Below are 52,508 nucleotides of genomic sequence, written 5' to 3' on the forward strand. Positions count from 1 at the left end.
GCCCACTCAGGTTTTCCCATACACATTCCCATGGGCTTTCTAAAAGGAACCCAGTCTCCTTCCTCAAACTTTCAAAGAAGAACAGTGTGTCCTCCATCCCAAAGCGTTTGTTGCCGAGACACACTGAGGCCTGTTCTCCGATCTCGTGACGTTCCAGGAGGAAAAACAAAACAACAAGAAAGGAGGCAGATCAGACTATTTTTTCCTTCAAAGGCCAGCGCTGAATTCCAGTGTGACAATGAGAGGCACAGACTCTACTACACCTATGTGGCCCGCAAGGTCAACACCATCCAGTTCATCCAGGTCCAGGGATGTACAAGGCTTTCACAAAGGTCACAGCGGGTCACCGCTCGGCTTCAGTGCCGGGGCTGATGGGTAGACGGGCGACAGCTTTGGTGCGACGCTCGATCAGCCCGTGCTTGTGTTTCCTTAGGCGCTTTAACATTCATTGACCAAGTTCAATTGCTCAAAAAGGCTCCATCAGCAGGCCGCGTCTGCTCAGATTAGGACCCCGGCCCTTTGTCGGTGGGCAAGGTGTCTGTTGCTTTTGTCAGAGTGCATAGAAGCCAGACAGCGGCCAGACAGACCCGAGCTGCCGATTTACACAGCAGATTATGCCAGTCAATGGTGGCTCCGGCCCAAACGGAGCCGCGGTTTGGACAGCAGCCGCGTGTTTACATTGTGGAAGGTTTTCTGTTTCTCGACTGTAGCCATTATCTTGGCAGCCATTGGGCCAATCGTTTCCATCTGGGCCTTTGAGGAAAGAAACATCCTTCTCCTAATGCAACCACAGGTCACAGATCAACCATAACAACCAGCTGATTTGTTTTCCCATTAAGGACACATGGAGTACAATTACACTTCCAGCTGTAGGAATCCACCTGATTGAAACCTACCAGCATGTTTCTAATGATTCAAAATGTAAACACTGCCCATAAATGAAATTTCTCTCATGCATGACCTCAAGATGACATTACAAAACCCAGAGCTGGATGAATGGATGCCTCCTCTCAATGCACTGAGCCAGATTATAGGCTTATTATAGGAGTTAGGGGACCTGCATGCAGACCTAAGGGCTGGTTAAAGCTGTTAAAGGCACGTGAGGTGGGAAATATTCAAGCAAGCTAATCCAGGTCAGATCATATTGGAGGCTTAATCACCCTTATGTTGCATTCTGAGGAATCTTTTCTCTGTCGAATCTCATTTCGACTCACGCAGCTCAAACGGCGTTCCCCTCATCTGCCTCTGCTCCTCTCCTCTCCTCTCCTCTCCTCTCCTCTCCTCTGAGCTGAGCCACGCACCTCCTTCATCCTTCAGACCCCCCACTTTGAGATAAGCTCTCCCTCAGTGATGAAGGCCGTGGATGGGCTGGACTTGGATGAAGATTTGGATGGCGTTTCAAAGTCATCCTGATGTCGGCAGTGTGACGTTGGAACATCTAAAGCTGCTGCATGACTGTGGGATTACTGGAGAAGGAAATTCCTCAAAACAAGCTGAAGGTTAGAATTGTCTACAAAAGAAGTTCAACCGAAACTCAACCCGTTTAGTCAAACATTTGTTTAGACACACTCTTAATTTTCTCTTGCAAATATTGTACAATGAGCATCAGTGTCTTTCCCTCTGAACTGAGGGACTGAAGTCTGTGTGTGTGTGTGTGTGTGTGTGTGTGTGTGTGTGTGTGCACAGTGAGCTAAACTAAAGAGAGCATGTATGGAGGAAAGAGCTGCACTGTGTGAGGACAGAGTGGCTCTCAGTCTACAGGAGACAAACCCATGGAGCAGGAGACAGACAGGGAGACAGACAGTCAGGGAGACAGACAGGGCGACAGTCAGGGAGACAGACAGTCAGGGCCGTTGCGTTCTGTTTCTGCTGTAACATAAAACGGCACAAATAAGGAAAACTGACTCCTAAAATGTGTATCACACTCAGTTCTGTCCATACATGAAGTTCTGTGGTCATACGTGTTATCATGGAGTCACAGCTCCTTGCTCAGACTCCCTCCTGTGATCCTCCACTCTCTCTGACATTCAGAGGAATCTTCCCACGTGACAAACACCCACATGGGAACTAAGAGGGATAAACCTTAATAACAAAAAGAAGAGTTGGCCCACAGTGCAGTGCTGCTCTGAGGGTCCCGTGACTCGGCCCCCCGTGACTCGGCCCCCCTGTGACTCGGCCCCCCTGTGACTCGGTCCCCCGTCACAGGACAGGAGAAGCTTTACTGCCGATAATCCTCTTTCTCTGAAAACGCATCTCCAATTCCAGCTAACGAACACCTGAGGTGAGCCTGAGCCACGTTACTGAGCCTGAGGCACGTTACTGAGCCTGAGGCACGTTACTGAGCCTGAGCCACGTTACTGAGCCACGTTACTGAGCCTGAGCCACGTTACTGAGCCTGAGGCACGTTACTGAGTCTGAGGCACGTTACTGAGCCTGAGGCACGTTACTGAGTCTGAGCCACGTTACTGAGCCTGAGCCACGTTACTGAGCCTGAGCCACGTTACTGAGCCTGAGGCACGTTACTGAGCCTGAGGCACGTTACTGAGCCTGAGGCACGTTACTGAGTCTGAGGCACGTTACTGAGCCTGAGGCACGTTACTGAGTCTGAGCCACGTTACTGAGCCTGAGCCACGTTACTGAGCCTGAGCCACGTTACTGAGCCTGAGGCACGTTACTGAGCCTGAGGCACGTTACTGAGCCTGAGGCACGTTACTGAGCCTGAGCCACGTTACTGAGTCTGAGCCACGTTACTGAGCCTGAGCCACGTTACTATGCCTATTTGTTTCAGTTTAAACTGAGTTGTTATCCTCATTTCTCATATTTGTGTCAAAATGAAACAACAAAATTCATTACAACAACAACATAAATACAAATGTTTTGTTGCAGAATGAGCCTGGAGTGCAGTTCACATGTTGATGAAGGTTTGCAGTGAGAGCCTGCAGCAATCTAACTTAGTGATCTGTACTGTGGCACAGAGAGAAGCCATTCTTCTCTGCATCACAGTCAGAGGCAGGATCACTATCAGGACAGGAAGGCTGACAGAGTCACACAACAACAGCAAGAAACATCACACTCATATGTACAGTAAAGCCATCTTAGTCTCCATTTCAGTTTGTAGAAGACATTCAGAATACACACCAGCTCTCCATCTGTCCGATCAGAGCTCTATTAACAAGTCTGTGTTCAACGGTGGGTTGAGTTGTGAGTCCTGGGCTCTGATCCTACTCTTGTCTTCAGGTTGATCAGGTCCATCTGCCACATGCAAGGTGACACAACGTGACACTGAGCAAACGCCACACGCCAAGCAGGAAATGCAGTCCTGGCACTGACCTCGCTTAACCTTATCCAAGATAAAACTGAGATTGATGGACATTTAATGCTAAAATAAGATAATCCACAGCCTTGACAGCCCAATGTTGGTAACATGCCTCAAATTATATTCACTCAGGTTTGCCTTATATAGCAGAAGCTTGTTTCCACAGCTACTTTGTACACTTCCTCCTCTACTATAGCCTCTCCTGAACCTTTATCACAATGTTCATTAAATGACTATGTATAAAAGTACCCTCTTTGTATTCAGGCTGTAGTTATTCCACTAAAGAACAGTGTAGCAGTAACAGGTTTAACAGAATCCCTTAGGTGTGGGGAGAAACATCCTTGAGTGGAGCCACAAACCCAGAGCGTGGTGAATCAGACGAGACACAACACAGAGGCAGCAGATAGCAGCCTTTATCACCAGCTGATGTTCCCATTCTCCCCTGGCCCACACAGCCATCACAAAGCCGTATCAAGGCATTTACACTGGACGTCACCGCGGCCTCAGCCAGGCTTTATCACAGCGCTCCACAGCGGCACACAGCCTGTCGCCGCACACGGGCATTCGCTCCCAGACACACATGGAACACATGGAACACATGGAACACACTGGGTTTAAAATGCAGCCTTTCAAGGGACCAGCACGCGATCCAGGCTTGTCACTCAGAGAGTTTATTAAAGGTTATAAATAGAACATCTACACATAAGTACATCAAGGACGGAGATATGAATAGAGAAAGAAATACATCAAGGAGCTCTGTGGTCTGGTGAAGTTTGTTTGTTTAGCTCAGCATCACATACAATGTCTCAAAGGGCTTTACAGGCCAACAAAGCCGTGGTTCCCGGCCCAGCCCAGACCGCTCTGAGACAACAACGCTACAACTCCGTCCAAATATGAAAGAAATGCAGCAATGTAAAGAGAAGCGATGGGAGAAACGTCGGGAGGTCCAGGGTCTCGACGGGAGCCATAGGTGGGGACGCAGGAGACAAAGGAGACAAAAACAACGACGTAACAATAGAGCAGGGGAAAATGTAAAGACAAAGACGCAGATGGAAACGCTTTGGCCCACAAGTCACCAAGGTCAGAGGGATTCTGGGTCCAAATTAAAATGTCATGGATTTTCTATTTACTTACACTTATTTGGAAAAACTTCAGTCCTGTTTCTGAATGTAAGTTAGATGTTTGGATCGTTCTCAAAACTGCAGCTGTTTTGCCTAATGCTGAGGTTTGAGCCTCAGGTAACCCATGACAACCTGACAAAATGGCATTTTGAGCAAACAGGAGCTTAATGATGTGTCCACAGTATAAATGATTAAAGCTTATTGAGACAGAATCAGTCAGCTGAGCCTGATCAGATGAGCCTGATCAGGTGAGCACGTGTCACATTCTCATATTCTCCGGCTGCACTGTGTGTTATCGTAGCTGTGCTCTTTTACAAACACACTAAACAAAACATTGATTAGAATCACATTGATTAAAGCAAAGTGAGATTGTCAAACATACACACACACACACACACACACACACACTGGAGTAGATTCTGTGTAACCCTTGGCTGTGACCTCTGTGTTTACTATCACAGCCCTTTGCTGAGCTCGTCTAAATCTCTGCACAACATTCTGCCTCATCGCTCCTCTGCATTTATAAGAGACAGCTCATATCTTTACAACGAGGGTATTTTAAAAATAAAATGGAATGATAAAAGGATCATGCCGTGCGACCAATCGGTCTTTGTCCTTGGTCTCATACAACATCACACCCTTCATATCAGCCAGTATTACTGCAGCACTGACGCGCCGTTCATTCATGTCAGCCGTCGGCGTCTCTCATTGGCTGAGGGCGCGAGGTGCAGAGTGACGTCGGTGAAAACCAACGCCTTAACTTTCCATGAGAGGTAAGCGAGGGGGAGAAAGCCCCGTGACAGCCAGGCGGCGTCGTGTTACCAAAGTCAGGGTTAGGTCATCAACAATTCAACAGGTAGACGAGGAAAGGGTGTGACATCACCTCGTCTGCCCCCCCCCCCCCCCCCCGACAAATCACAACAGAAGATACTACATGTGCTTCAGTCATAAAGGTTCATACGTAAATCAGCTCACAACGTCTAATCTATCATCACAATAATACCTTAAACCATCATACAGCCAGATGTTATAATCTCCTGCTCTAATCTGAAGGTTAACCTCGTACTCTGCCTCTCATTAAGGTGCTTCTTACCTCTAATCATAACTCTTTACTGCATCTATATTTCTCTGTAAAGCACTTTGATTTGCTGCATGTGTGTGAAAAGTGCAAATAAAGCTTTTCTTTGCTTTGAGGCGATGTGTTTCAGTCACTTCACACACACACACACACACACACACACACACACTTGGCTGTCTCATGAGCAGTCATTCGCTGGAGGAAAGAAAAGAAGCATTCAGGCCCGACAATGACATCAGTGATTCCTAGAACTCCTTCCAGCGCCAGCATCAACTCACACTCTATCAAGCCCCACACACACACACACACACACACATCACTCTGATAATATTAGGCTATTATCTGTCACCATTATGTTGGAGCTGTGTCCCTTGATATCCTTACAGATTGCTGTCATTTGGTTCAGACCCACAGGTCGTTATGTAAACAAACTAACCAGGAAGTATTCACACCCTCACTTCTATGGAAATATACTACACATTGGAAATTCATAATCAAGCTCAACTTCATTTGTGAACAAACTGCATCACTGTCACTTTAGTGTAACTGAAGCATGTTTGGTGTTGATGCATGAGGTCGGAAGGCCTTTGAGCCATATGGATGCTGAATGTGTTGAAAAGCCTCTAAGTTAAGTTATGTGTTTATTTACCTATGAAATATTTGTATTCAGTAGCCAAGACGAACAAAAAGTACCCAGAGAAAAATGTTGCATTAGATTCTGACAGACGGCTCTCAGTGCTGAAGATCAGACAGGAAGACCAGACAAGTGTTCAACCTCCAGATTATGATCATCTTATTACACAAGCATCAAGATCAAACTTAAGATACGAGGATTGACGATTTTAGAAATGTGTGATGTTGGCCTCTTACAGAAATGAAGAAGAAGAAGAAGAAGAAGAAGAAGCAGGTTCTATTCTAACTGGAACTTTAATTAATGAGAGATATCAATCTTGTTTTTAAATCCTGTTCTGGCTGGTGTGTGACCTCAGCTCTCTGGACACTTTGGTGTGCAGACTTTTCCCTTCTCTCAGGCTTCACTTTATGTTTCATATTGAGATAAATGGTTATTTGGCTTCATATGCTGCTGCTGTGCCATGAAGAGATAAAGCCAAAGCTCCTCTTTGCTCCTCTCAGCTATTTGTTTTTATTTGCTTTATGACTTAATGAAATCTGGATCATATAAACGCCTGAATCCCTCACACACCATCGCACCATAACGCCACACGGCCACACAATCCAATTGAACTCAGTCTGCTCAGTGTGTGTGTGTGTGTGTGTGTGTGTGTGTGTGTGTGTGTGTGTGTGTGCGTGTGTGTGTGCAGCTTCAGTTGCCACATTGAACTGGACAGAGAAAAGCCCCAGATCCTCTTTCAGCCGCCCGTCTCTGTGTTCACACTCGTGACGGGCGAACTTAATCACTTGTGTCAAAGTAAATTTCAAAGAATATTCAAAGAAAAATCTCTGTTATCTCACCGTTTTCAGGCAAACTGTGGAGAAAACTGATTTAGAAGCGAGTGAAGGTTCAAATTTGAAGGTCAACTTTTATGTTATTATAGAAGCTCAGTGATTATGAGAGAACCAGCTTCTATCAGGGAGCCACACACACACACACACACACACATACACACACACACGCAACACAACACAACACAACACAAAACAAGCAGGGTATGCTAGTACAAGTATTTTCTGTTTTCTTCTGGAGCTCTACAGAGGAGCTCTACAGAGCAGCTCTTCAGAGAAGCTCTACCTGAGCCGGATTGACAGAAACGCCACAGTTCTACAACTTTCTAACCTATTGATAATAATGAAAGTCAGTGACCTACTTAAGAAGTAAAACTGCCTGAAAATAATGAAATAATTGGTTATGTGTTCCCATGCCAGGCCAGTTCATCTTCATCCTCTCTTCATCTTTGGTCATTTGAAGTTCCGTCTCATCGGGTCTCAGGTTCAACATGATAAAGTGACGTCACCTCTTTGGGTTCTTGACGCTGTGTGAGGGGGAATAGAGGCCATGTCGTTATATAAACATATGCGTACAGAATGTGACCTCATTTCCCAGATTCTATGCAACGTGACTGCATGCTGCTGCCCTGCTGAGGAGACTTTGGTTTTAGGAGGCAAATCAATAAGTCTGCTGCTTAGGCTGCTCTCACTCAGTGATGAGGGAATGAGGGAGAACTGCAGTGAGCCGGCAGAACACTGGAGCTTCAGTCACGAGAGGAGTGTGAGTGGTGTTCCTGCTGCAGGAGCGCCGGGCTCTCACATTCCTCCCTACAAAGCTTCAGGTCACAACATCACACACACGCTGTGTCCAAACGGCTGTTTAGATCTGTGTTTGACTGACATTTCTTCAGATTGCGGTCTCTTGCTTGTAACATTGTGTTTTAGAGATTGAATCGACACGTTTTGTCATATGATCAAGTAATTGCAGCTCTTAAACTCTTTGCCCCGTTTCTGTTGATTGGAGAGATAAATATAGGAGATGGGAGTGAGCATCAGGCTCAGTCTCATCCGTGTGACCACCAGTGTGAAGTTTCTGTCAATGGCACCTTTGGGTGACAGACGAGCAGAGCAGCTGAGGGCAGGATGTGGGCAGCGGCAGCAGCAGCAGCAGCAGCAGCGGCCTCTTCTCTCCAGCACACACGTGTGTGACTCAAACAAAGACAATTTATGACACTGTTGGATCATCAGGAGTTAGATTCCTTGTTTCTAAGGCAACAGTCAACCTCTGGATGATGAAATCAGAGTCAGGTGTGTCACATTGCTCTGAGCTGCCATGGCACTTCCTCTCTGAGCAGGTGGTGGCACTGTGAGCGTTAGGCAGCAGCACTGGGTGACATGATGTCTCTACAAAGTGTCACAAAGACGCACAAACATTCACTTTCATGAAACGTCACTACTTAAAATCTTGAAAGAACTCACAAAAATAGAGCTTCACGGTTTTTCCCGCCACGCGTGACAGACAGAAGACTGCAAGTGAAATGGAAACTCTGCTGTGGTCGACTTCCCTCCAAAACAAGCAGTTTCATCTTGACTCACAGCAGCGTTTCCTCTGTGATGGTGAGATCGCTCTACCTCTGCTCTCATCACAGAGCAGATTTGAACCAGAGGAGCCTGCTGCATGCAAGGTGAACAGGAAATCAGGTGAACTTTGATTCACACGTGTGTTCATCTTGACACACTTTACAGGGACAGATCCTCTCCACTGCTTTTATCACACGGTACATATGATAAAGCTGAATCAGTGCTAATAAAGCCACTGCATCTCATTCTAAAACCGAGCTGATGATGTGTGAGCAAAGATCAGATACAGATTCAGACACGTGGAGCGCTCCTTCATTATTAAGACTTATTGTTATTCTTTTACAATTTAGTTAAATCTGAGTTTTTGCTAATTATCTCTTCAACTGGTGTCAAATGTGACACACGGTGACTCATCATCTCATGTTTACAGTCTATGCGAGTGAATATGAATGAATAATTACAATTTGGAGCCATCTCTGTCTTCCCTGAAATTGTTAAAATGTAGCCTCTATATTTAGATGTGTGTAGATAATCAAACACATGAACATTCATACATCCATACACTCATAAATGTGTGTATTTATCAGCCTGTACACGTTTTAATTGAGACTTTCTCAGTATCCTTGACTGCACTGTCGTAAAACAGGGGATTTTGTAGGTTGTAAATGTAAACACGGCGTTTATTCTATTATGAAAACACTCTTTTAAATCTAAATAAAGATGAAATGATTGTCCGGGCGTTTATAAACAGAGGCACATTGCATCCTTAAGCCTGCCCTCTCTTCCTGGTCGGGATTGTAGTAGTGGGTCGTACCAAATGGCACAGAATAGGGGTCAACGAAACCAAAAACGTACATTTTACCTCAATTTCAGTTGAAATGTATATTAATATTGTGTATATATGATATCAGTTACGCGTTTAATCTGCAGGTGGTGAGACTTTTCACGGATGAAGCTCAGAAAGTCGCTGGGTGACAGGTGCGGCGGAAGCGAGCGCCCCTCTCCGGGTGTGGGCGTGGGCTCGTGTCTGGAAGCTAGGCAGGGCGCCGGGGTCGGAGCCAACACACACCGGCTTGACTTGGACCTCAGCGGCTAGTGATAATGTCTTCCCCGTGTATGCGCTCTCACAATTTCATTCCTTGAGACGCAGCAATTCCGAAAAGGACGACCATCATCTCCCACGGGTGAGTGGCGCTTCACATCACGGGGCTCTCCCTCTCTCTGTGTGTGCGTGTGTGTGTGTGTGTGTGTGTGTGTGTGTGTGTGTGTGTGTGATGGAGGCATGCGGGACCGTGGGAGGTCTGTGAAGCGGACTGGAGGCACCGATGCTCGGGATGATGGAATCGCTCACACGCGTGTCAGCAGGACCGGGGCGGGAGGGAGCGCGGTAATTTATGCGCATCCCCCCCAGAGGACAGCCTGTGCCCGGGTACAACACGGAGCCGCATGGCGCCCCGGACATGTTGGCTTCTTCCTCTCTCCTCCTCCTCCTCCTCCTCCTCCATCATTCTGATCTGGAGCCCGGGCCCGTTTCTGATCCATCTTTGCTCTGAGTCATGTGCGGATGGAGAAGGGAGGAAATCAGCTTTGTCTTTGTCTTTTCCCCTTTTAAACGCAACCATATACACATCTTCCTCCAATAAACAATTTAATTTGATTTAATTTGTATTGTTTAAATCTACACCGTAGCGCCGTGAAGGTTACACAGCATCCGCGCCGTGCTGCGTTCACTGTCGGCCTGTGCCTGCACACTAAACAGGCTAATCTGGACGCGTTCAGGGGGGGGGAGGGAGGGCGGGGGGGGAGAATCTATTAATCACTTCATCCTCCGTGGGGCCGCGGCCACTTTGCGCCTTTGTGATGCAGGAATTTAGAAGATGGAGCTGTATTCACTTTTTTACGACGCTGTTTTAAGCTCGTTTACGTACAGAACGCTAAATAGCTCCACACACACACACACACCCAGGAGGTGCAGTCGCGCCTCTGAGTGCCGCCACCGGAGGAGCCTGATGATGAAGATGATGCAATAGAGTCACGCGACATTTCCTCAGGAGTAAAAGTGTCAATGTTGTGTTGTGACGTTATTTGTTTTGATTGTCTCGCTGTTGAGTCTGACTGAGCGGGACAGGAGAAGAGGCATAAGAGTGTGTTTTCGCATTTTAAACACATTTAAAGGACAGAAGCAGCATGATTAGATCCTTTATGGGGCAGAATTCCTTTATTTGTGTGGAGCTTTGGTTTTATTTACTTGTTTGTCCTTAATATTTAAGGGCTTTTTGGCCTCCTGGTCTTGTTTGGGTTGGTATGTAAATATCCTCCTCCTTAAATAATAGAGGAGCTTGGTAAGGTGATAGTGTCCACACTTAGACCTGAACCTGTCCCGGGCCCAGCTGAGGCGCCATGCTGGGTCCTCACACAACCAGGAGGGCCTGTGATGTCATCGGTGACATCACAGGGGTACTGAGGAGAGGAGGAACCAGCTGAGACACAAACTGTAATCACATAATGATGATGATGATGATGATGAACCACAGCCTGCTCAGCGTTCAGTCTGGAGGATCAGGTCATCCAGGTTGGACTTGATGATGATGATGATGATGATGATCAGTCTGACATCATTGCTGATTTGTGATGAGTCAGACATCAATCAATACTTTAAGGAAAATCAGACGATCAAACTGCATGATTGAATATTTCTTCTCCTTCCTTTTCTCCACAGACCTTTGGTGACCATGAGGAAATAAAACTCTTCATCTTTAAACCTCTACAAACTGTTTATAAACCTCTCAGGCCTTAAAACCTCAACGCCTCAACTCAAACGACCTCTCCGGCTCTGCAGTGTCAAAGCTGAGCGTGACGTTTTCCCCCCCTGACGCAGGCTCCGCCCCTCCAGCCCTCCAGCTGAAGAGACTCTCTCTCTCTCTGCCCTCCTTTGCTTTATCAAATGCCCAAAAACAGCAAAGCCGTCAAGAGAGAGCTTGACGACGATGTCACCGAGTCTGGCAAAGACCTGCTTTCCAACGAGGACGCCTGCGGTGAATCCTTCAAGAAGACCTCGCTGATCATCGACAACCATGAGGGCGAGGGGAAAGGGTCGGACGTGGACGAGGGCGCCTCGGACGCCGAGGAAGAGGAGGAGCGGCCGGCGTGGAACAGCAAACTGCAGTACATCCTGGCCCAGGTGGGCTTCTCTGTGGGCCTGGGAAACGTCTGGAGGTTCCCCTACCTGTGCCAGAAGAACGGAGGGGGTGAGTGTCATCTCAAGTGGATGGTGTGTGTGTGTGTGTGTGTGTGTTCGGCCCCGCCACACGTTAGTTACACCTTCACACCTGCAGATCAGCTGAAGCTACAGCCTCCACAGAAAGCTGATGTAATGAACCCTGACCAGATAAGAACTCTGTGTCCTGTGTGTGTGTGTGTGTGTGTGTGTTATGTGAGGCAGGTTTGTTTTGAAGGAGCTCTGGTGCTCCTGCAGACTCAAACTGTAATTCGATAAAAATGTCAGATCTGAGTGTGTGTGTGTGTGTGTGGGTGTGTGTGGGACCTAATCTCTCTCATGTGATGGGCTGAGGTGTTAAAGGTACAGATTTAGGTCAGTTGAGTAAACTCTCCTCATCAGAATTCCCAAACCTGTCACAGATTCACAGGAACGTTTCCTGACCTCGTCTGGATCTGAGCTCCTCCTGCTTTACATGATGTCATCATTCAGCTAGTGCTTAGTCCACCTCTTTGTTCTGACTTCACTGGTTTTCATCCATTAGAATGTGTGTCTGTAAGGTGTGTGTCTCCGTGTGTGTGTGTGTGTGTGTTGTTGTTGATGAATCTGCTGCCTCTTTAGTTCAGCACCACTTTGACCTTTGATCCTGGACTGAGTCTTATTTTGGAGACAGAGATGAAATGGGATCTGTTTGCTTTCTCAGAGTCCCATCAAAGCGTCCTCACCTCCTCACCTCCTCACCTCCTCATATCCTCATGTCCAGACCTCCAGACCTCCAGACCTGCAGAGCAGACAATGGAGCCCCAGGCTGTTTAGACTCAGAGCCTCTTCCCTCTTTGTGTTTTAATATTAGAAACCTGTTAGCATATTGTCCATGTGTACACACACACACACACACACACACACACACACACACACACACACACACACACACACACACACGCGCTGACAGAGCCACACCCACATCCCGGCTGTGACCCCTCCCCTGCGGCTGAGAGGAAGAGATGTGAATGAACGTCCTGCCAGATGAAACAACAAACAAGTGTTGAAACGGGGATGAAGCCGATCTGAGAAACAACACGCCCGTGTAGCGTGTGTGAGGCGTGACCCACAGCAGCAGACGTGACTCCGTGTGTGCTGAGGTACAGACGAGGCACAGACGAGGCATGTACAGTAAAGAGTCTCAGGGTTTGGAGCCCAAAGCTGAAGGTGTGTGTGGCCTTTAGACAAACACTGCGTCCCGTGTGCAGCGTTGCTCCCCTCCCTGAGCTGCAGCTGTAACAGTAGAAGAAGAGGAGGAGGAGCATTATGGTCTGGAGTCTCGTGCCACAGATCACATCACACCGACGAGCCGCTTCCCGTGAACAAAGAGCTTTAGGTCCTCGCTGTGTTTCCTGTCGTCACGGGGCTGCCAGCCTCAGCAGCCTCAGCAGCCTCAGCAGCCTCAGCAGCATCATCAGGCTCAGCAGGCTCAGCTCTCTGACTGTCACAAGACACGCCCCTCCCCTCATGTCAGTCATTTCCCCCCGCAGCCTTTACTCCTCTACAGAACGCCGTCTCTCTAACGCTGTCATTGTCTCAGGTGGAGACACACACATGTGGCGGTGTGTGTGTGTGTGCGTGTGTGTGAGTGTGTATGCGTGTGCGTGTGCATGTGTGAGTGTGAGTGTGCATGTGTGTGTAGATGCGGCTGAAAAGGCTTTGATGTGTTTGTAGGAAAGCCTCAGTATGAAGAGAGAGAGAGAGAGAGAGAGAGAGAGAGAGAGAGAGAGAGAGAGAGAGAGAGAGAGAGAGTGAGTCAGTCTGAAAGTCTGTGTGTGTAAGAAGTGAAACTGTGTCACGTGTTCTGATCTGATGTGGTGTTTCCCCTTTCTCTGCCCTGTGTGTGTGTGTGCAGGAGCCTACCTGGTGCCCTACCTCATCCTGCTCATCCTGATCGGCATCCCGCTCTTCTTCCTGGAGCTCGCCGTGGGCCAGAGGATCCGCCGGGGCAGCATCGGCGTGTGGAACTACATCAGCCCGCGTCTGGGCGGCATCGGCTTCGCCAGCTGTGTGGTGAGTGGGGACCCTGGTGAACACGGGGTGAAGGGGAAGGAAGCTAAATCTGAAAGTATAATTTAGTACCCTCTGTGGTTTGTGCTGAGGTTTGCGATCGGGCCGCCTGTTTCCTGCGCTGATGTTTCTGTAATGGACGCCGTGTTGAGCCTGAGCGTTTGTTCCAGCCCCTCCAGTCGTGTGTCTAATCCGCCCTGCGCTCTGGCCTGCAGGTTTGCTTCTTCGTGGCCCTTTACTACAACGTGATCATCGGCTGGAGCCTCTTCTACTTCTCCCAGTCCTTCCAGCAGCCTCTGCCGTGGCACGAGTGCACGCTGGTCAAGAACAACAGCGTCACCTGTAAGGAAGCGTGTTTGAGTCCATGAACGCCTCTTTGCTCTGTGACTCTGACTCTCCCGTCTCTGACTCTCACCTGTGACCTCCTCCCCCCCCCTGTCACCTACAGATGTGGAGCCCGAGTGTGAGAAGAGCTCGGCCACCACCTACTACTGGTACCGCCAGGCCCTCAACATCTCTGACAGCATCTCAGAGGGCGGCGGCCTCAACTGGAGGATGACCCTGTGCCTGCTGGCGGCCTGGACCATGGTCTGCCTCGCCATGATCAAGGGCATCCAGTCCTCCGGGAAGGTAACGTCACGTTGTTTACTCTCTGTTTGTTTGTTTGTTTGTTTCCTAGCAGTCGGCGGCGTGTAGGAGCTAAAAACAAAACACTCTGTACGTTCGGTGGAGCTTCCTCCTTCCTTTGATGAGTGTGAGGGAGGAGGAGGAGGAGGAGGAGGAAGCACGGCAGCTCGGCCCAGATAGCGACTCCATTATAAGGCTCTAAAACGGGGAGCAGCGTCGGGGAACAAAGGGACGTCTCTGCTGAGCGCTGTGTGTAATCAGCTGGTGTAAGGGTGGAGGCTGACGCAGGTCTGGAGGCTGACAGAGGTCTGGAGGCTGACAGAGGTCTGGAGGCTGACGGAGGTCTGGACTCTCTGATGCTGCTCTGTGACGCCATGTGACACACTTTCCTCATGATCCACACTGGTTTGACCCTCTGGGGCTCATGTGATCTCAGAGTCGACTGCATCGCCACCAACATCCGGGAGGATTAGAGCTCTCACACACACACACACACACACACACACACACACACACACACAGGTGATCTGTGTTCCTGGCAGGTTTGTGGTGTCACATGTAGAGCATTAGCCCGCCGCTCTGTGAGCTCAGACTGCAGCTCGCACTAATTGGAGAAATGAACGCATTCCTTTGACGCTTTGATGCTGGAGTCTGCTTTGATTTGGGCGTCGCCATGGCGGCAAAGTTACTGCAGTGTAAGTTAATGTAGGAGAAGATCTGTGGCAGCGCTCTGGAGATGAAACCACACTGTCCTTTCTTATGATGAGGCGGAGAAATGGAGCAGACGCTGTCCTGAGCCGGTCTGGGGTCGGATCCCAGTTTGTAACAGAAATCGCTCCAGAAAAGTCAAACAGCAGCGACCCGAGCTCCGGTTCACTGAGAGCCTGGAGCCGGACGCTCGAGGTCCAGCTACCTGCTGGGTCTGAGCTGGCAATGCCCGTCAACTCTCTCCCCCTGAAGGGGCCACGGGCGAGTGTGTGTGAAGGGGCCATGGCCAAGTGTGTGTGTGTGTGTGAAGCTCTATCAGGGCGGAGGCTCACAAAAGAATATTAATGTGTCTCCACCCGCTCACAAAGCCTCCGTCCCCGCGTCCCCACACCCTCATTCCTGCCTGTGGGTGGGCGTGAAAGGGATCAGGCTGCTGCTGCGGTTGCCACGGTTACACGCGCTCTTTTGGCTTGGCTTGATTGTCAAGAGTGTGGAGGGGGGAGGGGGGGGCTGAGGGGGGCATGATGGGTTTGGTGAAGTATCAGGAGAAAAGTGTTCAGCATGCAGATATGTGTGGGTGTGTGTGTGTGTGTGTGTGTGTGTGTGTGTGTGTGTGTGTGTATCCGTTTACACAGTTTGAAGATCGCGACCCTTTGAAGGCAGCAGTTGTGATGTGACCCTTCACAATGGTCTATTGACTGAACAGTAAACAAACACAGACCCTGATAGTTACTTAGCACCGGTGTGGCGCTGCTGTGCACACTGAGGGCTCCATCGTTTGCCTGGAGGAAGAGGCTGTGTGTTGTTAGGTGAGCTGATCTTTAAAACACACCTCAAACCTGTTTGTGAGGCTAAATCCCCTGGATGTGTGTGTGTGTGTGTGTGGGACAGGTGTGTTACTCATCAACACAAACGTCCTCTAAGCTCACTCAGTTGATGAATCACTTCATTTAAATGGAAACTGTTGATCTTGAACTTGCTGATCTCTTTCTCCACCGCTGCATTCAGGTCCTGCTGCCCCTCGGCCTCAACCTGTGTGCTGACCCTTACACACACACACACACACACACACACAGACACACACACACACACACACACACACACACACAGTAGTAACTTCCCTCCCTCTCTGTGTTGACACACGAGGAGAGGACGATCCAGTCAAAGTATTCTGTGGTTCTAAAAGTTTCATTAGAGTTTCACAAGATTCATTATGACATCATCTAAACAAACAAACTTGACTTAAGAGTCTTTAGTGTCTCGCTCCCTCTCAGACGGGCGTTACAAGCTTCATGTCAGTGTGGCAACGTCTCTTAATCTGTGTGTGTGTGTGTGTGACTCAACCCCAGACCATCCACTCCCACTGATGAGCCCGTAGACGGGCGTGTCAGAGCTCAGGAGTCCTCCACCCATGGACGAGCCTCCACCAGGGCCCCTGAGTCCTCCACCCACAGAGGAGCCTCCACCAGGGCCCCTGAGTCCTCCACCAGGGCCCCTGAGTCCTCCATCCACAGAGGAGCCTCCGCCAGGGCCCCTGAGTCCCCCACCAGGGCCCCTGAGTCCTCCACTGGGCCCCTGAGTCCTCCACCAGGGCCCCTGAGTCCTCCACCGGGCCCCTGAGTCCTCCACCAGGGCCCCTGAGTCCTCCACTGGGCCCCTGAGTCCTCCACCAGGGCCCCTGAGTCCTCCACTGGGCCCATGAGTCCTCCACCCACAGACGAGCCTCCACCAGAGCCCTGCTGCCTGATGATCTGATTAGATGATGAGATCTTTGTCCTCGGCCCCCTGCTGACATCACTTGCACAGCTTTGATTGACGCTCATTTACTCATTAGCTCGTCTCCCTCGGTGGTCTCAGTTATCTTCACTCCTTCGCGCTGAGACGATGACATGTGACCTCATGTTTCCTCCCAGCTGTGAACGCAGGAGTTCGACTTGGAAATTACTTTAACAAATGTGTTACTGAGCAACAGAGAGACAGGGACTCTTCATCTTCATCTCTCCTCTTCATCTCTCCTCTTCATCCCTCTCCTCTTCATCCCTCTCCTCTTCATCCCTCTCCTCTTCATCTCTCTCCTCTTCATCCCTCTCCTCTTCATCCCTCTCCTCTTCACCTCTCTCCTCTTCATCCCTCTCCTCTTCATCCCTCTCCTCTTCATCTCTCAGGACTCTGTGGCTCCTGTGTGTCTCCTCCTCCTCCTCTCCTGTTGCCGTAGAAACCAAAGATCAAACACATTCCCTTCATACCAGCTCCTCCTCCTCCTCCTCTTCTTATCAGCGACTCATCTGGGTCACAAACTCCGCTTAGATGTTCAGCTGTGTTTCCTTACCTCCTTTAATTATTCATCCTCTGCTCCGGACGTCTTCCTGTCACCTCTCCAGTCTGCCGTAACCTTAGATACGAGCGCAGGACCGACGGGTCACAGAGGAAAGGTGAAGTAACAAACTCTTCTTCTTCTTCTGCCTGCAGGTGATGTACTTCAGCTCTCTGTTCCCGTACCTGGTCTTGATCTGCTTCCTGGTCCGGTCTCTGCTGCTGAAGGGCTCTGTGGACGGGATCCGACACATGTTCACCCCCAAGGTAACCCAGGAACGCCGGAGAGCCGGGTTCACGTAAACAAACAGTCACTATCGCTTCTCTTATCAATTAGCCGCCTTTTGAAAGGTCCCTGAATGTGGATCTGGGCTGTGATTGGCTGAATCCTTGGCAGCAATAAGCCAATGGCGCCGCTGCTCTCAGCCCAGATCACCATGGAAACAGGAGTTGCTGAGACTTTATGTAACCAAAGACGCGACGGCGCTCGTTCACAGCAGTGTCTGTGTCCTCAGCTGACATCTTAACCACAGAGAGAGAGAGAGAGAGAGAGAGAGAGAGAGGGAGAGGGAGAGAGAGAGAGAGAGAGAGAGAGAGAAAACTGGGTCGTCTAGAGCGCCGCGTCCTCCTTTGATCTCAGCACAGTTTGATTAGAGCGTGGCTGCATCTCCGTATGTCAATGAGCTCTGTAAAGAAGTGGACGTGCCTTTATGAAGCAACAAAAGAAAGCAAACTGTAACACAGAATGAACCGTCCAGCCCCTCACACACACTCTGCGTCCCTCTCACAGTTGGAGATCATGCTGGAGGCCAAAGTGTGGCGAGAGGCGGCCACTCAGGTCTTCTTCGCTCTGGGCCTGGGCTTCGGCGGCGTCATCGCCTTCTCCAGCTACAACAAGCGGGACAACAACTGCCACTTTGACGCCGTCCTGGTGTCCTTCATCAACTTCTTCACCTCCGTGCTGGCCACGCTGGTGGTGTTCGCCGTGCTGGGCTTCAAGGCCAACATCATGAACGACAAATGTGTGATACAGTGAGTATGAGCTCCAAGACCAGGACACCAAGACCAGGTCCGTGTGGTCTACGTGCTGTGTGGCTCAAATCCCTGATCTCACGTCTATGTCCGTCTCCTAGGAACGTCAACAGGATTGCGTTTATGTTGGACAACAACGTGATCAACCGCACCTCCATCCCCCCACACGTCAACCTCACGGGGGCTGTGAGCGTGGAGGACTACCACCAAATGATCTATGAAGGGATAAAGGACTACAAAAGCCTGGGACTGAACTCCTGCACCATTGAGGAGGAGCTCAACCAGGTATGCTTATTTGGAATCCCACTGGCATAAACATGAGAAGATATAAAGGGTTTACATTGTGACGCGTCTTCTTCTTCTTCTTCTTCTTCTTCTTCTTCTTCTTCTTCTGCTGTCCCCCAGGCGGTCCAAGGTACCGGTTTGGCCTTCATCGCCTTCACTGAGGCCATGACTCACTTCCCAGCCTCGCCCTTCTGGTCGGTGATGTTCTTCCTCATGCTGGTGAACCTGGGCCTGGGAAGCATGTTCGGCACCATCGAGGGAATCCTCACGCCACTGGTGGACACCTTCAAAGTCCGCAAGGAGTTCCTGACAGGTGAGAGACCTTCAGGTGCAGGTGGAGTCCATGAGAGGAGACGTTAGGCTGGAGGTTACAGACCCATGACACCATCACTAAAAAACCTCCCATTCATTCATGTTGAGTTCAGTGTCAAAGAGAAACTAGTGAGGACATCAAATCTATACCCCACACACATAAGAGACCCCCCCACACACACACACACACAGTCACACACCCTCCATTCATATCCTGTTTACATCTTACCAGTATGAAGTACTAAACCTTCAGCATTGGAGAAAGTGTGTTTTTATTTAACTTCTGTGATTGAAGCTATGCTATGCTAAGTTAAGCTAAGCTAATTTAAGAAAGACTTTGGTCTGAACAAAAATGTCTTCTTCTTGACTTCTTATCAGCTTTTTAAAAATGTAGAGGACATGTACATTGTACGCATCATGTCAGATGGTTTCCAGCGTGTATGCACCTGTTTCCTGTGAGCGTGTAAAGACTCTGTTGTCTTCCCTCAGTGGGCTGCTGCGTGCTGGCCTTCTGCATCGGGCTCACCTTCGTCCAGCGCTCAGGGAACTACTTTGTGGCCATGTTTGACGACTACTCAGCCACTCTGCCTTTGCTCATCGTGGTCATACTGGAGAACGTGGCCGTCGCCTGGTGCTACGGCATCGACAAGTAAGAGTCAGAGTGTGGGGAGTCACAGTAACGTTCACTGACAGGACACTTTCAATGCTTACTGTTGATTTTCAATGTTAAATTACTTAACAATGACCAACAACATGTGGAGGCCTCAGGTGTGTGTCTGTGTGTCTGTGTGTGTGTGTGGGAGTCGCACACATGAAACAAACATCTGATCTCTCCTCCTGCTGTGTCCCCCGTCCCTCCCTGTCCCCCCCTGTGTCCCGTCACGTCACAGATTCTTTGAAGACCTGAAGGACATGCTGGGCTTCACGCCGTTCCGCTTCTACTATTACATGTGGAAGTACATCACGCCCATCCTGCTGCTGGTCCTCCTGGGCTCCAGCTTCGTCCAGCTGGTCATCACCCCGCCCACCTACAGTGCCTGGATACAGGAACTGGTGAGTTCACGTCTCCGGCCGGTCTCCCCGGGGATCGGGGGGGACAGGGGGATCAATGGAGGTGGAAGTTCTCCGCCTCGGCAATCCTGGAACGGCTAGAAAGCAAAGGGACAGGTTCAAAGTAAAGAAGCGGCGGCTGGAAACGTCTTGGCTGATAAACAGATGATGTCCAGGCGTCTTTAACCCTCAGAGAACAGGATGTAAGCTCCTGTTTGATCAGGAGGAGAGAATGGGAGCAGAGCTTCTGGGCGCTTTAGAGGCGTCAGTAAATGAAGCAGGAGTAAATGTTGTCTGGAGAAAACGTCAACATTTCCCTAAATTTAGGCCAAAACTGAGACGACCTAACAGTTTATTGTTTACAGACCACGATGACATCATGAGAGCTGTTTTTTGTTTTATTTTTTAATTTTGTTGGTTTGTTTTTTTGACAAAATAGTCAAAATTACAAAAAAAGGATTTTCTCACAAAGTTCAAAGTAGGAACGAGAGTGAGTGAGAACCAAACCTCCATACTGAGTGTCTGTCATGTGTTGGTCTCCTAGGCGATGGAGAGGAAGGTGGTGTACCCAACGTGGGGCATCGTGGTCTGCATCTCCCTGGTGGTGATGGCCATCATGCCGGTGCCAGTCGTATTTGGCCTGCGCTACTTCAACGTCATCGACGACAACAACAGCGCCCTCTCCACCGTGGCGTACAAGAAGGGCCGCATCATCAAGGAGAGCGGCCGGCCCGGCGAGGACGACGACACCAGCCTCATCCAGGCCAAGACGCGCAGCGAGGCGCCGTCGCCCGTCCCGGGAAACACCATCTACCGCAAGCAGAACATCAACGGCGGCCCGGACCCGGACATCGCTCCCAACGGCCGCTACGGTATCGGTTACTTGATGGTCGACATACCGGACATGCCTGAGTCTGACTTATAGAATGACTGTTAGCCCCGACCCGACCCGCCACGCCAGCCGGCCGGCCACTTAACCCTTTCATCCCTCTGCGTGCATTTAGTTGGCGGTATCATCAGTGTATATTTTATCTTGTATTGTATATTCAATGTAGATATGGTAGCTGCTCTCGTTTGTCGTCTCTGAACCTTATACGACTGTCGACCTTAGAGGGTGTGTGGACAAGCGTCCTCCTTGTCGGTTCCCTTGGGCTCGCGCCTTCCAAGCTCACCTCCTGACCCCCGGCTCCTCTCAGCCGGGGTCACGAGGTCACGTTAGGGTGGCGCTCCCTTCTCCCTGTATCTGTGGGCCGTGCGAGTCCAGCCAGCTTCACGTCCCGCTGTAAAACACGGCCGCGTTCCATTCTGACCCCTAACTGCTGGCAACAAGTGCTGCATCAGGAGCAGAGCAGTGTAGCCACTCTGGTTAGAGCGACGATGCAATAGTGACCCTTAATCCTCTCCCGTCATCGTCTGAGACAAAAGTGTGCCTAAGTAATTTATATTTGTTTATGGAATACATGATGAACGCTGTATATTTAAGGTATTCTGTAAATATAATATAAATATTATAAATATATTTATCTGAATAGTTTGGATATCAGACCTCCATGTTTTTAAGGTTCAGACGTACTTCAACCCCTTAATGCTGTTCTCTCTTTGTTTTATACTAATGTGCTGTGATGAACACGAGGCCCAGGCTTCACTGTAAATACATTTTTCCATGAAACTGCTTCTAACGCAACTCGTCTTCTTTTCCCTTCATGATTAAAGGTCAGATCTGATCTTCACCCTCAAACTCTCTGTGTGGCATCTTCTTCTTCTTCTTCTTCTTCAGTTGGAAACACAAGATTGTTTAGAATTTTCACTAACTTAACACCTGCAGACACATTTGGCAAGTTTATTGTGGCCCAGAACTTTTATTGACAAAATGTAACTATTGTGTGTTATAGCGCCACCATCAGGTCAAATTATTGTTTTGCATCATTTTTTTTGGTTTTGTTGGACTCATTAACTCCCTGCACTCGACTTTGGCAGCAAATTGTGGCAAAAAATATCAAAAACAGACAAAATTGTGGGTCAGAGATGAGAAATAAGGTCCAATAACAGAAAGGTTCAGTCCAGAGTTCTGTTCCTGTAAATGTTTGAGTGAAACACAAAGATGAGACGCAGCCTCGCATAAAATAGATTTAATAACGCTGACACCGTAAAAACTTCATAAACGCACACAAAAAGGTACAAATCAGAATAAATAAGCAAAGATACACTCAGACTTTGCTTCCTTTGGTTTTAAAATGTCACTTCCTGGTTTCCTAAATGATCACAAAGTAAACAAATGAGGTCACACATCAGATCATCTGTGTCCCTTTATCAAAAGTGTCTCAAGGTCAAAGATACAAGAAGAATGTGTCGTCTTCTTTCACACACGTCTGCACCTGCAGCTGTGTGTGTGTGTGTGTGTGTGTGTGTGTCTGTCTGACACGCCCCCCTGCTGACGCCTGCAGGGGTCCATCCCTTTACATGCAACACCTGTAATAAAGGAAAACTAGTTGTTATTTGTTATTGGCAACATAATCCTGCTCATTCTATACATTTGACCTGAATGTAGAGTGTACAGAGCTGCAGCCTCACCTGTCACTCATGCAGAGCTGCAGCCTCCCCTGTCACTCGTACTGCAGCTGCTCTCTCAGTCGGGCTGCGATCTGCTCTCTCATCTCACAGTGTTTGTTCAAGTCCTTCACCTCCATGGGCAGAGAGCTGTTCCACACCATCAGCACCGACTCCTCGTCTAACACACACACACACACAAACACACACTTCAGCCTCACCATTATGACGAGTGGCTCAACCTCAAACACACACACACACACACACACGTGAGTCTCACCTGACTGATTCTTGTCCTGCTGGAGTCGCCGGCCCAACGCCAGCACCACGTTCTTACGGTTTAGAGATTCTGTCCATGAAGGAAGAGATTTCAGAATGACATCAGCTTGTTATCAATACTGAAGACATGCAGAACACACACACACACACACACACACCTATAAAGGTGGAGGCCATGCTGCGGATGGACTGGCAGTGGTGGCCGATGATCTGGAGCGTCTGGTGCTTGGAGAGCTCCAGCAGCAGCAGGTAGCCCCCTCTGGTGCCGATCCAGAGCGCTGCACCGCTCTGCACCATCAGGGACTTGACCCGGGCCCAGGTGGGCGCGGCCTCGAAGGAAAGCTCCGCCTCGCTGGCCCTCCGCCGCCTCCAGCCCGAGCCGTGCCTGCAATCAATCAGTAACAGCTGTGTGTGTGTGTGTGTGTGTGTCACGTGGTGAGCAATGTAGAGCTGCACAGAGCTGCACAGACAGATCAGCTGCTGCCGCTCATCTAGAGCAGGTGAGAGCATTGAACCTATCACATTGAGTTTGGACATAAATTCCCGCAACATCATTTACATTTACATATATTAACCACTGTCATTACACGCAATCAATACTGTGTGTGTGTGCGTGTGTGTGTGTGTGTATGTGTGTGTGTGTGTGTGTGTGTGTGTGTGTGTGTACCTGAGGAGCTGAGCACAGTCGATGCTGTCCACTATCTTGTCGCTCCTCTTGTCCCAGACCTCCACAGTCGACCCCCCGACCTTACTCAGGTACACAAACGTGTCCACCACCATCCGCAACACACACGCGTCACGGCTCATTGATCGATGCTGCCTGGAGGACACACACACACACACACACACAGGAGTTTGTATTGATTGTATGCATTCTGGTTCTTTCATCTTTTCTGGATTAATTTCAAGCTTTTTCTATTATTTACAATCTGCTATCTGTGATTTCCCCACACACACTACACACACACTGTAGATTCTCAGCCCTGCCTGGCTCAAGGGGCCGCAGGTAGCACAGCTCTGGCCCTGATCTCAGAGCGGCCTCACGCAGCCCCCGGCCCCTGAGTGGACTCACTGTAGGAGGAGGCCCCGCCTGGTGTCGATGCTCCTGCCGACCTCGTAGTCGGCGGTTAAGGACAGGACCTTGGAGCCGCAGCCGGCCCACACACACATTCTGTCCGGCGTGTGCGCAGACTGGCCCAGACACATGACGGGCGTGTTGACATTCCCGATGGTGAGAGTTTTAACAGGCTGTCCATTCTCCTGCTGCAGAGGGAGGAAGTCATGTGAACCAGAAACCCTCAGACTGCAGCACAGTGAGGAGACTTCAGAAGGAAATAGAGTTGAAGTCATGAAGGTCCGGTGTTTACCTTCAGCTCTGAGTCCTCGTACACTGTGAGGATCCCATCAGCTGTTCCCACCAGCAGGTAGTTCTTCCTTTGACTGAAAACAGAATCAAAGGCGTTTAAAATCATGATGACATCATTCTGAAATCTGATATAGACACAAATTCTGACAATCATACTGTTGTTTTAGGTATTTTCATTAGAAATCAACAATATTACATTTGTTTCCAATATAATTTGATTAGATTACAATTCCATATTTTATTTTTTTTTGTTTTCCAATTTAGAAATAAGACTAATGAAACTTAAACACTATCAGAGAGTAAACAGAGTAAAGGATCTCAATCTGTAAGCATAGTTACAATAAGGAGTTAAGTTTTAATGAACTGCTTATCATTGATATGAATGATCCAGATTGATGCAGTTTAAATGAAGATGAAGATGTTTGATGTTGGAGCTTCATGCAGCCTTCATACATTGTAGTTGCGGTTCTCTTAGAGTCCAGCAGAGGGCGACATGGTGCTGCACTTACGTTCGCCGCGGGTGTACGTGGAAGAAGAGCGACGTGACGGCGTCGGTGACCCTCTGCAGGTGGTGCCAGCGTGACGTGTCCTGGGTGCTGATGACCACTAAGGAGCCAGACTGGGTGCCGGCTACCAGCCAATCGTGAGGCTCGTTTGGGATTTGGACGATGGTGAGACAGAGGACGGGACTGGTGTCGATCTCCTGTGGTGACAGAGAGAGAGCGGCTGTGAGGAGGAGAACCTGTCTGGGCCTGCACCAGAACCAGAACATGATGAAGAACACGCCTCAGGGTGCTCACAGTACCTGGGTGCTGACTGCGTTGCTGTCCAGGTCCATAACAGCGATGGAGCCCAGCCTCTGGGTGCTGCTGCCTCCACCCAGCCAGGCCCGGTGGCTGGACCCGGGGCCGGCGCTGCTGCCGGCGCTCACCACAAAGCACTCGGCGTTAAATTCCCGAGGAACCGGCAGCTCCCTCATCAGACAGAGCATCGCCCCCGAGTTCAGACGCTCAAACACCTGCAGACATCAGAGCAGGAGGGCTGGGGTGAGGAAGAGTGTGTGTGTGTGTGTGTGTGTGTGTGTGTGTGTGTGTGTGTGTGTGTGTGTGTGTGCTGACCTGGGCAGACGTGGGGCGATCCTGAGGACGTTCCCTCAGACAGTCTCTCATCAGAGCCTGAAAGCCCGGCCAGGGAGAGCAGCCGTAGTGTTTGACCGGGTCTGTGTTTAAGATGGAAAGAGACAGGTGAGACCATGACCTCCTGATGTTTATTTATAGGTCCAAAGCTCTGCTGACTGAAGGAGCTCTCAGACATCAGAAGGTGACGTAGATAGAGACGTTAGTTTACCTGGAAGTTTTCCCTGAACAGCGATCTCATCAAACTCACTGGGGAACTTCATGCCGTCAGCGATTCTCTCCCCGCAGGTCAGGAGGTCATAGAGGAGCAGGCCGAAGGAGAAGACGTCAGCCTGCTGGTTGTAGATCACGTTCCCCCGGGCAACCTCTGGTGCTCTGAAACCTGCAGAAATCATTTTTACAAAGAATAACTTTGTAAGAGGAGCGAACAAAGAGGCGGGGTGGCCTGCTGGAGGCGGAGCTTCAGGCTGGAGGCGGAGCTCCAGGCGTGGCGGGTCTCACCTGGCGTCCCCTCGGAGCTCCTGACCCCCATGCTGCAGCAGTACTGAGCGATGCCATAGTCTGTGATCTTGGCGATGATCTCTGAGTCGGTCTTCAGGTTGAACAGCAGGACGTTGTGAGGCTTCAGGTCTCTGTAGATGATCATGGCCGAGTGCAGATACCTGCTCACACACACATGAAGAGAGAGAGAGTACAGCTGCTGCTCCTGTTCCTGTCAGGGTCAAGATCTGGACCCGTCCCTCCCTGATCCTGATCCCGTACCTGAGTCCGTCTGCCACCTGCAGGGCGATCCTGTGCTGCAGCTTCAGGTTCAGGCTCCCGTTCTCGCGTTGGAACAGCGAGTCCAGCGAGCCTCTCAGAGCCAGCTCCATCACCAGGGCCTGAGGGACCCAGCCCGCCGCCAGCAGGCCCACCAGGCTGGGGTGGCGGAGACGACCCAGCACCGCCAGCTCCTGCAGAGACACGGAGGACAGACAGGGACGTGAAGAGGACAGACAGGGACACGCAGGACGCCAGAGGGGGGTCAAAGGTCAGCGTACCTGTCTGAGGAGCCTGTAGACGTAGATCTCAGACGCGTGCTTGTTGAAGATCTTCACAGCCACCTCTTCATTCTTATACACTCCTCTGTAGACGGTTCCAAAGCCGCCGTTTCCTGTTTACAGAAGACGACAACATAAAGAGGACGCAGGAAGACAAAACAAACATCAGATCTTCATCACCGTTTTCCCCTTAATGATGATGAGTCAGGCCTGATGTGTGTGTGTGTGTGTGTGTGTGTGTGTGTGTGTGTGTGGGCGGCTGTACCCAGGAGGTTCTCCTTGGTCAGCTCCACCTGCAGCTCCTGGTTGTCCAGGATGGTCCCTGCAGGCTGGTCCACCAGCAGCAGGTCCGGGGCGATGTGAGCGATGGGCAGCGTGCAGTGAGGGTCGTCTGGGTTCTCCAACAGGAAGTCTACAAGCCACACAACCTTCAGCATCAAGCTCCTCCCACTCTCATGAAGAAGTGGCGTACGTTTGTTTGTTCTGACCCGACGTACCGTTGTGAAAGTGTCCAAAGAGGTCCTCCAGCAGGATCTGTCTCCACTCCTGTCCGTCCTCAAAGCTGAAGAGGGCCCACTTCTTCAGCAGGGCCTCGCCGCTGCCGTGCACGTCAGTGTTCAGCAGCCCGGGGAACCATTCCTCCAGCAGGGAGTCGATGTGGTCCACCACCTGGCCCAGGATGACCCGGCCTGAGGGAGGGACCAACAGGGACCAGGAGAGACCAGCAGGGAGCAGGAGGGACCAGGAGAGACCAGCAGGGAGCAGCAGGGACCAGCAGAGAGCAGCAGGGACCAGGAGAGACCAGTCAGAAATCAAAGCAACACAACTGTCACGAGCATGAACCAGCATACATCAGATAAACATGATGATGATGATGATGATGATGATGATGAGGAAGGTGTGCCGTACCTTTGCGTGATGAAGGCACAGTGATCCTGACGAAGCTGGAGGGGTTCTGCTCCAGCGAGGCGGCCTCCACCAGGCAGTAGGCCTCAGGGGACCAGCTCAGGTACACGCCGGTCCTCCAGTAGATCCGGTTGGGTCGGACCACTTTCTCTGGATCAAACAGCAGAGCACTCACAATGTCAATCACTGAGCTCCGCCTCCTCGTGTGTGTGTGTGTGTGTGTGTGTGTGTGTGTGTGTGTGTGTGTGTGTGTGTGTGTGTCTACAGAGCGGCGGCTGTGAGGGAGCGTCACCTGGGCCACAGAGCAGGAAGCAGGAGACCTCCAGCAGGCGGCTGATCTGGCGGGACCAGTACCCCATAGGGAAGTAGGGCATCTCATACAGACGCACTATCACCTCTGAGTTCTCACAGTGAGGCAGCTGGATCACAGGCCTGTGTTTGGACAGACTGAGGACGAGGAGGAGACAGGGACAGAGAGACAGGCACAGAGACAGACAGAGACAGAGAGAGAGAGAGACAGACAGAAGTTAGTTTAGGATTTCAATCACTTCTATGAATTCCATCCTGCAGCCAGGACTCTACAGACTAAACTACCAAACTAAATCTGCTTCCTGTGCTTTAGTCTCTGTGAGGGTTGGACGTGGAGAAGAAGACGCTCTCACTTGCTCGGCACCAGCAGCTGATTGTCTCCAAACGGCAGGGCGATCTGAAACTTCTCCAGCAGCTTGAACAGCTGAGTCACGTGAGTCTTGGGGAAACATTTGCTCTCGAACAGGAACTCCTCCACCAGGGAGCGCTGCACCACTCCTTTAGGATGCTCCCAGGAGCCGCAGCGCTTCAGGGTCAGCTTCTACACACGCACACACACACACACACACACACACACACCTGAATCTGTGTGTCTGCCACAGGGCCAACCATCATGAGGAAGAAGAGCACCCACACACGGCCCAGACCTGAGAGATGATGTTGCAGAGCCACTGTGGGTCGATGAAGTAGAGCTCCTGGAGCTGCAGTGCAGGATCATCAAAGTGCAGGAGGACGCCTGCAGAGGGCAGAAGAGAGCTACATGATGAAGCAGGTGGAAGGAGGAGAGGGAGGAGAGGGAGGAAAGCTGCAGTTCAACCTGCTGACCTGCTTCACTGAGGAAGTGGACGGCGTGCGGCAGCTCAGCCTCCTCCAGCTGCAGCTGACTCTCCTGGATGAGCTGCAGCAGCTGCTGGTGCCGGAGGACGGGGAACTCTGGAGGAACCTTGGTCCTCTCCTGGAGGACCCTGCGTTCTAGCTCCACGTAGCTGTCAGGGACCAGCTGGCCCATCACAGGCTGGCCCTGGATCTGCAGCAGAGAGAAGGTCAAACATCTCAATACCAAGCTGCCGTGTTTCCTGAAGCTTCATCTGCCTTTTGCTCTTCCTCACCTTGAAGCTGCTGATCTCTCTGGCTATGGCCTTGCGTAGTTTGTTCATGGCGTCCGAGTCCTCGCAGGCGGAGACCATGTGGTAGTCCCAGATGGCGGGGAAGCCCTGGTGGTTCAGCAGCTCCTGCCTGATCTTAGTCAGGCAGGCTTGGACCTGCGCCTCCTCGCTCACGTCTGTGTGGGTTCCCACCAGGATGACGGGCGAGAGCGGAGCTGCAGCCTGGAGCCCAGAGAAGAAGAGTCAAACACACAGAGAGTGAGGCTCAGAAGAGTCAAACACACAGAGAGAGGGTCACAGGACAGAGACTCACCTTGATGTTGAAGAGCCAGGGCTTGAGGGCGTCCACCTGCCCGGCTCCTTTGCTGAGGTTGTAGACCACCAGGTACAGAGCTCTGGAGGTCAGGAAGTGAGAGCCGCTGAACTCCTCTCCACCTGTGGAGGACAGAGGCCGGGGCTCAATATGACCGTATCATCCTCATCATCATCTTCATCATCATCTGTGTTCATGCTGAGCCCACCTGAGAAGTCCCAGACGTTCAGCACCATATTCTTCTTGTCCCGCTCCCTGATGGTCCAGTCCCTGACGTTGATGCCGGCGCCGGTCCGCTCCGAGCTCAGCTGGGAGCGCTTCAGCTTCATCAGCTGCTGGATCAGGGCGGTCTTCCCACTGCCGGCGTTCCCCACCACGATGAGCTTCATGCGGTAGTACGGCCCTGCCTTCTTCAGCCTCTGCTGCAGGAACCTGGAGGAACATCATCTCCATCATCACCTCACATTCAAACATCTCAGAGTGTTTGTGTCCTCCTGTCTCAAACCTCCTGACCTGACGATGTCTTTGGTCTTGCTGCCGATGAGTTTGAGGTTGAGCTGGAGACGAAGGCCGTCCAGAGGAAGATCCCACAGTCGGCCCAGCTTCCCCATCTCGTCTGGGAAGGAACGCAGGCCCGTGTTCCGGCTCACGTCCAGAGAGGTGAGACCCTCCAGCTGCCCGATCTGAGGAGGGATCTGAACACAGACATCACAGTTACAGACCTGTGTGTGTGTGTGTGTGTGTGTGTGTGTGTGTGTGTGTGTGTGTGTGTGTGTGTGTGTGTGTGTGTGTGTGTGTGTGTGTGTGTGTGTGTGTGTGTGTGTGTGTGTGTGTGTGTGTGTGTGGCTCTACACACCTCTGTGAGCTTGTTTTCACTCAGGTGGAGTTTCTCCAGACGGATCCATTTGAGGATGGGTCCACTCAGGTCCAGGGCGCCCACACAGTTCTGACTGAACATCAGCTCTCTGAGGTTGTTGGACGCCCAAACTCCCGGGCCGGGCAGGACGGCGATGTCGTTGGTCCTCATGTCCACCGACCGCAAGCTGTGAAGATCAGAGCAAGAAGAAGATGAGCCTCTGAGTCTGAGGAGGAGAAGATCTGCTCATGATCCTCCAGACAACACAGACATCAGGACAGACTCACTTAGGGAGGTCCAGGACGGCCTTAGGGACCTCAGTGAAGCTGTTGTTTGCTAGTTTCAGCGTCATCATCTTCACAGGCAGGTGAGACACAGAACCTGGAGAAGACGTGAACATTTAACTCTTCATCTCAACAAATGTGCTTCAGACAAACAAGTTCCTTTAATGTGACTCCTCACTGAAGATCTCAAAAGGATAAAGGAAACGTGAGGAACCACATGGATCAGATGGATCAGCTGGACTCACTGAGTTTGTTGGAGGAGGCGTCTAAGTTCTCCAGCTTGTTGCAGCCGGTGAGGAAGTCTGCTGAGATGTTCTCCACGCTGTTCTTGCTCACGTCCAGCACCTTGATCTCAGGCAGACACAGCGGCGTGCAGAGCTCACTTATACTGTTACTGAACACAGAGAGAACACAGAAGGAAGTGAAGCAGGACTCATTATGAACACGTGGCTCATTCACTTCCTCTCCATCAGGGCGTCCTCACCCTTCCATCAGCAGCTCCTCCAGACTCTCCATGGCCCGGCCCAGCTGCTCGGGGAAGGTCTGGATCTTGTTGAAGGACAGATTGAGCTGCCGCAGCGAGGGGCAGGTGAGGGCGGGGTCAAAGGTCAGCAGGGGCCCCACGCAGTTCCGAGAGACGTTGAGCGTGCTGAGCGACGGCAGAGACAGAAGCTCCGCCGGCAGAGACTGGAGCCGGTTAGCCTGCAGGTCCAGACGGGTCAAACTCCTCAAGCTCTGAGAGGAAGACAACAGAACCGCACATTAGATCTGATTTGCTCCTGTTGTCATGGTTACAGGCTTTTCCTTTTCCTACCAAAACCACTTCCTACTGGAAAGTGAGGGAGGAGAACACGACACGGAGACTTCACACACTGATACACACACACGTGACCCAGAGAACACAAACAGTCTGACTGAACATATAATGGATCTGTGTACTAAGTGTGTCCATTACACAACATGAGAGTGAAAGCAGCTGATGTCATGCTGCTTCATGCTGCTTCATGCTGCTTCATGCTGAGTCACACTGAGTCACATGGATGAAGCGTGGTCCTGCACCTCCCTGCTCCATTCCCTGTGTGACCCCTCAGAGGTCAGTACCTGGCAGAGGGCGGGGCGGAGCTCCTGCAGCCCGTTGTGGCTCAGGTCCAGACGGGTCAGATGCTCCAGCTGCCGCAGGACCGAGCCGTCGTCCGTCAGGCAGCTCAGAGAGTCCAGCTCGTTCCCCGACAGGTCCAGCAGGCGGATCCGCTCCTTCTCCCTCAGCAGGGAGGCGGAGCTCTCCCCCGAGCCCAGAACAGGCGAGTAGACGGCTGTCGATCAAACACACACACATCACACACACACCGATCAATAAGGAAACAAGCAGCCGAGCCTGAGCAGATGATTGATGAGCTGGATGATGATGATGTCACCTTTGTGTCCCGTTCTTCCATATCTCCTCTGTGCAGGATCAAAGTGTTCACCTTCACTCTGAGGACACAAACAACCTCAGGGTCAGTAGATCTTTATTTATAAACACATGTAGAGACGAATGAGCGTCTGAATGTTGTTTCACCTCTCCGCTGGTGTGTCTGCGGCGCGTCTGCATCTGCTTACTGAGGAGGTTTGGAGACGGACCGCAGGACAGAGAGTCGCTTCCTGCCAAAAAGAGAGCACACGGTTCGTCTGATTCTGATTCTGAGTCACCAAACCCCTCCAGAGTGGGCGGAGCTACGGCTCAGCCAGGCGTTTACCGTCGCTCTCCAGGTCCTCGTTGAGAAACTGCGTGTCGTCCCAGGAGACGGGGCTGAAGCTGCAGTCGTCGCTCTCGTCTGAGATGTAGCCGGAGGTCAGACAGGGGTCGGCCAGAGACCTGCGGGGGCTGTGGAGGCTCCTGGACCTCTGGAGAGACTGAATGTACAGGGCCAAGCTCACACCTTTACCTGAGAGACAAGGGAAAGTAGATTCAGAGTTTAGGAGACAAACTGAGACCCCAAACCTGCCCAGCAACCAAAACCTCTCCATCAAATCCTCCCACTCAAAGTTTCCTCACTGTTGTTGAAGCGCAGACTGTTGGTTCTTCCTCTTTCTGCCAGCAGGGGGCTGAGCCAGGCGGCGTCCAGGCGGCCCAGTCTGAAGCCGCCCAGGCAGAGGGCGCTGTTGTTCAGGTCCAGACCCAGACGGCCCAGCAGCTGGATGACGGCCGGCCCGTCGCCTCGCTTCACGCTCAGCGCCAAAGCCCGGCGGAGCTGCTGCTCGTGGGCGCCCCGGCTGAGCAGCAGCTCCACCAGGTCCAGAGGTCCGCCTCTCTCACACACCTGCACCACACACACACACACGCCATGGTTACACACTCAGAGGACCAGAGGGTCAGGTGGGGTCATGTGACATCATATATCTGGGTTCTGTGAGGCTCTGTGACCTCTGACCTGGTAGATGAGAGATTCTGTCTTTGTCATCTTGTTGATGTCGGCGCCCAGCTGGATGAGACACTCGGCCATGGGCGTGTCTCCGTCCTCGCAGGCTTTCTCCAGCATGACGTAGTGTAACTCTGGGTCGGCCCACATCTTAGACAGAGCCAGACACACGGACCTGCACAGCTGAGAGACCAGGGGCAGAACATTCAGCTGCTTATCAAGGTAGGTTGATCACTTCACCTGAACACATCACAGTCTGTGAGTCAACATGGCTGCTGGGTGTGTTTGGGTCAGAGCCGTCCTGCCTCACCGAGCTGTGGGCCTGATCCGGGCTCTCCTCTCTGAGCTGCTGGAAGATCTGCCGGTCCAGGTCTTCCTTCTGCAGGTGAGCGGCTGCTCCTGAGCAGGCGTCCATCATCCTCAGCGCCACCTGGAAGCCCTGACAGACACACAACCACACACACACACACACACTTCAGACCGCCATCACACAAGCCATGACTATAAACGCTCAGGAGCAAAGAGTTATGATCCTGATCCTGACGTCTCATCTCTTTGTCAGACCCCTCGTCTTCCTCACCTTCAGCAGCATCTCAGGGTCGTCCTTGTACTGGACGACTGAAGCCACCAGGACAGAGGCCAGCACAGGGACGATCATCCTGGACAGCTTCTTCTTGGAGACGAGGTAGTTGAGGAGGTTCAGACCCCAGTAGTGGATCTCTGAGGAGGACAGGGGGTCAGATCCCGTTCACTGAGGTGGGATTCCTTCAGTGTGTGTGTGTGTGTTTGGGGGGTGGTAACGCACCTCGCTCCGTAGGGAACATCTGTAGTGTGTGTAGCACCGTGTCTATGGCCCCCTGCTGGCAGAGGAGGTCCACTGCACCGGAGCAGTCAGCCAGAGCGGAGAGCACCTTCAAGCCGCAGCTCTGGATGGGCAGGCTGCTGATGAACTACACACACACACACACACAGACACACACACACACACACACACACACACACACACAGAATAAGTACTTGATGTCTTTATAAACTGTTCCATAGTTCCAGATGTGGAGGGTTTAAGTATTATTTCCTGTCAATTTCCTGAATTAATTTTAATCTAATCTTGGTCCTAAACTGTACAAAAGTGAAGTAATGGACTTAATGGCAGTAGAATGGTGATGAATGTCTGTCCTCTAACCTCTGGGCAGATAAGTGGCGGCTTTGTTTTGACCTTTACAGACGCACTTCCTCCCGCCCAGATGGGGAATTCCGTGTGCAAATGTGATTACAGGCTTCAGAACAAACTGCTCTATGATTTCTAGAGAGAATGGTTGAACTGTTGTTTTAATTCACAGAGGGGCCAGTGAGCGTCTGCTGCTCTACATCCAGGGGGACAGAGGGTCTGGATGGAGAGGTAGAGGTGTCCTCACCCGGTTCAGAGCCTCCAGGTAGACGGCGTGAGCTCCTTCCACCACACACTGGTTCTTCAGCACCTTCAGGGACACGTCAGCCATGTCAGGGTCGGCCACAGAGACGCCGTGTTCCCTCAAGCTCCGGTCTGCACAACACACACACACACACACAACAATCACCCATCTGATCAGCAGCTGCCCGGGTCACTGCTGCCTGTGTGTGTCTACAGTTCACACAGAGGAGATGGAAGATAAGATCAGTCAGAAAGGTCATGAAGGTATAAATGCTGTTAGACTCCTGGATACACAGAAGAGTCTGCTGCTTCTCAGTAAAGCTCTGATCTGAGTGTGTTACTGGAGTCATGATGTCATTCACTGTGTCACATTAAGGTCCACACACACACACACACTCTCACACACACACACACACACACACACACACACACACACACACACACACACACACACACACACACACACAGGCTATTCACCGGATTAATGAATGTAAACAAATGCTGAGTGAGACATGAAGGCCAGAGAGACAGAGAGACAGACAGACAGACAGACAGACAGACAGACAGACAGACAGATAAACAGCAGCTGGACCTTTTGCATGGTAGTTTCACTTCTACTTTCACTGAACTCTCTCTCTCTCTCTCTCTCTCCTGTGAGCAGTGATGTGACACGCTCACTGCAAACTTCCTCATGATGAAACTTTAGCTTGCATCATTCAGACTTGGGCATTTTTCTGCAAAACCACAATTTCCTCCTCTCCTCTCTCTGATTTCTGCTGCTAGATCATCATAATGTGAATATTATAGAGAAAAATGACAAAAGAAGGAGAAAGACCTCAAACAGCGAGGAGGAAGAAGAGGAGGAGGAAGAGGAGGAAGAGGAGGAGGAGGACTTCCACTTTACCAGGGCAGAGGAAGACCAGACTGGCCCTCAGTGCCTCCAGCTGAACCTCTGGCTCAAAGTTGTGGACCTTCATGGCTCTGAGGATCTGACTCATGGCCATGTTGAGCTCGTCCAGGCTGGCCGTCCTTCACACAGAGAGAAGACAGACATGGAGCTCAACCACAGACACACAGGTCATCCTCAGAGAGAGAGACAGGTCTGGTCTCCTCACCTGCCCTGGAACAGCAGGTGGAGCAGTTTGCAGGCGCTGGTAGAGACTCCAGCTGAGGAGGAGTGCCTCTTCATCATCTCCACCAGGTTCACATGGAGGCCGCTGGACAGCAGCAGGAAACGCATCTCACCTGCAGGACGGGAGAACGCCGTATCAGCTGTGTGTGTGTGTGTGTGTGTGTGTGTGAACTCACTGTTGTGCGTGTGTGTGTGAACTCACTGTTGTTTGCGATGAGCGTTGCCATGGCGCTTGTAGCAGCTTTAAAGACTTTGGGGGAGGAGGAATGGAGCAGCATGGCCGCCATTAACTGTCGGTGAACCGGCGTCCTGAAAGGAAACGGCTTTACAACGACATCGCACACTTTCACAGACACACACACAGATGCTGAACAATGTAAACAGAGACAGGTGTGTGTGTGTGTGTGTGTACCTCTGGTGGTCCTGCTTCATCTTGCCTCCATGCAGTAAGAGGCTGTGAATCGCCCAACATGCAGCTTCCTGCACAGAGGAATGATGTCATCATTACAGCTGGAGCCCATGTGTCCACACACAGGACTCAAACTCAGGTCCCTCAGAGGGGTCAGAAGGTCAGAAGGTGCTGGACCCACCTGGACGTCTGGCTCAGCAGCGTGGAGCTCCAGCGCCGTGCAGCAGACCTCCATCCAGCCCAGACCCATGTCCTCCACCTCCTCCTGGCCCCTGTTCTCCTCCTCCTCTCCCTCCTCCAGGCCCTGCTCCGCCACCGCCTTGCTCTGCACGATGGTCGCCGCTGAGAGCGGGAGAGGATGGTATGACACACACACACACACACACACACACACACACACACACACTGTTATTTCAGCTCATACAGGCTCTGTGTTTGTGTGTTTACTTGTTTAATAATCAGTGATGGAATCGGAGCAGCTGATCACAGCCTGGTAGCAGGAGATGAAAAACCCTATTTCTGTTCCCATGGTAACCTTCAACTTGTTTTTAGTCACACACTGAGGTCTGTCTGTGTCTCCCTCACCAACCGCTGTGCTGGAGCTATAAATAAAGTGTGTGTGTGTGTGTGTGTGTGTGTGTGTGTGTGTGTGTGTATCCTTACTGAGGTTGGCTAGGCAGTAGAGCGCGGCGGCCTGCAGGGCGGCGTTGTCGGGGAAGGACAGACAGGCTCTCACTGCCACCCGCTGGACGCCGTTCAGCACCAGGATGTTGTAGTAACTCTCTGCAGACGGATCAGATCAGATCAGATCAGATCACAACAGAAGGATCTCTTGCTGTGACCTTTGCCCTCCTGCCTCTCACCTGTTGTGAACTTCTTGAACAGACAGCAGGCCGTCTTCTGTAGCTCCTCCTCCTCGGGGAAGGCGTCCATGGCGGCCATGAGTTTGCTGTAGCAGCGAACGCCTCCGGACATCAAGATCTCCACGTTACTGACTGAAAACATCAAAGAGGTTCAGTCCCGTTGTTTACATCATGACTGAAGCTGAACACTCAACTCCACCGGCGGACCGCTCTCTGGCGACATCGATAACAACCGATGCGCCTGAGCTGTGATCAGATTTAGAGACGCTTCACATTGTTGAGGAGGTCGTGACCTTTTGTTCTGTCGGCGAGGCAAGAACAGGAGCGTGTGAAACAAAGAGCGAGGAGAAGGAGAGGAGTTTGATGCTCCTCCTTCATGATTCAAGCCTGCGGCCGAGTCATGTGAGGGAACAGAGGAAGATGAAGACAAAGATGTCAAACTGAACCGTAAGTCTGATCACCAACACGACTCTGGATCAATCAGATGAATCGGTTAGATTCTTCGATGTCATTGCGCTTTAGAAAGAAAAAGCCTCTCCTCTTCATCATCAGGCCATCTTTTGATCAGCAGCCATGTCCTAATAATCAATACTGTGTGTGTGTGTGTGTGTGTGTGTGTGTGTGTGTGGCCAGGGTCTCACCTGGGCCGGCCAGAGGGAGCAGCACCTTCATGGCCTGCAGGAGAAGCTCTGGGTTGTCTGGGAACTTCTGCAGCGCTGCCAGAGCGACCGCATGGTCCTGGTTCTCCACAAACTCCAGCAGGTGGCCGTCACTCACTAAGCAGAGAGACGGAGAGTTGAGACGGAGAGATCCTGTGCTAACACTGTGTGTGTGTGTGTGTGTGTGTGTGTGTGTGTGTGTGTACCCGTCTCCAGGAGGGACCGCAGCGCCGCACAGCCTTGGAGTTGCACTTCCTCACTCGCAGGAAACGTCTTCATGGCCTGAACCACCAGGCCGAACACATCCTCCTCTTCCTCCAGGAGCAGCAGAGGAAGCATTTCTACACCAGTACATGGAGAATGTCAGTACAAATACACCACACACACACACACACACACACACACACACTGAACACTGAGGAGAAGATCCAGAGCCAAACATCAACACATCCAGCCTCATAATTCCATGTGAGGCTGAGCTTTGAGTGAAGATTTGATCTTCTCTCTTATCTTTTCTCTCTCTTGTGATCTTGTCAGGATTTCTCACTGTTTTGTATCAAACAAAGTCTGTTTTCATCCAGTGTGACCAGCAGCTTCATTCTATTTCTGACTTGTTCCAGTTGCTTTCAGAGCGAAAGCAAAAAAGGTCATCACTGAAAATGAGCGAGGATAGATAAGGACACACACACACACACACACACACACACACACAAACTGACAACCAGAGCATTTCATCTTTTCTGCTTATTCGTGCCTTCATCTCCATTTCTTCTGTTCGCTCACTTGTCCGTTCTAAAGTTTCCTCATTGACGGGTCGATGTCATGACATCATTCATCACATGACACAACCTTTCCCAGAAGGCTCTTAACCAGGTTGCGTAGCGTCTGTCCAGGTTTGTTCTTCACGCTCAGTCAGGCTCCTCACTTCACTGACCCTGATGGTTATCACCAATAAACGCACAAACTGTGACTCGGGCTGGAAATGGAGCTCTGGAGCTGGGTGTGTGTGTGTGTGTGTGTGTGTGTGTGTGTGTGTGAGATTGGCTGGTGTGTTCATTTTGATAGTACCTGATCGCAGCAGGAGAGCCAGAGCCCTCAGGCCCACCATGGTCACCCTGCAGTCTGAGCTGTACTGAGCCAGGACCTTCAGAATCTGCCTGCACACACACACACAAACACAAGCACAAGGCTCAACACACAACAACAACAACAAGGTAAGAATCCAGACTGATGCACGCCTTCATATATCAGGAATGATGTGGACTTAAGAAGAGTTCAGTCACTTATGAATGAAGAAGTGAAGGCAGCGTTAGAGGAAGAAGTTAAAGGAATTGAAAAGTTCCTTGGAGGAAAAGTTTTGTGGTGAAACGGAGCAGGAAGTGAAAACTGAAACGGCCCAAATGACGACGGAGCAGGAAGTCAAACACCTAGGAACAAACATCAAACAACCAGCAGGAAGAGTCTGTGCGTTTCCTCATTGGCTGTGCCAGGTGGATGTATTGTTTGTTGCCGTGACGATGTGTGTTTACTCACTGGTGCACTCCCAGGACGTCCCAGTCCTTGGCTGCGTGCAGGGGCCGGGTCAGGTGGTCTACTGTCGCCGGGCAGATCTCAATCAGGCGACACAGCAGCGACCAGCCCACCTGGAAGAAAAGAGAGACAGACAGACAGGGTCTCACAGCTGGACTCATGAAGGACTGAGAGAAGGTCTCAACTGGTCTCCTGAAGGAGTGAGAGAAGGTCTCATGTCCTCCTACACCTTCATCACTGCCTGCTTCATAAGACACAGGTCTCTTCTTGTTCCTTTAGAAGATCAGGACCTTCTTGTTGACCCATGTTCTCCTTGACGCCGCCTCAAATGATGACAGTGTGCAGTAACAACCATGTGATAGAGAAGAGCTACATATGTGAGGAAGAGTTAACATGTTAGAGTCCAGAGCCTCAGTGTTGGACGCTCTAACAATCTGTCTGCTCAGGAAAGTTCCAGGATGTGTCCACAGAATAGCTCCTGGTTCCTGTGGGAGCCGAGCAGCCAATCCACTTCCTCCTCCATACTCTATCACAAAGTCCCAGAGTGAAAGGAGCTTTTGTTTAAACAGCGTATCTGTCAGGTTACAACACTCCAGGACTCAGAGTGGATTCAGTTCAACCCCTCAAACAAGTCTGCTTCTCTTACCTTAAGGATCAGAATCAGAATTTACAACTGTTGGTACTAAAGTAGCTTTATTGTCGTGGGTTGTCATTTGGACCCAGTGTGTGAGTTGCGGTGTAATTAAAGTGTGTTACTGAGGCTGAATACCTGCTGGACTCCTTTACTGCTGCTGTAGGAGGACAGCACCACCATGAGGGGCCCGTGGACTCCCTGCTCCTCAAACAGCTCGGCTGCTGTGGAGACAAGAGACACACAGGAGGACGACTGAAGACTCACAGCTTCTGATTGGATTTATGAAAGCATGAAACAAAGCTTGTAATGTCGTCCAGCGATGTCGAGGCTAAAAATACAGAAGCCATTAAAAGCGTGCAAGTCACACTTTGTTCTCTTCAGGGTGAACAGATGATTGATAGACACGTTCAGTCACTCATCGTCAAACATTTCTAACTTCTGAACACGCAAGAAGTTCATTTTAGACTCTTTGGCATTTATTGACCTGATATACAGACTAATCAATAGAGTAATTGATCAGGAAATGATCAGAGACTTTATCTGTTAGTTGTAGATACACAGTAAGAAAGAGAAAGTGTTTACAACTAAGTAATGACGTCATAACCGAAGAAATGTTGATCTTTGACGGATTCTGGTTTGTAATAAACAGAATTTACGTGTTTACTCCAACATGTTTACAGCTAATAAACTGTGTGTGTGTGTGTGTGTGTGTGTGTGTGTGTGTGTGTGTCCTACCATCGTCTGTGTGCGCCAGGAACAGGAGGTCCTGGATGATCTGGATCAGCGTGCTCAGCTGTCGGTCCTCCTGCAGGTTCTTCAGCCGCACCACGAGCTTCTTCAGTCTGAACTCCAGTTCCTCTTTGTCACCCATCGTCTTTGAGGAGGAGCGGAGGAGCGGAGGAGCATTTGGGTCTCTGTTCACTCAAACGCCCCCGCAGGGCTTCGATCCTTCACGCCGCTGCGGCATCGCCAAAGTTATTAAATATGAAAGTGTTACTGTACAATAACCACCGATGATCGATCGATCACATCGCGTTCCATTCTGTTACATAAGCAGCGTGGGAGCTCCGGTGCTGTCACGGCGGGGGGAAGTGTCACGGAGCCTCGGCGAACTTTTTCCTGCCGGGCCGGGGGACCATGTTCCTCTTGGCGGCGGTGTGGTGACTCTCTGCGGTTTGTGCGGAGGGGAAGTCCGGCTGCTTTCAGTCCAGACAGGCGGGTTCCTCCTCCGGATCATATGACTCCAATAACGACACGAACTCCCCGTGTGGTGTAAAGAGGAAGCGGGGCAGAAATCACAGCGGGTCACTCCCACAACACGCAGCAGCCGGCAAACGGCTCACTGTGCCGGCCGCACAGTCTGTCAGCACAGGCCCGGGCTCGCTGGAGGCTGATGGGTGCTGATGGGTGCTAGCTGATGGGTGCTAGCTGAGGGGTGCTGTGGTGTTTACCTCCACTTTATAAACGCAGCTGCCTAATGTGTGTCTGTGTGTGTGTTTCTATTTACTGCCCTGCTGGTGGAGTTCAGCTGATGCATGGAACAGTCTGGGGCAGGTTTGGGCCTTCAGGGGCGCCGTATTTCGCATAAAAGTGTCGTTAACTTGGACGCTACTTTGCTTCGTTACTTCGTTATAGGAAAGTTACTTTGAGACCTTTAATGTGTTTATGTTGATCTGTGTCTGAGCTCGAAACACACTCGGTACACACACGGCACACACACACAAGTATCATTCAATTCAATGACATACAGACTTGTTCCGCTCTGAGGTAAAGTGAGCTGCGTGTTGTTGTGATGCGTGTGTATCAGTGTAATTACGGTAGATGCGGCGTTTACGTCATGTGAAGACTGTGTGACAGTGACTCACTTTACTAACTACGATAAGAAGCAAAACTACACCAAAACACGTGATTTTCAGCATTTTGCCTGAGCTTAAACTAACTTTAAAAGTAACCAGAGGAGCCTTGTAGCAGATTAAAGTCATAAAAGCTCACATTACTTGTTGGAATTTGTTATAAAGAGTTTCGAAGTATCGCTGTGATTGATTGACAGCATTGCTCTTCTTTTCTTCTGTAGTTTAACCCTAGCTCAGCTTAGCTCAGCTCAGCTCGGTTAAAGTTCTACTAGTAAAAGCATTTCACGGTTGTTAACGTTGTATGACAGCATGTGACCAATAAAAGACTGAACTTGGGACTTGGAACATCTTCACTGGCTCTGCTTTAAATGCTAGAAAGTGGTCTGAACTTTAAAAAGCCTCAGTCTTTGATCTATTTACATATACAGTTATATCCTGTACCAAAGCTCTGTCTGATCCAGAGTTTAAGCCAAGAGAATGTTATTGTGATCTTATTTGTATGGTCCAATATCACATCCATGTCTCAGAGGCCTTTACAGACACACAACTTCCGGGAAGTTCACCACCCGAACACAACTCTCTAAGACAAACAGGGAAAACTCCAGAGAAGACCTGAATGTAGAAGGAAAAAAGGGAGAAACCTCGGGAGAGACGGGACCGATTCCCTCTAAACAAAGCTGCTTCTCTGTATCACGGAGACTGTGAGCAGGCAGGAGTCTCTGCTGTGCGGCTCTCTGGTGCCACCTGGAGGCCGCCGGTGGTTCTGCGCCTTTATTATGATCCAGTGCTGCTTCTGGGCACGACACGCCCCCCTCAGTAAACCAATCCACGCGCTTGGATTGGCCAGACGGCGCGTGAGCGTGTAGGGACCTGACCAATCGTAGCGCTCGGAGGGCGGGGCTTACCCATAAGCACACATGCAGTGTGAGTCTGGATAACGCCGATACACAACCGGAAGCTTCAACCGTTTGACGGAAGCACAAACCAGCCTGTAGGTAAAGTGTTCAGAATAAGAGTGTGTGTCTGTCTGTGTGTGTGTGTGATTGGTCAGGACTTGAACTTGATTTGTCCTCTGAGTTTGCGCAGTCTAACTTAATGTTAACGTTATTGTCAGTGCGACACAGGGAAGTTTGATCACATGACAGAAACACAGACAATCAGCTGGTTGAGTCGTGTGTGCCTGCGTCTGCGTGTGTGTGTGCGTGCGTGTGTGCCTGCGTGCGTGTGTGTGTGCGTGCGCGCGCGGCTCCTTTGTCACTGACGTAAGCTTGCCAACTTAAAGCCGCTGCAAAAAGTTTCCCCACCGTTTGTTCACGTCGCCCTGTACATACATGGATTGTAACGTGTGTGTGTGTGTGTGTGTGTGTGTGTGTGTGTGTGTGTGTGTGTGTGTGTGTGTGTGTGTGTGTGTGTGTGTTGTCACATCCACATAGACGCACAATCAGGCAGCGGCCGAGACAGTGAGGTGACCAGGAAACGAGTAAACCTCTGGTGTGTCTTTGTTGACAGTCACGTCTCAGTGTGTGTGTTTCACTTGAGGACTGAACGTTGGTGATCTTGGATCCAAACCTCATCAGTCAGCTCAGGTCTGACCCGGTGAGCCTGAACCTGATCTCCGTCTGTCCCTCAGCAGGATGCACGCAGCCTGCAGAGTCTAAGCGACCTGATGGGCAGCAGGGTGGAGAGAGCGGGGGAAGATGGCGAGCAGGGTCTCATGTCTCCCCAGAGGAGGGCCGGCCCCTCCGCCACAGACGGGGACACTCTGGAATGCCGGGTCCCCGCTCGGGGCTTCGTCTACATCCTGGCCTTCTTCTCGGCTCTGGGAGGCTTCCTGTTCGGCTACGACACCGGCGTTGTGTCGGGGGCCATGCTGCTGCTGAAGAAGGAGCTGGACCTGGACACGCTGTGGCAGGAGCTGGTGGTCTCCAGCACCGTGGGGGCCGCCGCCGTGTCCGCCCTGTGCGGGGGGCCCATGAACGGCTGGCTGGGCCGCAGGGTCTGCATCCTCATCGCCAGCTTCGTCTTCAGCGTGGGCGGCATCGTCCTGGGACTGTCCCCCGACAAGTGGGCCCTCCTGGTGGGCCGGGTCATAGTGGGACTGGGTATAGGTAAGTTGTGTGTGCGTGTGTGTGTGTCTGTGTCTGTGTGTGTGTGTGTGTGTGTGTATAAAGACTGGTCCCAAAGCAAACTGAAATGAGAGTTAGATTCAGTTCAAGGTAAAGAAACCTGAAGCACGTTTCCATGGTGACCCTGCAGTAAAGTAAAGCCGTGTGGTTGCTCTCCTCAGGCCTCGCCTCCATGACCGTCCCTGTCTACATAGCAGAGGTCTCTCCGCCTCACATGAGGGGTCGGCTGGTCACCATCAACGTCCTCTTCATCACCGGGGGCCAGTTCATCGCCAGTCTGATGGACGGGGCCTTCAGCTACCTGAGCCACGACGGCTGGAGGTACGCTCTGCTGTGTGTGTGTGTGTGTGTGTGTGTGTGTGTGTGTGTGTGTGTGTGTGTGTGTGTGTGTGTGTGTGTGTGTGTGTGTGTGTGTGTGTGTGTGTGTGTGTGTGTGTGTGTGTGTGTGTGTGTGTGTGTGTGTGTGTGTGTGTGTGTGTGTGTGTGTGTGTGTGTGTGTGTGTGTGTGTGTGTGTGTGTGCTGTAACAGAGGCTCCATCAGGGTGGTACAGGTGTTGATCCTGCTCTTCCTCCCTGTGCAGGTACATGCTGGGCCTCTCCACCGTCCCGGCCATCATGCAGTTCATCGGCTTCTTCTTCCTGCCTGAGAGCCCCCGCTGGCTCCTCCAGAACGGCTTCGACCTGGAGGCCCGGGAGGTTCTGAGCCGGATCAGAGGAAGCGACGGTGTTGACGAAGAGTACGAAACCATCTGTGCCGCCATCGAGGAAGAGGAGAAGGAGGCGAGCAAAGGTAGAAGGGAAGTTTGAGAGGAACTTTCAGACATTTAAAGTAATCAATCACCAAACAGGCTGTGTGTGTGTGTGTGTGTGTGTGTGTGTGTGTGTGTGTGTGTGTGTGTGTGTGTGTGTGTGTGTGTGTGTGTGTGTGTGTGTGTGTGTGTGTGTGTGTGTGTGTGTGTGTGTGTAGGTGGTCCGGTTCTGTACCGCATGCTGACCTACGGCCCGACACGCAGGGCTCTCCTGGTGGGCTGCGGCCTCCAGATGTTTCAGCAGCTGTCTGGCATCAACACGGTCATGTAGGTTCTTTCTCTCTGTGTGTAAGTGGAGGAGAATAACAACCACCCACCCTGACTGACTGAGCGTCCCGTCTCCAGGTACTACAGCGCCACCATCCTGCAGATGTCGGGCGTGCGGGACGTCAATCAGGCCATCTGGTTGTCCGCCGCCACGTCCGCTACCAACTTTGCCTTCACTCTGGTGGGGGTGTGGCTGGTGGACAGGGTGGGCCGCAGGAAGCTCACCCTGTGGAGCCTCTGTGGTGAGGAGCCTTCATCTCACTACAGGGACTCAGGAACCAGGGACTCTGAGGGGCCGGGGTGTAACGGAGGGCTTCACTCTCTCTCTCTCTCTCTCTCTCTTTGTGTCTCCACGCAGGCACGGCTCTCAGTCTGGCCTTACTGGCTGTGGGCTTCTTAGTGTCGGCTCTTCACTCTCCCGCTGTGACTTTACACCCGACGGATCCACAGAACTCAACGTGCCGACTGTATGGGTAAGACAGTGTGTGAGCCAGGGGTGTTAGTGCAGTCAGAGGCCACCAGAGGGCGCTGCACAGGCAGGAGAGAGAACTGTGCCCAGTGTGTGAGTGCAGGAGGGCGTTTCCTCTCTGCCCTTATATGAAAAAACGTGTGTGTTATTGTTTTCAAGATGATGTTGACCATTGGCGCGGTGTGTGTGTGTGTGTGTGTGTGTGTGTGTGTGTGTGTGTGTGTGTGTGTGTGTGTGTGTGTGTGTGTGTGTGTGTGTGTGTGTGTGTGTGTGTGTGTGTGTGTGTGTGTGTGTGTGTGTGTGTGTGTGTGTGTGTGTGTGTGTGTGTGTGTGTGTGTGTGTGTGTGTGTGTGTGTGTGTGTGCTTTCCCCCCTCAGGTCCTGTGATCCCTGCATGTTGGATCCAAATTGTGGGTTTTGTTACAACGACAACACAGCAGGAGTGTTTAACTCGTCCTGCGTTCCCATCGCTCAGGGGGAGACGGACCACGCTGCCTGGGGAAGGTTGGTGACTGAATCCTGTGTGTGTGTGTGTGTGAGAGACAGTGTAATAATATGTTGTCTGATCCAGATGTGGGCACCAGACCCAGAGCCCCATGTGGGCCTACAACTACTGCCCCACTCCGTACTCCTGGATCGTCCTGCTGGGCCTCATCCTCTACCTGGCTCTCTTTGCTCCAGGTAAGGAATGACTTTGATCCTAGCAGGTGTGTGTGTGTGAGACGTTGAGTTAAGCCTCATCCTCTCTGTGTGTGTGTGTGTGTGTGTGTGTGTGTGTGTGTGTGTGTGTGTGTGTGTGTGTGTGTGTGTGTGTGTGTGTGTGTGTGTGTGTGTGTGTGTGTGTGTGTGTGTGTGTGTGTGTGTGTGTGTGTGTGTGTGTGTGTGTGTGTGTGTGTGTGTGTGTGTGTGTGTGTGTGTGTGTGTGTGGGGTAGGTATGGGTCCCATGCCTTGGACGGTGAACTCTGAGATCTACCCCCTGTGGGCCCGCAGCACTGGGAACGCCTGTTCAGCCGGAATCAACTGGATCTTTAACGTCCTGGTGTCTCTGACCTTCCTGCATGTGGCCCAGTATCTGACTTACTACGGTGAGGGAGGGAGGCTCTGCCCAAATATGGTCAAGGTCTTTATGTTAGAGGAAGAGCTGACACTTCCTTTACCTGAGCCTGAAAGTCTCTCTCTCTCTCTCTATCTCTATCTATCTCTCTCTCTCTCTCTCCCTCCCTCCCCCTCTCCCTCTCAGGAGCGTTCTTCCTGTACGCGGGCCTGGCGGTCTTGGGTCTGATCTTCGTCCTGGGCTGTCTCCCAGAGACCCAGGGCCTCCAGCTGGAGGACATGGAGGCCCTGTTCTCCGGTCCACTCTGCTCCTGTGGAGCCTCCTCGCCCGTCGACCGCGTCAACTACATCAGGGTAAAAGGCAGCAACCGCCTCATGACCGACGGCGACGGGCTTGACAGCGACGCGCCTGAGATGGAGTAGACGGGGGCGGTTCTGTCTTTGGCTTTCCTGACTTTGTGGTTGAGGATGAGGAAGACGACAAACGCACGGAGGGGAAGTCGTCTTGTTGTCTTCTGCTGGTTGAGGTTTGGGTTAATGGTGGTTGCTTTCATCTTCACTTATTGTTGCTTACTCTTCATCAGTTGTTAGTCGCTTCCTTGTCTCATCTGGGAGCTTTTCTGATGTTCAGTTGGAAGCAAGACTCCAGAATGAGATGTGAAGCACTTGAATGCATCACGACTTGTCCCTGATGTCGGCCAACGCTGCTTGTTTGATGAACATAATAATAATAATCAATCATCTGATCCTTTATAGTCGATCAGATGATGTTTAAGGAGGATCTTGACTTTGACTGATGTCTCCAGGGTTTGTTTCCTCTGCAGCCTCTCTCTGTTATACAGGCGAGGTGTCTGCTTCTCTTCCTTCTGTTCTGAGTTCAGATCTTAGCGTCCCTGTTCTGGTCTTGTTGTGATCGGTGGAGGTTTGTAAACAGATCCATCATGAGTATCTGCTTCTGTACACAGCGGGGGAGGTTGCACTTTAAAGCCTAATCATTGTTTTGTTTTGTTGAATTAAATTGTTTAACGTTTTCTAGCAAAGTTCCCCAGAAAGCCCCGCCTCCCAGTATGGAGCGGTGGGGTCGGACGGGGGCTTGGCCTACATCACAGTGAGTCCTGACCTCCATTAAGCTTCAGCTCTGCAACGCTACGACTGCTCAGTCACCCCTGTAATGTTTCCCCTTCTGCTTGTTCCTGCAGCTCAGATAACAGCCAGCGTGTCTCCATGACGACAGGACATCCAGGTTGCATTCTCACACTCGGGGCATCAGCCAGGCTTTGGTACTTTCTAAAAAAAGGCTCCAGATTTATTATTTATGGCTCAAATCCAGCTGTGGTTGAGCAGTCGGGGCTGTGCAGCTGGAACATGTTACACTGACACACACACACCTTGTAAACACCGGGCAATGTCTGGGAAATGAAGGGAAGAATAATAATAACAATAATAATGATCTAGAGAGGAAGCGTGCTGCACAAAACATGTATGTGTGTGTATAAGGGGGAAAATGCACATGTCTATGGACCAAGGGATGAGTGTGTATAACTGTGTGTGTGTGTGTGTATGAGTGTGTGTGTGTGTGTGTGTGTGTAGTTACAGTCCTGCCACCCTTTCACATACAGTATTTATTGTGAAAGGTTAAAGCTTTGACAGATCAGAATCCTGTCTCTGACCTCTTATACGATCAGATTGTCTGTGATGATGTGAGTTTGTTCTATAGATCTATAACAGCAATGATTCATTCAGTCTCCAGTCTGCTCTTCTGTTGTTGTTGTTGTTGTTGTTGTTGTTGTCGTCTCTTTGTATTTAAATGTCTCAGAACACAACCTAATGTTAATGTGATCACTGGAAAATAAAACTTCTCAAACTGAAGCAGTCTGTTGTGCATGATTGATGACAAACAGGTGAAGTAGAGAGAGAGAGAGAGAGAGAGAGAGAAGAAAGAAGTGGGGTCGCATTGACCGGTGTGTCCTCTCTGTCCTGAAGAGTGATGTAATATGTATCCTTTGCAGATTTAAGCCTAAGATGCTCTTTATGTGAACCTAAAGCTGATTTGATTCCACATCAGGTCTTCAGAGGGTTAATAGGCAGGTTGATTACATTTAAATGTCCGAATCAGTAAAGCCCGATGCTCGCCTGGTCATTAGTGATCCTGAGATTTGCCACGTTGTCCCGTCTGCGTAATAAGACCCTGTATCCATGGTGACGTGGCCCAGCAGGGAGAGGTTGGGTGGAGTGCTGGAGGCTTTGACACGTCAACCAACCAACCAACCAAGTCCTGCAGATCTGATTAGGCACAGTTAAGCCAAAGATAAGTTACATAAACAACCAGAACAACACATACTTTGACAGATTCATATCAGCACGTTTAAGTAAAAGCTCTCTGCCTTCAGTCCATCACTTCATCTTCAACAGAGTCATCGTGCTGTGATGGCTCTGAACCACAAGGTGGCGCTAAAGCTTCACTGAGTCAATCAGTACACTCATCTGTTTTACATGAAGAAATCAACCAGTTTGTCACTTATTAAACAGTCTAACCGCAGGGGAACAACTCGATACTTCATGTGTAACACTTACAGCTGGTGCAGGACTGCTAAATGTAACGTTTGTGTGTCTATTATTCTCTAATTTTACATTTTAATGCGAGTATCAAAGTGAATGTGCAGCTGCGTGTTGCTCATTGAACAGATGGTGCAGATGACGGTGCTTTGTTTACATCTTCATCTCAACCACAGTGACTTGTCTGTGTTGTTTCATTATTGGTTTCTTTGTTTCTGTTATCTTTTTCTTTCCTCTTCCTTCTCTTTGTACAAAAATCTCCTAAATGTTTAAATAACCGCACGCTCATTGATTTTCTATCTCTTTCTTTCTTTCTTTCTTCAATCAAAATACTTTGCTAATTGAAATCCTTGATCAAAGTAAATGAAGGTAAACGCACCGTGATTGAGCCTTGTCATGACGTCACCTCGCAGCGCTACCCGGTGAGGGCGTGGCTTGGTGACGCATTGCGGCTCCCTCCCGGTGCGCGAGGGGAGCAGCGTGTGTGTGTGCGTGTGTGTGTGTGTGTGTCCGTGTGTGTGCGCGTGCTCGCCCAGCCTCAGCCCGTCTGCGCGCTGAGCCTGAGCGGAGCATCAGACCCAACATGCGGACGCAGCGCGCGCGGCGCCCCGGCTCTCTTATTCGGGGTTTGTTTGTAAATGGCGGCGCTGCAGACGAAGTGAAGTGAATCCGCTCAGGCTTCCAGGCTCCATTTCCCCGGGACGACCGATGCACAGCAGCAGCGGCAGACTCGCATAGACGCGGGTTTCTATTCCTCTGTGTCGTCGCACGACAGGTGGAACCATGACGACGGGTCAGGATGAGAGCTCGGTCCGTGTGGCGCTCAGGTAGGTCACCTCTGCTTCTCCTGCCTCCACCGGCCCACCTGTCACACGGAGCTGCGGGCCCGCGGGCCACAACCGGCACGCCGGCGGCAGCAGCAGCAGCAGCATCTGTTGATCCGCACAGGCCGGGTAGAGATCCGGCTCGGTCCGCTTCAGCACAGGGACCGGGTTCTCTGTATGTTTCAGTCCGGCCTGGGTTAGCAGTTTGACTGTGTAGGGGCGATGCTTGCAGGTGCATTAGACCGGACACACACACACACACACACACACACACACACACACACACACACTGAGGCATGCAGGATGATATCATCTGGTGCTAACAGGAGAAGGAGGCTGAGGGTGGGAGAGGCAAGAATCAGGCTGTTTGTCCCAAAGCTTGGCCTGGACTCAGAACCTCAGAGCCTCTGAGCCTCGGAGCCCAGATCCTCAGATCCTCCTGCAGACTGACGGTTGATCGATGAAAGAGGCTCTTCACTGTCAGCCAGGTTGTGTGGAGGGACAGACGGGCGTTCAGTCGGCTCTTTGTGTGCAGACAGGCGGAGCAGAGAGAAGCGGGATCAGATCAGACTCCCTGCTGCTCCTGATGGGAGCCACTGTGTAGGATCAGGATCAGGATCAGGATCAGGCCCCACAGGCTCCCACCCAGCTGGTGAGGTGGCACAGCGACAGGGCAGAGTGGAAACCTGTCTGTCCCTCTGGACTCCTGACTGATGACTCTGTTGTCTCTGTGTGTGTGTGTGTGTGTGTGTGTGTGTGTGTGTGTGTGTGTGTGTGTGTTATCTTATTCTATTAGGACTCACTGTGTTCTTTTGTATCCAACCACTATCCTGTCACTTTGTAACAGAATGGATTGAAATGTTGCAGAACGTTCCTGGCCCATTTCATACCTCTGCCAAGGCCCAGTGGATGTAGGTTTGCTTTGAACTCTTTCTTTGATACACACACAGTTTACAGCAACCACAATTGACCCTACATGTGACCTCTGACCCTCACCCAGACGTGTTCCTTTGCCCTTTATGATCAAACTGTAAGGACGTGTGACGTTTAAGGCCTCTGAAAGCCGTAGGACAGTTTAGCTTCAGTGCAAACATCTGACAGGCTGTGACCCAGAGGGAGGTGAGGTGATGGATCTGACATGTTTACACACTCATGGTGTTGGAGAACGTGTTAACTGGCTGAAAAGTAATCAACCATACATGTAGTAAGTGTCAGGTTTGAGTTTCAGACTGAGATCTAAGACTGAGGAGCAAAGACGAGGCTGAGAGACCGAATCTGACACGGCCGTCTGTTACACTGGAGCAGTTTACAGTGTGTGTGACAGTGTGTGACAGTGTGTGATGGTGATGTTGTCCCAGGTGATGTGTGAGGTCTCTAATTGAAGTAGAAGAACCAGGTCGTGTGTTTGATGGATCCAGCAGGGGAGTCTCCTCTCCTGCTCCTCTCCTGGGCCCTGAACGCTGCACTTTTTAAATCTTAAGGATGAAGATGATGATGACGATGATGATGATAACGATGACGATGACAATGCTGCTTTCAGTGTCTTTGTTTTCCCCTGTTGCGTCACTCAGCCTCCGTGATTAGCTCTCAGTGTTTTAGCTCCAACCAGCTGGAGAAAAAAACAGTTGGCAGTTTGTTGACACCCTCAGTGTGCACGTGCATGAGCTCTAATTACGTGTGACAGCATTAAACCCCTCCTCCCTCCTCCCCTCCTCCCTCTCCTGCTTCCTCTCAGCTACTTACACTCCTCATGCTCTCCACTAGCCCAGAGGCGTTTAGGTGCAGCAGGTGACAGAAGCGTTCAGCTCCCAGGTGCACAAACCGCTTGAATACTTCCTCCCTTTCTCTGAAACAAATTAGGTTGTCACGGCGCCGAGGCTTCCCCCCTCGGATTGAGCAATCAGTTTGAGCCTCTGTCCTGTTTGAACAGAGGCCGACCTGTTCTCTCTCTAAGGTACACACAGATCAGAGCGTGTGCTGAGCCTGACTGGGCGGCCATGTTGCTTCAGACGTCACGCCCCTGCTCACACACTGCAGTCGGGTTGTTTGCACAGTGCGACACGAGTGTGTGTCACTAATGTGTGGCAGGTTTGAGGACTTGTTCAACCGGCCGGCTGAGGGGATTTGCTGCAGTTTAGCATGAAGACAATGAGACTAATTGGTTTTCAGTGGCGACAGACGAGCAGCAGGAAGGAGCGACTCACTGTGTTTACATCTACGAGCCGACCAATGAGCATCAAGCAACCAGGAACTTTAGAAATGGGGAAGCTAACATCTTACCGACACATTGAGTGCCATGATCTGGGTTTGACTGCTCCTCTTCCTCCTGTGGGGCTCCGTGTTCAGGCTCAGCTGAAGATGATGATGATGATGATGTCATGCCTGAGCCACTGAAGGCTCAGTTACAGGCCGAGCGGCGCAGCGGACGCTTTAATGGGATCAAGTCTGAGCCTGGAGGTTGCAGGTCATTGTTGTGGGCGGAGCTAAGCGGGCTCGTTAAGCTCGTTAAGATGAGCCATGTGATTATAGGCTGTAGGGAGTTCAACCCACAAAGGGTTAATTAGTATGAGGCGCTGTGTTTTTTGACTGGTGCAGGGTGGAGTGTGTGTCAGGTGTGTGTCAGGGAGCGAGGGACGTCTGAGGAGCTCAGTCAGGGATGTGACGTTCCCTCGTCACCCATGGCAACGCTGCACAAACACCAAACCCCCAGTGGATGTAGAGCGACCTGCTGCTCTGTTCACACCCCTCAATCAGGCCTCTCCATGCTGTCTGTGATAGAGCATCCTCCTCTTCCTCTGTCAGTATCTATCTACCTCTCTAGAGAAACTACCGTCACCATGGTGACACTTCATGTGCCGTTTGTCTTTTCAGGCGTTAGACAAAGTGTTAAAGTGCCAGACAGGAAGTATCCAGACGGTGTGTGTGTGTGTGTGTGTGTGTGTGTGTGTGTGTGTGTGTGTGTGTGTGTGTGTGTGTGTGTGTGTGTGTGTGTGTGTGTGTGTGTGTGTGTGTGTGTGTGTGTGTGTGTGTGTGTGTGTGTGTGTGTGTGTGTGTGTGTGTGTGTGTGTGTGTGTGGTTTCCAGTGGTTCTCCTTAAGTGACACCAGTGTGTGTTTAGATGATTAAGACCTGTCAATCAAGTGAACAAACCTGAATTAATGAGGAAGAGACATCTGAAAGACACGAGTTACGCCCACACACACACACACACACACACGCGACAACATTCTGTGGG

The 52,508-nt window shown here is 50.9% G+C and overlaps 4 protein-coding genes across 9 annotated transcripts in view; 3 read left to right on the top strand and 1 right to left on the bottom strand.

Moving 5' to 3' along the window:
* Nucleotides 1-9,599: 9,599 nt before the first annotated feature.
* On the top strand, nt 9,600-21,860 carry slc6a15 (solute carrier family 6 member 15). The gene is made up of 12 exons (XM_076137702.1): nt 9,600-9,726; nt 11,262-11,790; nt 13,657-13,814; nt 14,027-14,153; nt 14,260-14,441; nt 17,616-17,726; nt 18,250-18,491; nt 18,593-18,776; nt 18,897-19,089; nt 19,578-19,737; nt 19,979-20,141; nt 20,683-21,860. Exons 2-12 carry the CDS (start codon nt 11,487-11,489, stop codon nt 21,061-21,063), a joined length of 2,205 nt encoding a protein of 734 aa, XP_075993817.1. The 5' UTR covers nt 9,600-9,726; nt 11,262-11,486; the 3' UTR covers nt 21,064-21,860.
* A 391-nt stretch (nt 21,861-22,251) lies between these two features.
* On the bottom strand, nt 22,252-40,980 carry lrrk2 (leucine-rich repeat kinase 2). Its single transcript, XM_076137700.1, has 52 exons — nt 40,053-40,980; nt 39,453-39,538; nt 38,687-38,796; nt 38,222-38,310; nt 37,360-37,494; nt 37,136-37,270; nt 36,495-36,626; nt 36,295-36,414; nt 35,813-35,973; nt 35,635-35,702; nt 35,425-35,531; nt 35,206-35,335; nt 34,995-35,119; nt 34,095-34,222; nt 33,485-33,629; nt 33,260-33,399; nt 32,990-33,118; nt 32,692-32,862; nt 32,316-32,580; nt 32,017-32,205; nt 31,839-31,921; nt 31,696-31,753; nt 31,382-31,593; nt 30,765-31,015; nt 30,526-30,674; nt 30,284-30,377; nt 29,997-30,183; nt 29,654-29,835; nt 29,349-29,572; nt 29,141-29,262; nt 28,831-29,049; nt 28,547-28,748; nt 28,369-28,457; nt 28,075-28,262; nt 27,705-27,859; nt 27,416-27,562; nt 27,004-27,195; nt 26,772-26,918; nt 26,507-26,619; nt 26,229-26,419; nt 25,968-26,128; nt 25,678-25,848; nt 25,449-25,549; nt 25,136-25,348; nt 24,840-25,033; nt 24,332-24,404; nt 24,037-24,227; nt 23,632-23,784; nt 23,123-23,349; nt 22,966-23,034; nt 22,710-22,866; nt 22,252-22,607 (listed from the first exon to the last, which is right to left on the bottom strand). The coding sequence occupies exons 1-51, from the start codon at nt 40,186-40,188 to the stop codon at nt 22,742-22,744; spliced, it is 7,584 nt and encodes a 2,527-aa protein (XP_075993815.1). The 5' UTR covers nt 40,189-40,980; the 3' UTR covers nt 22,252-22,607; nt 22,710-22,741.
* A 92-nt stretch (nt 40,981-41,072) lies between these two features.
* On the top strand, nt 41,073-47,763 carry LOC142988509 (proton myo-inositol cotransporter-like). Of its 6 annotated transcripts, none has more exons than XM_076137703.1 (13): nt 41,073-41,222; nt 42,801-43,278; nt 43,458-43,617; nt 43,878-44,086; nt 44,264-44,372; nt 44,451-44,614; nt 44,731-44,845; nt 45,219-45,344; nt 45,412-45,521; nt 45,774-45,926; nt 46,082-46,248; nt 46,931-47,002; nt 47,094-47,763. In XM_076137703.1, the coding sequence occupies exons 2-13, from the start codon at nt 42,837-42,839 to the stop codon at nt 47,100-47,102; spliced, it is 1,836 nt and encodes a 611-aa protein (XP_075993818.1). In that variant the 5' UTR covers nt 41,073-41,222; nt 42,801-42,836; the 3' UTR covers nt 47,103-47,763. The 6 variants fall into 6 exon arrangements, with proteins under 6 accessions (XP_075993818.1, XP_075993819.1, XP_075993823.1 ...); XM_076137704.1 differs by having other exon boundaries at nt 41,074-41,222; nt 42,804-43,278; XM_076137708.1 differs by lacking the exon at nt 41,073-41,222 and adding an exon at nt 41,643-42,165.
* Nucleotides 47,764-48,970: 1,207 nt separating this feature from the next.
* Nucleotides 48,971-52,508, top strand: part of kif21a (kinesin family member 21A) — a 33,392-nt gene continuing 29,854 nt past the window's right edge. The window contains 1 exon segment of the mRNA XM_076137678.1: nt 48,971-49,277. Within this exon segment, the coding sequence (XP_075993793.1) occupies nt 49,234-49,277 (44 nt within the window). The 5' untranslated portion in view covers nt 48,971-49,233.

The sequence above is a fragment of the Genypterus blacodes genome, unplaced genomic scaffold (genome assembly GCF_046128005.1).
Source record: "Genypterus blacodes isolate CSIRO-AG114 ecotype Tasmania unplaced genomic scaffold, CSIRO-AGI_Gbla_v1 ptg000332l_1, whole genome shotgun sequence".
NCBI lineage: Eukaryota > Metazoa > Chordata > Actinopteri > Ophidiiformes > Ophidiidae > Genypterus > Genypterus blacodes.

Excerpts from the sequence above, each read along its gene's own strand:
- slc6a15 (XM_076137702.1), top strand. The coding sequence starts at position 11,487 with ATGCCCAAAAACAGCAAAGCCGTCAAGAGAGAGCTTGACGACGATGTC. Across the intron at positions 11,791-13,656 it reads GTGCCAGAAGAACGGAGGGG|GAGCCTACCTGGTGCCCTAC; the intron begins GTGAGTGTCATC and ends GTGTGTGTGCAG. Across the intron at positions 13,815-14,026 it reads TCGGCTTCGCCAGCTGTGTG|GTTTGCTTCTTCGTGGCCCT; the intron begins GTGAGTGGGGAC and ends TCTGGCCTGCAG.
- LOC142988509 (XM_076137703.1), top strand. The coding sequence starts at position 42,837 with ATGGGCAGCAGGGTGGAGAGAGCGGGGGAAGATGGCGAGCAGGGTCTC. Across the intron at positions 43,279-43,457 it reads CATAGTGGGACTGGGTATAG|GCCTCGCCTCCATGACCGTC; the intron begins GTAAGTTGTGTG and ends TGCTCTCCTCAG. Across the intron at positions 44,373-44,450 it reads TCTGGCATCAACACGGTCAT|GTACTACAGCGCCACCATCC; the intron begins GTAGGTTCTTTC and ends TCCCGTCTCCAG.
- lrrk2 (XM_076137700.1), bottom strand. The coding sequence starts at position 40,188 with ATGGGTGACAAAGAGGAACTGGAGTTCAGACTGAAGAAGCTCGTGGTG. Across the intron at positions 27,860-28,074 it reads CAGCTGCTGGTGCCGAGCAA|TCTGTCCAAACACAGGCCTG; the intron begins GTGAGAGCGTCT and ends CCTCGTCCTCAG. Across the intron at positions 25,550-25,677 it reads TGTTCAGGGAAAACTTCCAG|ACCCGGTCAAACACTACGGC; the intron begins GTAAACTAACGT and ends TCTTAAACACAG.